The sequence below is a fragment of the Meriones unguiculatus genome, chromosome 16 (genome assembly GCF_030254825.1).
Source record: "Meriones unguiculatus strain TT.TT164.6M chromosome 16, Bangor_MerUng_6.1, whole genome shotgun sequence".
Classification (NCBI taxonomy): Eukaryota; Metazoa; Chordata; class Mammalia; order Rodentia; family Muridae; genus Meriones; species Meriones unguiculatus.
Window position 1 is genome coordinate 37,384,996 of NC_083363.1, and position 69,208 is coordinate 37,454,203.

The 69,208-nt window shown below is 52.3% G+C and overlaps 3 protein-coding genes across 7 annotated transcripts in view; 2 read left to right on the forward strand and 1 right to left on the reverse strand.

Moving 5' to 3' along the window:
• Positions 1–17,631: 17,631 nt before the first annotated feature.
• Mrpl14 (mitochondrial ribosomal protein L14) lies at positions 17,632–29,602 on the reverse strand. 2 transcript variants are annotated; one of them, XM_021649317.2, is made up of 3 exons: positions 29,487–29,602; positions 20,418–20,510; positions 17,632–18,084 (listed from the first exon to the last, which is right to left on the reverse strand). In XM_021649317.2, the coding sequence occupies exons 2-3, from the start codon at positions 20,486–20,488 to the stop codon at positions 17,718–17,720; spliced, it is 438 nt and encodes a 145-aa protein (XP_021504992.1). In that variant the 5' UTR covers positions 20,489–20,510; positions 29,487–29,602; the 3' UTR covers positions 17,632–17,717. The 2 variants fall into 2 exon arrangements, with proteins under 2 accessions (XP_021504992.1, XP_021504993.1); XM_021649318.2 differs by lacking the exon at positions 29,487–29,602 and adding an exon at positions 28,701–28,859.
• Positions 29,007–55,723, forward strand: Tmem63b (transmembrane protein 63B). Of its 4 annotated transcripts, none has more exons than XM_060369663.1 (24): positions 29,007–29,243; positions 36,133–36,315; positions 36,562–36,641; positions 36,879–36,917; positions 37,843–37,933; positions 39,888–39,925; positions 40,836–40,978; positions 41,065–41,116; positions 41,254–41,362; positions 41,824–41,894; positions 45,511–45,591; positions 47,895–48,018; positions 48,965–49,098; positions 49,216–49,353; positions 49,487–49,640; positions 50,602–50,708; positions 50,839–50,925; positions 51,087–51,152; positions 52,265–52,427; positions 52,938–53,043; positions 53,945–54,112; positions 54,324–54,439; positions 54,592–54,672; positions 54,943–55,723. In XM_060369663.1, the coding sequence occupies exons 2-24, from the start codon at positions 36,157–36,159 to the stop codon at positions 55,132–55,134; spliced, it is 2,499 nt and encodes an 832-aa protein (XP_060225646.1). In that variant the 5' UTR covers positions 29,007–29,243; positions 36,133–36,156; the 3' UTR covers positions 55,135–55,723. The 4 variants fall into 4 exon arrangements, with proteins under 4 accessions (XP_060225646.1, XP_021504972.1, XP_021504973.1 ...); XM_021649297.2 differs by lacking the exon at positions 29,007–29,243 and adding an exon at positions 29,660–29,800; XM_021649298.2 differs by lacking the exon at positions 29,007–29,243 and adding an exon at positions 29,858–30,010.
• Positions 55,724–63,682: 7,959 nt separating this feature from the next.
• Positions 63,683–69,208, forward strand: part of Capn11 (calpain 11) — a 16,088-nt gene continuing 10,562 nt past the window's right edge. Inside the window, exons 1-5 of the mRNA XM_021649316.2 lie at positions 63,683–63,925; positions 64,184–64,253; positions 66,615–66,733; positions 67,795–67,928; positions 68,133–68,301. Coding sequence (XP_021504991.1) covers positions 63,698–63,925; positions 64,184–64,253; positions 66,615–66,733; positions 67,795–67,928; positions 68,133–68,301 — 720 coding nt within the window. The 5' untranslated portion in view covers positions 63,683–63,697. The remainder of the gene's footprint in view (positions 63,926–64,183; positions 64,254–66,614; positions 66,734–67,794; positions 67,929–68,132; positions 68,302–69,208) is intronic.

A 69,208-nucleotide genomic window follows, 5' to 3' on the forward strand; every position in this document is an offset into this window, starting at 1 on the left:
ATACAGACTTACACGCAAACAAACGAACAAACAATAAATAAATGAATCATTAAGTTTTTCAGTTAAAATAAAATTAAACAAAATAAAGACTAGGGATGTAGCTGGGTGGTACTCACCTAGCATGCGCAATGTGCCTGTCTTTAGGTCTTTAGAACCACACAAAGACAGACACAGACAATGCCATCAATACGACTATTCTACCTAAGACCCGGTCCTCCTCTCCCTAAGGAATTCCTGCTACTGGCAGTTTGGGAGCTGCCGTGCGGCGCTTTTTATATGCGGATGCACACGCCTTTCCACAGCTGTAAGAATTAAGTAATACTGCTGAGTGATTTCACTTTGGTTCATTCAGTGTAAGCAAACTGTTTATCCTATGTGAGTAACTCCCCCTCAGTCAGACATCCTGGACGTTGTGTCTGTTAATGCTTACGCCGTCCTTTCTCGGAACCACTGCAGAGTAGTGGCACAAGAGGGCCTGACCTACTGACCACTTAACACATTCCTAATTCTCACTGCTGAAAATGGGGCTGGGGGAGAGAGAGAAAAAGAACGTGAAGTTGGGTGGTATAGGGAGAGGATCTGGGAAGAGTTGGAAGAGGAAAATAAAGATTGTCAAAATATATTGTATGAAAAAAAAATCAGGATGGGCAGTGGCTGCACACACCTTTCAATCTCTGCAGTCTGGGAGGCAGAGGCAGGTGGATCTGTGCGAGGTGGGGGCCAGCCTGGTCTACAGAGCAGGTTCCAGGACAGCCAGGGCTACACAGAAAAATCATGTCTTTTTGTGTGTGTGTGTGTGTGTGTGACAGGGTTTCTCTGTGTAGCCTTGGCTGTCCTGGACTCACTTTGTAGACCAGGCTGGCATCCAACTCATACAGATCCACCTGCCTTTGCCTTCCGAGTGCTGGGATTAAAGGCATGGGCCATGACAGCCCAGCTTCAAAAAACTTCTCTAATAAAATAAGTAGCTAGTTTTAAATGAGGATGATAAAGCCAGGTCTGGTAGTGAACTCAGGAATAGGCCAGAAGAGGGCACTGTATTCCCCTAGAACTGGAGTTACAGATAGCTGTGAGCTACTGTATGGTGCTGAGAATCAATCCTGATTGATTGATTCTCTGGGTCCTCTGGAAGAGCAGACAGTGCCTTAACCACTGAACCATCTTTCCAGCCCTCTGGGGGTTTTTGTTTTGTTTTGTTTTTGTTTTGAGATAGGGTCTTGCTATGTAGCCCAGGCTAGGCTTGAGTTTATAGTATAGTTCAGGCTGGCCTTAATTTCACTTCAATCCTCCTGTGCTCTGTGCTCTGAAACATACCTGGTGTGGTACAGCCCCCGTAGACTCATGTTTGAATGCTCGGCCACAGGGATGGCCGTGTTGGAGTAGGTGTGGCCTTGCTGGAGGAAGTGTGTCACTGTGGAGGCAGGCTTTGAGGTTTCATGAGCTCAGTCTATGCCCGGTGAAGCTATGCTCAGTGGCCTTCAGCTGCCTGAGAATCAAGACAGAGAATTCTCAGCTCCACGCACCGTGTCCACCTGCATGCCTCCACATTTCCCTCATGATGATAATGAACTAAACCTCTGAAGCTCTAAGCCAGCCCCAATTACATGTTTTCCTGGGGGCTGGAGAGATGGCTCAGAGTGCTGGATGTTCTTCCTTAAAGGTCCTGAGTTCAATCCCCAGCAACCACATGGTGGCTCACAACCATCTATGATGGTGCATCTAGGATGCAGGCAGCATACTGTATAAATAATAAATAAATCTTTTTTTAAAGACCCTTTAAAAATGCTTTCCTTTGTAAGAGTTGCCGTGATCATGGTGTCCCTTCACAGCAATAAAAACCCTAACCAAGACAATCAGCACATGTGCGCACCTCCCTAACTGCCCTCAATTGGCCCAGCTGTCTCCCCAGCTCAGGGAATAGAGCCCCCTTTCGCCTTCCCATGCTCCCTTGCATCTTCCCCCCTCTGCTGGGTCCTCCTCCATCAATCTCCACTGCCTTAGGGCCACACTGCAGAGCGCTGAGCAGCCCAGACCTACCCTGACTCCGCCCGGCATCTTACACACGCCACCCCGACCCCAGGGCTTCAACTCTGACGTCTGTGGCACAGGGCTACAGCGATGTGGACAGAGCCTGCCTTGGCAGTCCCCTGGGAAAAGGAAAGGAAATAGAGTACACGCTTCTAGGGAACCACAAGCAGCAACCGTGACGAGTGCTCCTACAACCGCCGAGCCTCACAGGACAGAGAACCGCTAACAGTGAAGAGAGAGGACCCGTGATACAGTCCAAGGTCAGCATCAGACAGCATCCTCCTGAGCTGGCAAGGTGCCTCAGTCAGCCTCGCAGGCCTGAAGGCTTGAGTTTGATCCCCAGACACCACAGTGGGAGGGAAGATTTGAACCCTGAAAGTTGTTCTCTGGCCTGCATTCATGCAGCATGGCACACACGGCAACAATAATGATGATAATCACAATAATTTTAAAGCATCCCCCCAGTCCGAGCCAGAGAAGCTCTTGATTCTGCCCCTCCTGGGGTCCCTATCACTCCAGGCATTTTGTTCTACTTCCTCGCAGAGGGTCAGTTTCACCAAGTGCATCCCTCCACACACACACTGAGAGCATTGGGAATGAAACACAGGCTATCACTGGGACCGCTCTGACTAAAAATGTGGCCTTCTAGCACTTCCTGTGTTTAATCCCTTACCAGGGGGCCACCGTGGGGCATCAGGAGGACTCTGTCTCTCTCTTTCCTCTCTCTCTCTCTCTCTCTCTCTCTCTCTCTCTCTCTCTCTCTCTGTGTATGTGTGTGTTTGTGTGTGATGCTTAGAAGGGGACCAGAGGTCAACTTCAGCTGTCATTCGTTTTTGTTTGTTGTTTTGTTGTTTTGTTGTTTTGTTTTAGAGATAGGGTTTCTCTGTGTAGGCTTGGCTGTCCTGGACTCACTCTGTAGACCAGGATGACCTCAAACTCCCGGAGATCCACCTGCCTCTGCCTCCCAGAGTGCTGGGATGACAGGCATTCGCCACCACACCCAGCTCCAGCTGTCATTCTCAAGATGACATTACTCCACCTTGTTTTTGGAGACAAGGTTTTTCCCTGGTACCTAGAACTCAATGATTGGCTAGACTGTGGCCAGCGAGCCCCAGGGATTTGCCTGCCTCTGCCTCTCCAGCTCTGTGATGACAAGCGTGTTCCACTAGGCAAGGCTTTTTAACAGGGGGCTGGGAACCAAACTGAGGTCCAACACTCACAAGGCAAGTACTTTACAAAGTACTTTATGAAGTGATCTACCGCCTAGCACCCCCCCCATAAGAGCCCATCCACCCACAAGAAGTTGCTCGTGTCTCCCCAACTCTTTTATTGACTTCTCACTACAAGCCCCCTCTCCTGCCCTTCTCAGCCAAGCTGCGTGCACAATCTCAGACAGCTGTGGGAACCATGGCTGACCCCACCCCTTCCCCCAATACCACAGGCTGCCTTGACCCCAGCACTCTCACCAGTGACAATCTGTGGTCCCTTCTCTGTCCCTCTGCAGTCTTGTGCCCGATGAGGTTACCCACTTCCTCTTTTTTTTTTTTTATGATGTGTTTATTTTTATTTGTGTGCATTGATTGTTGTTTGCCTGCATGTGCGTCTGTGTGCTTGAGAATGTCGGATCCCCCTAGAGAGAGTTATGAGCTGCCATATGGGTGTTGGGAATTGAACCCAGGACCTCTGGAAGAGCAACCAATGCCCTTAACCTTTAAGCCATTTGTCCAGCTCCTGCCCACTTCCTCTTAAAAGTCTCACCTCCCCCTGCCAGGTCTCCACTTCTTCCGTCCTCACTCCGCTCCCTCTCCTGCCGCTCATCTCTGCCCTTGGCTCACCGTGCCTCTCTCTCCCCTTCTCCCTAGGCATGCTATTGAACTGAAGTACCACCTATGTCCTGCTGCCTCTAAAATCTCTCACTCAGATCTCCCAGGCCTTGGGCCAAGTAGATTTCTTTGCCTCGAAACATTCTCAAATCTAGTATCAGAGGATTCCCTTCCTCCATCTGTCTCCCAAGATCCTGTACTCTGTGGGAGTCTGTCCCTAACCCCAGGCAGGGCCTAAGGTGGACCCACACCAAATTCTACCCTCAGCTTTTCTTTCTTTCTTTCTTTTTTGCATACCCTTGACTGTCTTGGAACTCTGTAGACCAGGCTGGCTTCAAATTTATACAAAGCCACCTGCCTCTGCCTCCCAAGTGCTGGGATTAAAGGCATGTGCCAGCATGCCTGGCTCTTTTTAATGTTTTAAATTTAGATTTATACATTTTATTTTATGTTAGAGTGTTTTTCTGCATGTGTGTCTACATGTCATATGCATGCTTGAGGCCCTTGGAGGCCAGAAAGGGGCATCAGGTACCCTGGAACTGGAGTTGCAGATGATTGTGAACCACAGTGTAGGTGCTGGGAATCGAATCCGGGTCTTCTGCAAGAGCAGCCTGTGCTCTTAACCGCTGAGCTGCCTCTACAGCCCACCTCCTGCCATTTTGAAGTCCTCCCCTGTGTGCTGAAGGCCGGAGTATGGTCAGGCGCATGGGTACACTTGACTTAGAGGCCACAGCCCAAAGGAGAGGCTGCTCCTCAGTGAAAGGATCACAGTGGGCAGTCCAGACCTCTCCACAGATGATACAGCAGAAAGAGGTGCCAGAGGCAAGCCGTCCACCTCAGCCCAGGCTGTGCCAGTCACCCCTGATCTGGCCACACTTCCTGCCTAACTTCTGTGCTGTCCCTCAGACGTGGTCTCCTGTCCTGTAAAGTACCTCTACAACAATCTCAGCTCTCCACCACCTGTTTGGATGCCTAACGTGACTCCTCAATGTCCAGTCTCCTTAAACCGCTAAATGCCTATTCCCACCCTATCTTACTCCCCCACCCCTTTGGGACAAGGTCTCCTGTGGTCCAGGATGCCCTTGAACATCCTAGGTGGCTGAGAATGACCTTGAACTCCTGAACTTCTTGCCTCCACCTCTAGAGTGCCGGGGTCCGCAGGAGTGTGTCGCCATCCCTGCTTGTCTTTCTTCCTTTACATATATGTGTGCACGCGCGTGAATGTGCACACGTGAGTTCTAGCCCTGCAAGGACCACTGTCTTAAGTACACTGGGGCAAGAAGCCATGAGCATAAAGGCCGCAACAGTGGGTCAAAGCTGCAGCCCTCGGGCAGACCACAGGCCTGCCTCTGCGGGCTCACCGGCTCACTGCCGCTCGCTAGGAACCACAAGCGGCAGGCAGGTTTCAGTACAGCTCGCTCACTTGCCATCCCATCTGTGGCTGTCACATCTGTGGCCGTCCCATCTGTGGCCGTCCCATCTGTGGCCGTCCCATCTGTGGCCGTCCCATCTGTGGCCGTCCCATCTGTGGCCGTCCCATCTGTGGCCGTCCCATCTGTGGCCGTCCCATCTGTGGCCGTCCCATCTGTGGCCGTCCCATCTGTGGCCGTCCCATCTGTGGCCGTCCCATCTGTGGCCGTCCCATCTGTGGCCGTCCCATCTGTGGCCGTCCCATCTGTGGCCGTCCCATCTGTGGCCGTCCCATCTGTGGCCGTCCCATCTGTGGCCGTCCCATCTGTGGCCGTCCCATCTGTGGCCGTCCCATCTGTGGCCGTCCCATCTGTGGCCGTCCCATCTGTGGCCGTCCCATCTGTGGCCGTCCCATCTGTGGCCGTCCCATCTGTGGCCGTCCCATCTGTGGCCGTCCCATCTGTGGCTGTCCCATCTGTGGCTGTCCCATCTGTGGCTGTCCCATCTGTGGCCGTCCCATCTGTGGCTTTGGCTGGAATTGAGCGTGTTCTCACCTCACCTGTCACTTGTCTGACTTGTCTTCCCAGCTCTGGCCATCCTTTCCAGCATTCCTTGTTCTCCCAGGTTGGTGGCTGCTCTCGATGGCATCTTGACACTGTCACAGAAGAGAACGTTCACGGGACAGGGAAGGCCCTCCCAGGAGCTTCTTCAGAAGCTCCTGATGAATGCTGGAATCAGGCAAGAGCAGAGCAGGCAACAGCTGGGCTCAAAAGAAGTGATTTCAAAGATGTGGGCCATTATGGGTACTGCCCGGCCCTGGGGCCCAGACCCTGGGCAATGCAGACACTTGTCTGTAGAGTAGCTGTGACATGATCAGGGCTGTGGCAGCCCTGAAGGGGAAAAGAAGCCAGTGACAGAGGTTCCAGCCTTCTCTCTTCCTGTCCTCCAAGCTCCTGCTCAGACTCTCTAATACAGAGCAGTGTGGAAAGGGACAGGGCAGGTCCTGAGGGACTATTTTAAGACACCCAGCCTGGAATTTGTAAGTGTCTGCTGAACAGAACTTCATTGATGAGAAATCTGAGCAGGAACTCCATAGAATGATCAGTCTCCTCTTCTGACAGGAAAGGACACTCCTAACCATGGCACTTCCTGGAAGCTCTTCAGGACTCTTACTGGGAATTAAAGGCAGAAATACAGCCGGATGGTGGTAGCTCATGCCTTTAATCCCAACACTCAGGAGGCAGAGGCAGACAGATCTCTGGGAGTTCGAAGCCAGCCTGGTCTACAGAGTGAGTTCCAAGACAACCAAAGATACACAGAAAAACCATGTCTAAGGAGAAAAAAAAAAAAAAAAAAAAAAGCAGAAATCCTAGGGATGGAGCAGCAGAAAGAAGGAATGAACGCGAGGTTCCTGAGTAGAGTTAAATGCACCCCACTACTGCAGGGACCACGGAACAGAACCGCTCACCCAGCACCTAACATGGGCTTCCACAGCCCAAGATTTACAGAGAGAAGGAATGGGGCTTGGGAGACAGAAAGAGACTATCACTGGTGTGGGAGAAGGTTCACACTCTTCATCTGGTTATTTGTTCAAGAGATGTGGAGAAACCATCCCTTGCTGGGTCCTGGGAGCACTGTGGTGAGCAGGCCCAGGGCGCAGGCCCCAGGACGGCATAGGGCCCGTTTCCTTGGTAGATGCAAGGTATAGTAGATGCAAGTGTGAAATGACAAGAAGCAGAGCTGGTAAGGGGGGCAGGCAGGCAGCCTCCAGGGGGAAGCTCAACCTTAGTTAGGCTAAGAGAAGATAATGTAAGAGGCAACCGGAAGCAACTGCAAATATCTTGGTGGTCATCCAAAGGATGCTTCTGGAAAACAATTTTAATTGCCGGGGAGGGCACCTTACCAAGAAATACCTTCAGCACAGGCCAGTGCAGCTGAAAGAGCAGGAGCTGTGAGGTCAGACGGTCCCAATTTGGAATCCCAGCCTGCCACTTGCTTGGTAGTCCCCGAGCTCTGGTCTGCCTGGGTGCTCTCTCCTAAGTCTGGCACCCAACAATCACAGAGTACTGATGAGAGGACCACTGGGAGGACAAGATGCAAAATGCCACAACAGCACGACACCTTCATCCATAGACTGCTTTCTCCTCCCTGCTCCATAGATGCTAGGTGCTCAGTCTTTAGCTCCAGGTGGCGGAGGTGTGGCCTCTCGTCCCAGGAACTGGTGGTGCAGGATGCTGCTGGATTCTCATAGAAACACAGCATGCAAAGATGCAGGGCCCTAGAGTGGAGGAAAAATGGGTGTGTGGAGTTCTAGAAGGAGGGGTAGTGGCTTCTCTAGAAGGGCAGAATTTGGGGCTGGAGGTGATTCCTGGAGTATTCGCCTGGCACGAGTGAAGCCCCCAGCACCACATAAACCAGGCACGGGAGCATGCCTGTAATCCCTGTATTTAGCATGTAGGGACAGGGTGATCAAAAGTCAAAGGTTATTATGGACTACACAGTCAAGTTTGCCTACTATACATTAGACCCCGCCTCAATTTTATTTTTTAAATTGATTAGTTTGCTTATTTATTTGTTTGTTTGGGTTTTTCGAGACGGGGTTTCTCTGTGTAGCCTTGCCTGTCCTGGACTCATTTTTGTAAACCAGGCTGGCCTCGAACTCACAGAGATACATACGCCTACTTCTGTCTCCCAAGTGCTGAGATTGAAGGCGTGTGCCACCACAGTCTGCCGCCCTCCCACCCCATCTCAATTTTAAAGGGAGCAGGGGCAAGCCATTTATGAAACCGAAACAGAGTATCAGAACTAACCTCAAAGCAACTCGAAAGTTATCAGCGGGGGAAGCTGGCTAGAGCCAGCTGCTGGGATGGTCAAGGGAAAGCAGGTCTGGGCAGAAAACCAAGGCCCTGGTGGTGACCAGGCAAGCGACCCGACATGCCATCCAGCAGGTGGGGCCGAGGCTGAGCCTCCAGCTCAGGAAACAAGGACCCCTACCTTGTTCTGGGAGTTGACTGGCCCTGACGCTCTGTCAGTCTTCACTGATGCTTCTTCTGGCCTCCCAGGGCGCACATACACACACTCAGGCGTATGCACGCACGCATACACACATATAAAATAAAACAAGTTTGTTTGTTTTTTTTAAAGATGAAAACAGTCAGCTTTAGTTTGTCAATAAACTTGTTTATTCCACAACCTTCTGGGTAGAGACAAGAGGAAAAAGAAGGTGGAGGAAGTTGAGAATCCTTGTCCGTGCACAACATCCTGCAGCCAGGCATGGTGGCATGGGACTCTAGCCCCAGCAACAGGAAGGCTAAGGCGGGAAGATTACAGCAAGTTCAAAGCCAGCCAGAGCTATTTATCGAGACCATCACCTGTGAAAACACACACACACACACACACACACACACACACACACACCTTTCTGGGAACTGAAGAACACTGAATCTAATCTGTGGTACATAATGTCATTTCCCTTAGGTGTAACTCTTTATTTCTGTTTCCTGTCTGCCCCCTGCCTGAGCCTGATACTCCTGACTAACTTCCAAAAATCCATATAAACACAGTCGGCTTAAGTCCCCATCCTCCCTCCCATCCACGTGAGACACAGACCCTCACCCAGCCTGACATGACACTCTCCCAGAAGCAAGTGACCCATTGGCCATCTTGTAATCCTCTTTCCCACCACTGTGGACACTTGGTCAGAGCAGCTTCTGTGCAACTGCAAGCACAGAGCATAGGAAACAGTGTGGAAGCAGGACCAGCAGCTGCAGTGCTGAAGCCCTGTGACCAGGCACTTAGGAGGTAGATGCAGAGGTCAGGAGGCATTCAAGGTCATCCCTGGCTACAAAACCAGCATGTTTCATGTAGCCTGGGCTACATGAAACCTTGTCTCAAAAGACTAAGGCAGAGCCACACGATTCAGGGGATACAGGCATTTGTCTCAGAGCCTGGAGACTTGAGGTCAATCCTGGGATACACATGGTGAAAAGGAGAGAAATGACTCCTGAAACATTTCCTCTTCCATGTCTGGTGGCATGGACTGGCACTAGACACACACATACACACACACACACACACACACACACACCTTTTTTTTTTTTCAAGATAGGGTTTCTCTGTGTAGCCTTGGCTATCCTGGACTTGCTTTGTCAACCAGGCTGTCCTCAAACTCACAGAGATGCTCCTGCCTCTGCCTCCCCGAGTACTGGGGAGGCATGTGCCACCTCAATCCTTTATTTATTTATTTATTTTTCAAGATGAACTATGGAAGGGTAGGGCAGAGTATGCCCTTACTCCCAGAACTCAGGGCGTAGTCAGGCAGATCTCGGTAAATTCCAGGCTAGCCTGGTCTACTAAATGACTCCTGGGCCAGCCGGGGTTACGTAGTAAGTAAGACCTTGTCTCAAAAGAGAGGAGAAGAGAGAGAAGAGAGTTGCTTTCGGTTAAATGCTCCTTTTTGATACCTACTCCCGGAATAGACATCAGAGTTAAAGCCAAAATGTCACATCATCTAAGGTTCTCTCCAAGAAACACATCGATTCTCTACACGTGAATGCAGACTCCAGTTTAACTGGGTTATCAGTCTAGACTTGGCACAGGAAGTCACCTCAGGAATAGGAAACCTGAGGCACCTAGCCAGTGTGGGTGAAGTCTGTGGGGGTAAGAATCTATTTGGAACTGGCCAGCCCTGCCCGGCACGGGTGCTTATTCCGTCAACCCTGTGCTAGACCCTTGTATGGAGACTCTTAAATTGAAAGCCCAAAAGCCAGGTGTAGAGATACAAACCTGTAATCCTAGCCCTGGGGAATTAGAAGCAAGAGGATCAGAAGTTCAAGGTCATCCTGAGTTGCTTAGGGCATTTAGAGCCAGCCTGGGCTACAAGAGACCCTGTCTCAACAAACACGAATAAATAATACAAACAAATTGAGAGCCCTAACCTTTCTCTTTTTTAAAGAGTTGTGCATTTTATTTTGAATGTTTGGCTTGCGTGCATGCATTCCACCTTCACTCCTGGTTCTCTCAGGGTTTAGAAGAGGACACTGGATCCCCCAGAATCAGAGTTAGCAGAGGCTGTAAGCCACCGTGTGTTAGGAACTGAAACCACATCTGTTTTAAGAGCAGCCAGTGCTCTTAGCCACTGAGCCATCCTTCTGCCCTCATCTTGACGTGGAGCTCTAGGTGGCTTTGAATATCTGATAGAGCGATAGTGAACAGGACAGAAGCTGACCCTGTACCCAGGGTTGACAAACTCCACAGGGGTATAAGAAGCACCATGCAGGAAGGGAAAAGGGGCCATCGATGTCATGGAGCCAAAGATAAGGTGGCTGTGAGCCATGCAACCTAGGTGATGGGAGCAGAACTTGAGTCTCCTGGAAAAGCAGAAGGAGCTAACTGATGAGCCATTTTTCTAGTCCTCTTTAATTTTTTTTTTTTTTTTTTGGTTTGTTTGTTTTTGTTTTTCTAGACAGGGTTTCTCTGTGTAGCCTTGGCTGTCCTGGACTTGGGTTGTAGACCAGGCTGGCCTCGAACTCAACAGAGATCTACCTGCCTCTGCCTCCCAGAGTGCTGGGATTACAGGAGCCACCAAGCTCAGTTGTCTTTAATCTTCTTTTACATTTATTTATTTACTTACTCACTTACTTCTTTTTACATTTATTTATTCATTTAATGTGTGCATGTCTGTGTGCAGGTCAAAGGACAACATGCAGGGTTCCCCTCTCTACCATGTGGCTTCCAGGGCTCCAACTAAGGTTGTCAGGTTTAATTTGGTCAGTGTCTTTACCCATTTTGCCAGATCACTGGGACCAGTGACATACACCTTTAATCCTAGCAGTCAGGAGGCAGAGGGAGGCATGTGGATCTCTGAACTGGAGGCCAGCTTGGTCTACAGAGTGAGTTCCAGGACAGCCAGGGCTACACAGAGAAACCCTGTCTCAAAAAACCAAAAGGGAAGAAAGAAAGAGAGAGAGAGAGAGAAAGGAAAGGAAAGGAAAGGAAAGGAAAGGAAAGGAAAGGAAAGGAAAGGAAAGGAAAGGAAAGGAAAATTGAGAATGATGCCGTCCAGCTCTACAGTCTAGGCTCCCAGCCCAGGAAACAGTTTAGCCTGCAGTGGACAGCCTTCTCATGTCAATTAGCCTAATCAAAATAATCCCCTACCGCAGGCATGCCCAGCCACCTGTCTCCCAGGTGAGTCCAGATCTCAACAAGTTGACAAGTGAGACCAATCATTACAAGGCCCTGGACAAAAGCACTGTGGGGTACGGACAGGGCAGGGATATGGACAGGATATGGTGTTGTGTAGAAGTCACAGGGGTCTAGATAAGGAAGTGCTCGGTACTGGAGAAGTGGAAGAGAAAGCAGTGAGGTGGCCAGGAAGCCAGTCCCCCAAGCCTGTGCTGCCCGGCCGTAGGGAACAGGGAACAAAGGCTGCTATCTTCACATGAGACCTCTTTAGCCATGACACCTGACACCTTCATTGTCATAGTGAAGGATGGTAAGCTTACTTCAGCTCTGTTCTGAATAAACAAAAATAAACTCATCTGACTGCCACAAAGCCATGCAGCCCCACATCTCTGAGAATTGGATTTAAAAGGGAAAAAAATTAAAATAGGGCTTCACGTAGCGCAGGCTGGCTTCAAACTCACTGTGTAGCCAAGGATGACCTTAAGCTCCTGATCCTCTCACCTCCACCTCCTCCTGAGTGCCGGGACTGTAGGCTTGTGCCACCACGCTTGTCCAAGCACTCTGCCAGCTGAGCTCCATCCCAGGCCCCGAGTGTGAAGTCGCAGTGGAAAACTCTAAATCCTCCCGGACTAAAAGCAGCAGTGTGACTAAGATCGTAACTGTCCTCACGGGTTCATGTGTAAAGGCCTGGTCCCAGCTGCTGGCAGAGTTTGGGAGGGAACGTAGGTCACGGGGAGGGGAGCACGTGCTTGCCGGGGAAGGTGGGATGCTAACCCCTTCCTCTCTCTGCCCCTGTGAGCTGTGCACGGCCTGCTGTGTTTCATCACAGACCTCAAAGTGATGGCGCCTCTGGCCGAGGCCTCAGACCACGAGCCAGAGGAGGCCTTTCCTGCCTGTAAGCTGCCCCTCTCAGTTTCTCTGTCAGTGAAGGGCTCTCGCAGAGGACCCACAGCTTCCAACACCTGTAACTCCAGCTCCAGGGCATCAGACGCCTCCTCTGGCTTCTCATAAACATGAAGTAAAAATAAACAAATATTTTTAAGAACTATATACAATCCTATGAAGAGAATAGGACTAAATTTAATTTTTATGTGTAGCAAAATAAACACACACACTCTTAAATATAAAGGATGCCTATGGGCTGGGGAACCACAGACTATCTATAATTACAGGATCCTGTCCTGGAGAAAGAGGTTCTACAAAGAACCCTAAAACCTCAATTTAAGCATTCTCCTTCCCCTCACCCTGGAACGGTGGCTGGCAGCAGATTCAGAAAAATGCTTGTTACAAATGTAACACTGGTAACATTCATATTTATGCATGCTCACTCCCTGGCTTTGATGTGTCCACCCCTTTCTGGACATCACCTGTGGCTAGCCAGGAAGGCATTGAAAAGGCAGTACGGTCCACCCCAGCCCTGAAAATCCACCAGAGGCCAGGTATGGTACACAGTGCTAAGACTAGCATCTATGGAAGAAGCCCCCTCCCCTTTCTTATGCCAGGCAGCTCCAAGCTCAGGCAGCAAGACAGAATCAACAGGAAGCCTGCAGCAGGAGTGGGCAGGACTCAGGTAATGAATGGCCAGCTGGCCCCTCCATCCTGAGTGAGCAAGGGTTGTCTCTATTTGACATGTAAATATTAGGTCTCAATCACTGGCCCACTCCAGGTTTCATAATACCCAACCGTATCCCAATTATGCAAGGGCTCTTTTGAAATTCTCCAAATCAGTTTTTTAAAAAAGATTCATTGTTTATGTATATGACTTCTCCATTTGCATGTATGCCTGCATGACAGAAGGCGGCATCAGAAAGCTGGAAGCAGTTGTGTACGCCTGTAATCCGACACTCAGAGAGGCAGAGGCAGGCAGATCTCTGTGATCTCGAGGTTAGCCTAGTATACAAGGTGAGTCCAGGGCAGTCAAGGCTACACAGAAAAACCCTATCTTGACTGTCTCTGACATGAACTCAGTGGCTGGCTCTTTGACCTCCCCCACCCCACGAGGGAGGAGCAGCCTTGCTAGGGCACAGAGGAGCCAGTCCTGATGAGACCTCATAAGCTAGGGTCAGATGGAAGTGGAGGAGGACCTCCCCTATCAGTGGACTTAGAGAGGGGCAGGGTGGAGATGAGGGAGGGAGGGAGGGGTTGGGAGGGAATAAGGGAGGGGGCTACAGCTGAGATGAAAAGTAAATAATTGTAATTAATATAAAAAATTAAAAGTTAATTAAAAACATTTTATATTTTTAAAAAAAGAAAACAAACAAACAAAAAAGAAAAACCCTGTCTCAAAAGAGGAGGAGAGAATCCAATCCTATTATAGATGGTTGTGAGCCACCACATGGGTGCTGGGAATTGAACTCAGGACCTCCAGAAAAGCAGCCGCTGCTCCTAACCTCTAAGCCATCTCTCTAGTCCTCAAAATCAGCTTCTCATTTTCAAAAAGCCTGTAGTATGTCCAAGAAGACAGATGGCCTGTCATATTGTCAAGCAAATGGCAAGAGGTCACCACTGCCCTGAATGTATTAAGCAAACCCATGATCCCTTTCATCCCAGGAAGGCTAGATACCCTGGAAATGACTCATATTCGATAAAACACTTCAGCAAAAATACGTCCCAAAGGTTAAGAAACCAACAATGGTCCATAACCAAACAGGTGGGAAAGAATAAAACAAAATGCCAGTTTCCTTTCTTTCTTGAAGGCTGAATTACAAAATTAGAGAGAGGAAAGATACACAGTGAGGGAGACAGGAGTACAAGTTTAGCTATTCATTTGCCTCCAACACAGTACAATTTCCACCAAAATTTGTTCTCAGCCTGAGCCAGGCATAGCACCACCCATCTGTACTGTTAGTACTTGGGAGGCAGAGGCAGGTGTACTACCATGATATCAGCGCTTGCCTGGTCTACACAGAAAGCTCCAGGCCAGCTTGTACTACAGTACGAGACACTCTATAGAGTTCTCTAACCAAGGACCATGAGGGGACTAAGAGGTGAAGAAAGCTAGGAGAGCCTAAGGGGGGAAGCTGAGGCCACATGGGAGGCAGGGCTGATGGTGCTGGGGGTGTCAGGAAAGACCGTGCAGCTTTGGCCAGGTTTGTAGTCATGGGCACATCCTGCAGGTGGCCGGAGTGAAGGCTTTGTTTAGTGTCAGGCTGGATCTGTGAAGTGAAGCCACCAACCAGGCCTCCGGAGCACCTGGCCATCAAAAGATAAGCTGCATCTCTCCTTTAGCCTGAGCCTTGCCCAGAGACACACAGCTGGCCGGTGACAGGTTCCCGACTGCGGATGCCAATCTAGGAGCCTTTCCCACCACAGTCCTTCTGCAGCAAGGTGGCAGAGTCACGCCGTGGGTGGGCAGGACACCGGCAGAGAAGGACACTGCAGGGAAGTCCGTGGCATCGCTGGAAGGGTGAGTGAGGCCTGCAACCCAACAGGGGTGGCTTCTTAAGGGCACAGAAGGGGAACAAACAATAGCAAGTTTATACTCCTAAGGAAACACAATCTGTGATTATAAATATTTCATGGGCAAAGAAAGTACTAGCTGTGGGCATGGAGGGCGGGGAGGAGCCAACACATTAGATCTCCCATTGCAAAGTGATAGGACAGCTGGAAGGGCAGCAAGGCTAGGGCTATTCTGGGCAGCACGCTACGGGGGGCCTGCGTCACAGGCACTGGCCACTCGGCTGTGTTGAAACCACAGGCTTCCAGTGGTCAGCACAGAACACCTTGGGAGGAGCGCTTAAGTCTGTAATAGACCAGAGGGGACACTCAGTCACTCAGAGGACACTGGTGAGTTTCAACAGCCAGGAGGCAGGTGAGGGGGCACAGCAGAGCAGCCAGCACCCCAAACCACATGACAGGGCAGAGGGAGGGGAGGGCCCAACTCCAGCTACAGAACAGCCAGAGAAGCTTCGAGGTAGCACAGGTCAAGCTGTCCCATCAAGAACAAAGGTCCAGGTGAAAGCAGGTTGTGTCAGGCTGAGGACAATCGCTGCTTTTCCTTTGCCCTAAGACAGAGGCTTCATCCACCCCGCCCCCACCCCGGCCAGTCCACCTTCCAGAAGCTGCAGAGACAGCAGGGAATTAAGGGCCCACTAAATCCCAGCTGCCAGGCTGCAAACACACTGACAAAACAGCAAGGTGGTGGTGAGTGCTCAGCCAAAGCTGGACCACCCCTACAGCCCACTATGGCAGCCACACTGCACCAGTCCTCATAGGAGGCCAGATTAGGAGGGACGGGCATGCTCCCAAAATACCCACGATTCCTTGAGGCAGACTTAGCCTGAGGAGACCTAGGAGTCATACACACTCGGGCTGGAGAGGCAGCTGTTTCTGCCTCCTTGTGTTCTGGCCACCCTCACTCCAAGGTCTGCAGGAGGATCAAAATGGCAGCCTGTAGGATCATAGCTGACAGAAGCCGGAACACACACCTCAACGGAGAGGGGGATGCTAGGGGGTAGACTATGGGTAGAAAGTCAGAAATCTGGCCCGAGACCCAGGTTTCCCGCTTGGCCTCTGAAACTGTCCTCACCTGCAGCGTGGCCAGTACTTGCGCCCCCAAGGACTGTGAGAAGCACTAGGACCTGGATGTCTCCACAGCACGCTACTGCTACGACCTAAGACCATACCCAGCTGTTTGGCATCTCACAGGCACAGCCACTTCCCCACCTGCCACCACGTCTCTCAGATCCTCAGGCTTCTCCAGTGGGGGCCCAGATCAGTGTTCACGGGTGGATTCCTTCTCCATCCTATCAGCCCACTGCCAACCCTACCTCTTCAAGCACCTGAGCATGACCCAGTCCAGGGTGGCATCTTGCAGGATTACTGCTGTCTTCAAACCCTCCTCCCCAAGGAAAAGCCAACCCACTCTCCTCCTCTTTACTAAATACCTATCACATGAATCTTAATGCCTTTGGATAAGATAAGCCTTCTTCCCCGGACCTTGCGGCCCCAAGTAAATAAATGGAAGGCCAGTCCTGTCCTGATTTTTTATAGCTGGGTCTTTATCAAGTGGCTCCAAAAGCTTACTTGTTAAAGGCCCTGGTACTTACCCAAGGCCCATGCACATTCTTTCTCTCTAGCAAATTTCCACTCCTTAAAAAGGACGAGTGTACAGCTCATTAATTATTCACAGATATAAATACTTATGCAACTGCTAAGTCTAACACACTCCCAGGGCCCAGAAGTCGTCCTCTTGCCCCTTCCCAGTTCACACCGCACGGAGCCCCTTAAGGAAGTAACCCGTATTTGGGCTTCTGTCACAATGTCCGTTTAGACTGCAGCTGAGGCAACCCTTTCTCCGGGACAGCTCTGACCTTACTGACGGGCTGACCCTTCATGGTAAGCCCTTGTTACATCTGGGCATTGCATTTGTCGGAGGAATTACTGGGCTCCTGTGAACTCCCTTGACTCTAAGTGCCAGGAGGACAAGAGAGCGAGCAGGTGAGAGCGAGGGAGCCACACCTTTCACTCACCTTTGTTCTCCTGGAGCTCGCACATGCAATTGCAATACAAGAAACAGCCAACGTGGAGCCCTTCCTGCTGCCAGGAACAGCTGTGGGTATTCATAGGCTCTTTCGATCTTTTATCAATGGCCCCACCATCATACACCTTATGGGGACACTGAGGCTCAGAAAAATAAGCCAACTTGCCCAACATCAGGAGGTGGTGGCAGGTGGAGCTGCAACTCGGACCCTGTGCCCACCACCCTCAGCAGCCTCTTGGAGGCTGAGAAGATACTAAAATAAGTGGCTATAATATCGTGTCTTGTTTTTTTTTTAATTTACCTTTATTTTATGTGCATTGGTGTTTTGCCTGCAGGTTATGTCTATCTTGGAGTTACAGACAGTTGTGAGCAGCTGTGTAGGTGCTGGGAGTTGAACCTGGTCCTCTGGGAGAGCAGTAAGTGTCTGTAACCACTGAGCCACCTCGCAGGCCAGCTGTAGTATCTTTTAATTAGTTTTTAATTTTTATGTGTAGGAATGTTCTCCCAGCATGTGTACCTGCACACCGCATGCATGCAGACTCCATAGAGGCCAGAAGCAGAAAAGATAAAGTTGTTGAGTCACTGCATAGGCCCAAGGTTGTCAGCTGTGTAAGAGAAAGCTCAGGCCGCTCCTGCAGTCTAGGGAGGAGGCCAGAGTTCAACTGCTTTAGCTGCCCACCTCATGACCACAGCTCAGACAGCACAGGAGGAAAACACATTAAGATATTTATTCTGTTCCAAAACATTGTCACTGTGTGAAAGGAATGGCTGCTCGCTCAGAGCCGCTCTGCTCACACAAAGTTCTGAGCAATGGCCAATACCTTGGAATACTCTCCTTCTTTCTTGCGAAGGCTGCTTGGGATAGGTATTTTAATTCGAGTCCCCACAGGGTTCCCGTTGTCCTCAATGAGGACCACATTGTTGGAGTCAAACTTGGGGGTCATTGGGGGGCCAGGCATGCGGTGCCCCACAATGAGTGCTCTCTTCTTCTGGCCCCTGATGGCCAGCAGGATCTGGTCGCCCACCTTGCCCACCCCACTTTTGTTATAGACTTGGATGCACCGAGGAGGCCGATGGTACGGGGTGGTCCCCAGGGCGCTATTGTCCACCACGCGCACCCGAGTCATCTTCTGGATCGCGCCAAGGTTCCCAGAGGTGCTGGAGGGAGAGGAGAAAAAAAAGTCTGTGACATGGCTCTCTGTGGACCACCGGGCACGGATATAGAGGACAAGAAGGTGCATGTCAGCCACGTGCATATACACACATGTAGACACTGAGCAGAGTATGACCCAGAAGCCAAAACAAGAAACCAGGGATTGCGAAGCCTTAACTACCCACTTCCTGATAATGGAGAGCTTCTGGGACGGTTTGCTGGCGGATACCTGTGATCCTAGCACTTGACAGCCTAGGCAGGAAGCTCACAGACCCGCGTGTGGTACTCAGTGAGACCCTCTCATAAAACCAAGCGCTTCTACCCGGTGTCAAGAAGCCAATTTTTCTGTGACAGCAAACTCCGTGGGATACCTCATCTCCAGCCTTTGGATTCTGAAAGTCGAGGAGGGCTGAAGGCATTTCCACAGAGCCTCACCCCTGCCAACCCTGCAGAACCTGCTTCCCCAGGTCCTGCGTCACTGTTCTGGTAGTCTGGGAAGCTGTGGACTCTATCTGAGGAAGCCCTGACACAACCCAGCAGAAACTGGAAGCTGTCAGGGTAACCACTCCGACACTAGCAAAGGGGTTTCGTTTTGTTTTGTTTTGTTTTGTTTTGTTTTTTTTGAGATGGATCTTCAACGTTGCCCAAACTCCTGCGACCAAGCCATCCCCCTGCCTCAGCCTCCAGACGGGGTCGGGGGAGGAGATGGGCCTACAGCTTGCAGCACCACTACCCCCAAAACATTCCTTTCCAGAAACAGAACAGTTTTACGGGCGGATCCAGTCTTGCCACCATGGATTTCCCTCTCCCCTAAGTCGGGTGTCACCGCTAAGTGTGCGGTTCTCTAGCACAATCCCAGGGCCTCCCAACTAGCGATTCTACCTCTAGGCCACGTCTCTCCTTTGCTTAGCCACAGAGCGCCCTCTGATGTGTACTCCACACTGCAAGCTAGGGAGGGCCCGACTGACCTGTCCCGCTTTGCAACCCACTCCGCTGCTGCTGCTGCTGCTGCTGCAAAGGGCTTCTCCAAAAACTCCCTAGGGACCTGGACAGGCCGTACCCACTTTCCTTCTGGGCACCCTCATCTTCCCTTAACAGCTCTCCTGAGACCCAAGAAGCACTCACGAAACCTCTCTCTGCTATACTATAAACTCATCTCATCACGTTCTTTTCAAAAACATGTATTCAAAAGTATTTTTATTTAGTGTGTGTGTGTGTGTGTGTGTGTGTGTGTGTGCGCACACATACACATGTGGAGGCATGAGGACAACTTACGGGAGTTGGCACTCTCCTTCCGCCATGTGGATCCTAGGGATGGAACTCACCCTGGTCACCAGGCCTGGTGGCAGCCACCATTACTGCTGAGCCACTTTCCCCACGCTCATCACGTCTTAGGGTTAGCTGCCTCACAGCTCATTTCTGAGGCCTACCGTGAGAGCTGCTACACTAGAGGCCGTCCTCGTTCACCTCTGCGGGACGCAGTGAGGAACTGGGAAGTGGCGTCTCAGAGGGGAGGGCACTGTGGCTGGTGTGGGGCCATCATGGCTTGGTAGGAAAGCGTGTACTGACAAGAACTGTGTAATTTTGTAAAGGTCAGTTTTGCTGGGCGTGGTGGTACAAGAATACAATCCTTGCTACTTGGGAGACTGAGGCAGGAAGATGGTAAGTGCAAAGTCCTGTGGGCTCCAGAGTGAGCTCAAGGTCGGCTTGGGCAACTCTGCAACCCTAGTGTTCAGGAAGCCAATGGGGAAAAAGTTGGCCAGCCTGGTCTACAGGGAAATGTCCAGGCCTGCTACAGCTACACAGGGAAACTTTATTGTACCAGGCAAACAAAAACAACAAGAACAAAAAATAAAATGTAAAAGGAGGTTGGAAAAACAAAATTCAGCAGGTGGCTCAGCACACGAAGGTGCTTGCCACCAAACACAACAACCTGAGTTTGATCCAAGACCCATGCTGTGGAGAGGACCAGTTTATGCCCGTTGCCCTCTGACCTCCATGTGCACCCTGACACTTGCACGCACACACACACACACACACACACACACACACACCTGAAATCTTTTGAAATGTCAGGGGTTTTAAAGCCCTCTTGACAGGATCAAGAGCTGTCACTCTAAGGAACTGGAACTGGCAGGGACTGAAAATGAACAGCTTCTATCATAGGCCACCCTTTGCTCACATCTGTCCTCTCCCTCCCCCGTGCTAAATCCCAGCTCAGGCTGACCCCAGGACAGTTCTGTGAAGTTTCTTCTCCCATTCCAGTCACCACAGGATCCAGCCAGAGTGGCAGGCTTACCCAGGGAAACTTCTCTAAGAACAAGATGTTAAGCATTACCTGAAGTAGCGCTGGCTGAATGCTCTGCTGACATGGGCCAAGGGGCCCAAGAGGCCAGTGAGGATAGCCATGGAGGATCCCAAGACAGCAAACCTGCAGGAAAGGGGGACAGAGTCTGTTTTCTCTGGGGACTTGTGTGGGCGAGGACACTGTAGCACAAGTGTCCTTATTTAGTGATTCTTATTTAGTCACTAAATAAGAATCTTAGCGTTTGTAAGATCCACGGATGATTAGACAAGACTCCAGCTCCCAGTTCTGCTGAGTCACATTCCCACTCTGGTCAGCTGGGAACAGACCAGCCGTTACAGACCAGCGGTGAAAATGCCGACCGCCCTCAGCTCTCCCCAAGGCAGTCCTCTGGCATACCCCAGTTAGCCGCAACTTCCTAAGAGGGCTACAAAACCGAATGCCATTTCCCTTCTTGACACCCATGTGCCTTCTGAAACTCAGTTCAGGACCCTGGAAGAAAGCAGATTAGCTAGCGCTGATGGCTCATCCCTGCAAGCCCAGCCCATGGAAGGCCTAGGCTGGAGGATGAAAAGCTCCAGACCTGTGAGCTACGTGGTGAACTCCAGGCCAACGCAGGCTACCTGAGACCCTGTCTCAAAGAAATTATTAAAGACAAAACAAAACATGCGACTGGAGAGATGGCTCAGTGGTTAAGGGCACTGGCTCTTCTTGCAGAGGACCTGGGTTCAGTTCCCACCACCCACATGGTGGTTCACAATTATCTATAACTCCAGTTCCAGGGACCAGACATCCCTCCTGGCCTCCTTAGGCATCAGGCACACATGTATTGCAGCTACATATATGTAGGTAAACACTAGTATGCATGAAACAAAAATAAAAACATTTTCCGAAAGGTTGAGAATATAGCTCAGTGGTAGGGTGCTTACATACATCCTGGGTTCGGTCTTTAGTGCTCAAGTGGGGTGAAAATGGTGATGATCTGAGCAGCTTCCTAGGTCGCCTGTCATACATCACCCTTGCCCCAAATGTGAATGCCAGGACACCTGGAAAGCCCAAGGTCGTCGGCAAAGTAGGGCCAAAGCCACCCTTGCCAAGGTACTGACCAAAGTCTATATTTGGGTGAGGCTCCCCCACAGCACAGTGGCCTGGAAAAACTTCCGCAGGCAGGAGACAGAGCTACAGTGCCTAAGCGGCAGGAGTCCAGTTGGCTCTGCTGCTCCCTAGAACGCACCAACACAGAAGTGGAAAGGTCCTGCAGGCCGGAGCATCGCTGTAGCATGATGAAGAAAAGCATGCCACCAACCAGGCGGGGATCCCAGCTGTAAGCAGGCCAGCTCTTCCACCCAGACGCCCCAGAGGGCACCGCTGGAGAACCCTGCAGAGCCATGCTTGTGCACTGGAGTATTTACACACAGCTTTGTTTAGTGAGGCTTCAAAGCGCCGCAGATAAGACTATTTAATAAAGGCGGGGGCGGGGGAGGGCTCACCACTCACTTCCACAGGAATACCGGGGCATTCCATAAATGCCTGTCACTTGGTGCCTAGCCTCAAATCCCAGCACCTCGGTGTTCTCCCTGGGACACCGGTGGTGTTGGCCCACTCTCCAATCAGAAAACGACTTGAAACAGAGGGCAGCTAACCCAGGACCAGTGGACACACAGAGGCCAACAGCCGAGCCCATACTAACTTGAAGATCCTGGGCTGCTGAGCCCAGACACTGCGCAGCGCAGCACAGGCTGGGCGCCCCCACCCACCAGCTCATTTCCTCTTCCCACCTCATTTCATAGATGAGGAGACACTGAGGTACAGGCACTTTCCGTGGTCTACACAGAGCCCTACAACCAGCCTCGGCCTCAGGACGTTCCCTCTGCACCCCTCAGGCTTTGAGTTGTCAGGCCGCTGTTTTCTTGAACATTTGCTGCAGCAGTTAGAACACAGCACACACCAGGCTAAACACTGTGTGCTGTCATCTCACTGAATTCACTAACACTACTGTGCAGAGCATACCATTGTTGACCTCCTTGTTACACACACACACACACACACACACACACACACACACGAGGCCAGAGATTTTAAGTAAGTTGACCATTGTGACAAAGTGAGGAGTAACGGGCTGAAATCTGAACCACAGTCATCGGCTTCCTGAGCCCATTACACACTTACTCAACCAGGAGTAAACATGGCAACATAAATATTAGTATTTCTCCAACTGTTAACAAACTCTAATTGCAGAGCTAGGTGTGATGACGCATGCCTTCAGGCCCAGCACTCGGGAGGCAGAGGCAGGTGGATCTCTGTAAGTTTGAGGCCAGCCTGGTCTACAGAGTAAGTTCTAGGACTGCCAGAATATAGATAAACCTCCATCTCAAAAAACTAAAAAACAGAGCCCTGACAGTCTAGGGTCAGATAGAAGGGGAGGAGGTCCTCCCGTATTGGTGGACAAGGGGAGGGGCTCACGGGAGAAAAGGGAGGGAGGGTGGGGCTGGGAGGAGATGAGAGAGGGGACTGCAGCTGGGATACAAAGTGAATAAATTGTAATAAGTAAATACATAAATAAAATTAAAATTAAAAATAAAAAGTATGTAAATAAAAACAAAAATCATTAAAAACAAAACAAAGCAATCCCCCCTAACCCACTGACATTATATGTCCACTTTACTCATAGGGCCCTCATTGCCTGCTCTACAACTTGAAAACCCAGGTGAGGAGGATTTGTGTTGTGGCTCTAGGATGGCACCTAGCACCTCAAGCTGTTTGGAGAGCACTCCGCAGCTGAGCACCACCCCAGCCCCCATCTAAGTTCTGAAGACAATCTGTGGTGTCAGCAGCAAGAAAGGCTCGCGTGCTGTGCATAACTAAAAATGGGTACAAAACCACCACAGCTCTGATGGGCAGCCAGCCTGTGCCCTCAAACCCCGGACAAGCTGGGCCATTTGATGCCAGCAGGCCCTCAGGCTCACAGGGACTCCCTGGCTATTCAAAATGAATCGAATGCAGCCCACGCTGCCCATCCTGAGGTCATAGGGACCTCACCCCTTGCTACTTACCACCCCAAATCCAGACACTTAGAAGGATATCTCAAATGGCTACAGGGGCTGGGAAGGCAGGGACTTTGTGCCCTACCCTCAAGCATGGGGGCCATGCCTCCAGGGAAGACTTCAGGTTTGTTTGTTTTTTTTTTTCTTCTTTGAGATAGGGTGTCTCTGTGCAGCCTTGGCTGGCCTTGAATTCACAGAGACTGGCACGCTTCTGCCTCCCAAGTGCTGGGTTAAAGGTGTGCTCCTCCGCTGCTCAGCTTCAACTTTCGTAAGAAAAGGTCCATGGTTACTTTCACTGTTTCTAATGTATCCGCTCCTGTGATCTCTGACCTCAACCCCAGCTGACTTAGCAGTGAAAAGACAACAGTATGCACTGCTGTGGCCCTAAGGCACAGTCGCAGACGCTCACTTCCTGGCCTTATTCCTCAAAAGACAGCTGCGACTCCCAGACTGGGTAAAGATCTCAGGTCCAGAAAGACAGCAGAAATGCAATAAATAAATTAGGTGCCATGCTCCCCCACTCTGGAGCCCCCCGCCACCAAGATGATGCTAGTGTTAGGGGAAGCCCATGCTTTTGTCTGCAAGGCCCCGGAAGCATCTCCCAGTCTACAGTGGACACTGCCCACATCAAAATAACAACTGCTTCAGGTGGGGGTGAGGGATGTGCTACAGGACAGCAAAAGACTTCAAGGAAGCTCTTAACAGGCCTTTGCAGATCTGCTAGCATGAGCCCATCCTGGCACATGGAATGCCATAACTCTCTGGAAGCCTTGCGTTTGCCCAGGGTACTTCTATGACACTCGCTTAGATGGAGCCAGGTTATTTGGAAGATTCCATGGCCAAAGGTGGCCTTTCATGTGACTTCCTGGTCAACTCTGCGTGCATCCTCCCATTTCGGTGCGAATGACAACCTGTCCTTCAAAGGGCAGGGTAGAGATGACTTACCGCGTCTGAGAGGCATGACCTTCCCACCACGGTCGAAAGCTCCACCATGCTGCAGAGGCACGGAGAGCAGGGATGTCAGAGCCGCACCACAGGTGGTGTGCACTGGGCTCGTCCATGCACACTGAGCTGAAACCGTGCTCTGTGAGGGCAGGGCCCAGCGCCTGCCTGCTTAGTGACTGCTGGAGGGTACAGCAGCTGTTGACACATGGCTGCAGCTAAGGGACTGTCAAGAGGAGTCCAGAGTTTCCATGCTCGCTGTGTTTGTTTGGACTTCTCTCTCTCTCTCTTTTTGCTTTTTTGAGACAGGGTTTCTCTGGGTAGCCTTGGCTGTCCTGGAACTCGGCCTCAAACTCAAAGATCCATGTGCCTCTACCTCCTGAGTGATAGGATCAAAGGCGTGTGCCGCTACTTCCCAGCTTGACTCTCTTTTTCATATACCCAGGCTTCTGATATTGTAAAGGAGTAGTTATCAACCCATGGGTTGTGACCCCTCTGGGATTTCTCATGGGCGTCACCTAAGACCATTAGAAAACACACATGCTTACATTACGATTCAAAACAGCAGAAAAATTAGTTATGAAGTAGCAACAAAAATAATTTAAGGGTTTGGGAGCACCACAACATGAGGAACGGTATTAACGGGTCACATCATTAAGGTTGAGAACCACGTTTAGAGGGTTCATTTTTAGTTTGTTTTCTTTGGGGGCGGGTTGGATTTTTAGCTACTTCTCATACTCAAGGCTAGACCAGCAATCAAGGAGGCACCCAACTTGCTATGTTTTTTTTGGGGGGAGGAAGGGAAGTACCGTTATTTGAGAATATTTATTACTGAGTGTGTCATGGAACACATGTAGATGGTAACTGTGGAGTTGGGTTCTGGGGAACTGATTTAGGTCCTCAGCCTTGTGCACAAGCGAGCTACTGCCTTGCTGAGCCATCTTTGAGGTATTACTTGGGTTTTGAACTTCAGTTACAAAGTAACCAGCAGAGCAGCTCTGTATACAATTACGAAGTGCATGGGGCATCACAGACCTACACATTGTTTCCAAGCCAGGCCAGCTGGCACATACCTTCAGTTCCAGCACTCTGGAGGCAGCAGGAAGCGGAGTCACCTTTAGTTCAACACCAGCCTGGGAATTCCAAGCCAGCTTTACCTTCAGAATGAGACCCTGACTCCAACAACAAATAAATCAAATGTTGGAAAAAGCAAAGGTCTGGGCCACTCTGAAGAATTACAAAAAGACCTCCACAACCCTCCCCCCCATACAGACCCTTCCCATTATTTGATCAATAAACACTTGTATTTGTTGCTTGAACACTCGTTACTGTTTCCCTACTCGCCCATTCTCTTTAAGGAGTTTATTTTGTGCATACAGTTTAATCTCTCACAAGTCTAATGTGTTGCAATTCTCAAAGTACCCTCACCAGAGTACTTTCCTTGATGGTTTCATTCCTAGGCACCCGATGGAAACAGAAAAACAAGTAAGAACTGGTAACTGCCTGGAAGAGGCTGGACCAGCTGAGGACTGAGGACTTGCCATCACTTTGCTGGCAGATGCACGAAATCAGAAATGGTACTTCTGTTTGCTACTCCACCAGGTTTATAAGGCAACCAAATCCAAACCAGAGCTCAAACCTGTTCCTACCCAGCACACCCTGCAGGGCAATGGTAAGGCTCAGATGCAGTCCTACCCACTGAAAAACTTCACCCAAACCAAACACAACACTTCGTGTGGGCGTGAAGGCTGCCACACATCTTTAAAAACTCAAGAAACCAAAAGCCGTCTTTGCTGCAGTGGTGCACACCTGTGATCCAACAGCGGGGATGCGGCAGACAGAAGGATCAGGAGTTCAAGGCCAGCCTAGGTTACACAAGACTGTCAAGAAGAAAAGAAAACAACAAAACAACCAAGACCAGGCACGGTGGTTCATGCCTATAATCCTAGCACTTGGGAGTCAGAGGCAAGTAGATCTTGGGAGTTCAAGATCTACAGCCTGGTCTACATACTGAATTCTAGGCTACACAGTAACACACTGTCAATAATAATAATACCCACAGCCCAGGGCAAAGCAGAAACCAGCTTGACTCACCTGCCAGCCAGTTTTCACAGCATCACTACCAATGACCAGAGCTCCCTGTAACAACATGATGATCGATTTCTACTATGGCTGCCCCTGAACAACCCATTTCTCAACTTGGTCTACAGTTTTTATCTCACATTTAACTTTCTATGAGGTCTTAACTGAGCCAGTGGCAAGGAGCCAGGAATAAGATTTCAGGAAGCCAAAGGAATGTGGGGCAGCAAGGTTAGCAGCAAAGAGGAAATGCTGCCGGCAGGACTCATCTCAGTGGCCGCCTCTCTTCTCTAACTAAGACTGTGACCTTAGACCACTTCTTCAGGTCTTGGAACTGTCGACCGAACTGGGAAGAGTAAAGCCACATGGATATGAAAGTGCTTTAGCATCTTCGGTTGGGGGAATCCTGGTCTACTGAGTAAACACCTGGTTTCCTGGGCCTGGGGCCAGCAAGAGTAGCCTCACTCCTCCATCACAGGCTCCGCCATCTCAAATCCCACAGTCCTCCAGGTGCTTCTCAGCTTAGAGGAGAAACAGGGAAGTGCTTCCTGACTTTCAAGGACAGGCATGATTCTTAAGAGTGTTTTGATTGGGGACTTCCTACCCTACTTCCCCAGTGAATAATAAGCTACTGACAGCTCCTTATGGGTCAACATATTTTGTGACCCAGAACAACACAGGGTGATTAAGGGGAGCCCTGAATCACAGTCCGTTCCTGAACACTGACTATAACTGTTAACATACCTGTAAAATTATACCAGAGAGACAGAAGGATCATGGGTCTGAGGCCAGTCGGGGCTCCATGGGACAGGGTCTCACATAAACACACAATCAAATAAATACAGGTTAAATGATACCCTGGTTTCTTGAGGCCTTCCTAAGCTCCCATAGTTCTGAAGAACATGAAGAATGAAAACATACATTTGGGCAGGTACACATATGACCGATCAAGACAATCGTTAAGGGACTTTTGCTTTAATCCTAGCACTTGGGAGGCAGAGGCAAGCAGATCTGAGTTTCGAGGCCATCCTGCTCTACAGAGTGAGTTCCAGAACAGCCAGGGCTACACCTCATCTTGGAAAAAAACGAAATTAAGGACTTTTGCATCATCCGAGATTTTAAGCACTGTGCTCAGATAACACATGCCACATAAAAAATGAATTCAGGAACCCAGAGGCTCAGAGTCATACTTTATTATTTTTTAAAATAGAATTTTTAAAGTAGAATTTCAGAAACATCTTCCAGTGACCTCCAGGAGTCCCTCCATTTCTGTCTGCTAGATACCCGTTATCAGTGCTGTTTGGCCTCAAAGTGAATTTTATTGTTCCAGGGAGTGGGTCACATTAGATTTCCATATTTACACACCCAAATCAACACAATATGTAAAAAGTCCCACAGGAAAGACACATCCAAGAACCCCTGTGTGTAAAACGGATAACCCAAAAACATCACAACAGATCCTTTTCATCAAATACTTTTTCCCCCCCATTTTTCAAGACAGGGTTTCTCTGCGTAGTCCTGGCTGTCCTGGAACCCACTCTGTAGACCAGGCTAGCCTTGAACTTGGGAGATCCACTTGCCTCTGCCTCCCGAGGGCTGGGATTAAAGGCGTGTGCCTCTGCAGCGCAGCCGCCACCACTGCCAGCCCCGCTGTTCGGTCTATACAACTCCTCAGAACCCAGACCTGCAGAGTCCTACAACTAAGCACTCTACAGTGACAACCACTGACCCATCTTCTTTCCCTTACCAAAAAAAAAAAAAAATCCTCAAGGTTTGTATGTTTGTTGAGACAGGGTCTCAGGCAAGCTCAAGCTGGCCTTAAACCCCCAAAGCAGCTGTGGATGGTCTTGAACACCTGCCTACGTCTAGGATTACAGGCAAGCCCCGCTGCTGGCCCATTCCAATTTCCTCCTGATTGGTATTACCAACTGCACCTTCACAGGATTTAAACTGGCTGAAAACTCAAGCAGAGGAAATCGAGAAGCATTACAAGACGCTTTTCCAAACTTTCCTGTGACGCACAGAAACAGTCTAAGACACCTAATACACGCCCATGACCTTGTGTCCCAAGACAGTACTGTTAAGTGCAACACACACACACACACACACACACACACACAGATGGCCATGGTCTACTAAACTGATTTTCAAGTCACTCATGGGAATGTTTGAAAGGCACTTCAGCAGACCAAACCTGACACTCCAGCTACAAACGGGCAGCTGATCGCCTACATACAACAGACACACTGACCAGAATGGCAGTGTCCAGCCGTGGTGCAAGACTCTGGGTGCCAGCCCTTCCCAAGTCACCCAAGGTGTCTCCGTCTCAGCTCTCGTGACTGCTACACAACCCGTCCCTGAACGTCTCAGTGTGTGAGGTCCGCTTACTACGTGCAGTGGAAAGCAGTATTTCCTTCTGTCCCCTTTAAGAACCCGAAATTAAACAGGTGGTGTTTGTCCCGTCCTTGTGATCGTGATGTGTGGTGACATACAGAAAAGAGGCGCTCCGCCTCTCCGGTCTTAACCCCTGCTAGGTGAAGTCTTCGGTGAACTGAGAAAACAGGGAATTTCCTGGACCAAAGCAGTCATTCGGCCTGACAGAAGCGAAAGTAACGCCTCCCGCTTTACATCGCAGAAGTTTCTGGCAAACTCATCTCCAGACCCAGAAGGAGAGAGGAGCAGATAGATAAACTTTAGGAGACGCGCCAGAGCAACCAGCCTAAGCCACTTGGCAGCAGGCTACACTGCAGCACCCCATTCCCCAAAGCTCCACGTCCTGGATGAGGGTAAGCAGGTGAGTGCATGGCGGGGGGATGTGGAGGGACGGGGAGGCACGGACCCCGCAGCCCTGGGCAAACGGAAGGCAACAGGGTCCAGGTCTGAGGCCTCGTGAAGGGTGGGAACCCCTCTCATCTGTCCCTGGGTCCCAGTATGGCCTGTCCTCACCCCCTCCCCGGGAGCACCTCCCCTTCTGCATAGAAGAAAGGGGTAGCAGTAACACGAGGGGAGCAAGCTGCTCCCCGAGCCCCCATCATACCGCGTTGGCCGCCTGGGAATCTCCCGCCACGAACCCCGCTGGCAAGGCCCCGCCCCGCGACCTGCGCCTGCGCGCCAGCAGGGCTCCGTGAGTGCGCGCGCACTTTCTACGTGGACGGCGCGGAAGGCGGGCCCTCCTGGAGCCCCGCCCCCGGCTCTCCCTCCCTCCTCCCGCTCCCCCTCCCCCACGCGCTGCCGCGGCCGCCGCAGGAGCCCTGAGCTCAAGCCGCCCGGCGACGACTCCCCCTCCCCCTCCCCAGCCCCGCCCCGCCCGGAGCCGGGGCTCCCGAGTCGGAGCCGAGTCTGCGCCAAAGGGTGAGTACGAGGACCCCCTCCCCAGCACCCCTTACTTGGCGCATTGGATCTCACCACCACCCCAAGGAAGGGAAAAAAAAAAAAACCACCCGGACTCGGCTGCGCGTCTCCTCCCTTCCACCTCCTGCGGGACCCAGAGGTGCCCGGGGCCCCCGCGGGACCCAACGGAGGCATGCTTTGTCCCCAAACCCGCGCCGTCCCTGGCCAGATGTGAGTGCTCCCACCCCTGTCGGGGCTCCAGATGTGCGCCGTTCTCTGCCCCCGCCCCGCCGGGATATCCCAAGGGGTGGGACCCCCTCTGTCCCGGCCCTCGAGTGCCACTGTAGTCCCACCTGCGCCGTCCAGGTGCGCGGCTCCTGTGCGGCCCTCCCCCGGCCCCCCAGTTGCTCCCCAGCCGCCGGCGCCGCTGAAGGGAACCACCCGCCTCCGCCCCCGAGTTTTGCATTCTGGGGTCGCCGAGTCTGATGCCCTCGATCTCTTTTTATTCTTTCTCTTGTTGCTGGGGACGAAGCTGGCCTCAAACGAGGGGTCCGGGCCCGGGCAAAGGGCAGTGCTCGAGGAGGCTGGCACCAGACGGGCGGCTACCCCTAGCCCTGATAGGGACTGGTTTGCCGGCTGGAGAGGGCGGCTGGCCCGGGGAGCATGTCCTCTCCTGCGCCCCACACAGAGCAGTTCATTCATGAGCCGCCCGGGGCCTGCGTTGGAGGGTGCGGTGGGGAGAAGATTCAGAGGCGAATCCGGAGTAGGCAAAGGCCCCATTGAGGGGGAGGGGGCGCGCTTTGTCCCTCCAGGCTGTCTTGACCGCCTGGTGCCGAGTGTCCCGAAGCTTGTCGTTGTGTTACCCAGAAAAAAGAAGGACGCCCGGGAAGTGGGGAACGGAGGTCGGTCAGAGGGGCTGGCTGCCCTTGGGGCTTGTGTTGCCACCCGCCTTGGTCCCCTGGTCAGAAGTCTGGCGGCCCATTGCCCAGGCGTGGGCTTGGGGCGCTGCTCCCTACCTAGTACCACTCCCTGACCCCGAGCCTCCTCTGGAGTCTGCAGTAGTGTGGGGTGAGTGAGACTGTGCCCAGCCCCTCCTGAAGAGGGGCCCCCACAGTCCTCCACCGTCCTGATACGTGAGAGGAGGGGAAGGGGAGTGGCTGCCAGGCTCCGGCGGTGGGTACCGTGATGGGTACGCTGACAGCACCTTTGTCCCCGGGGTACCAGAGGGTCTACGCCCTGGCATGCCCCAGGTAACACATGCTGGGGCCTGCTGTTAGTTCATCCAGTTGCAGTGTTGGCCAATGAGTGAGTGAGTAGGTGGGTGGGGCTGTTTTGAGGCAGAAGATGGGGGATAAGTAGGTAAGAACCCCGTTTTGGACATCATACAAGTTCCTTCCAAGTGCAGCAGAGTGCTCAGAAGCCTGGGTTCAAATCCTAGCCCTGCTGTTCTTGCGCTGTGTGACCTTGACAAGATACTTAACCGGTCTGGACCTCTGTTTCTGTTTAAAAGTGTGAGTTGTTACTACCACCAACTTGGGTAGATCTTTGGGATCCAATAGTGTAACGCAGGTAAGGAGCCTGGCAGTCTGCCTGACGGTTGATCAATTATAATGGGTTCTCGGCTCTGAACCTCCTGACCTACCAATCACCTCTGATGCCCCACCTCGCCTACTGCAGGTGGATGGGGTACATTCAGAGACTCGGTTACAGAGTCCCTAAGGTAGAGGCAGGGTGCCCCCCGCCCACCCCGAGTTCTATTCTATTCCTATCATGGAATTGTATGTTTTGTTTTGGTCTCAACCAGCATTCCTCCACGAAAGCAGCCTCTTGGAGCCTGTTTCTTATTAATAACAGCTGTTTTGGGGTTTTGTTTCATTCGCCATGGGATGTGATTTAGCCCAGGCTGGCCTTGAACTCCTGATCTTCCTGCCTCAATCTCCCAGGTGTACACCAGCTTGCCTTCAACAGCTGGTCTTTTTTGTGTGGTGATTTCTTTTGTTTGCTTGTGGTTTTTTGTTGTTTGTTTGTTTGTTTGCTTGTTTTTCTTAAGAGCTTTGAACTGGGGTTTTTGTGTTCTGTGTTGGTTTTTTAATCTTACTTAATCTTTTTAAGCAGCCGCAGGGCTGAGTTGTCCCCATTTCACAGGTGAAGGACCCAAGACCCCAGCTGATTAAGTACTTTTTCCAGGGTAGAAGCCATGTGTTTTCATCCTAGGGTACCTTGTCCTCTACCCCTGCCTCAGAACTTTGAACCCACAAACCCCACACTTGAATTAAGGACTAGGAGCTACATGCAAGAAGAAAGGCAAGCCTGTAGTTACAGGGTATGGCATTCTTCAGAGCTGGTGCTAACAGCCCGGAGCCCTCGGAGCCCTGCTAGTGACCTCTCCCGTTTGCAGGAGCAGCAAAATGCCTGGCCATCCCTGTGCCTCAGTTGGGGTTGTGAGGAGTAGCAAATAGCAACATTTACGAAGTGCTTAGCGAAGTATGCCTTGCGCAGAATAAAAGTAAAACAAGCCAGGAGGGGTGGAGCGAACTTGTATGTTGACTTGAAACTATATAGCTAGACGCTGGAGAGAGACAGGGGCCGCCTATAGATACACTTTTGCCTTTCTCTAAGTTCCACCTGGAGGTCAAGCAAAGCTATTAGTATTACTTTGTTACATATTGGACTACTGATGTCCAGATTTCCTATATTAAGAGTTAAGATCTTTTTCACTGGTTTTCTAAGACTCCCAAGCTCTAAACTCTACAAGGAAAATCAAATCAAAACAAAAAATAACTTCTAACCTGTAACACAGTTCTTCTTAGTAAAATGACAACCTTGATTTGGTTAAGGTAAAATTCCCATCCCCATACAAGAGCAGCTTTGGTCTCCAACTAGAGCAGTGGGTTCAGAAGCCTGGCCATGTCTGGATTGGGAGATCCTTCACCTGCTGCTACCATCCCTAAGTATTCTGCTTCCTCTCAGCTTCCCAGCCATAGGCTGGATTTGAAGGCAGTTGCCCTGGATGACACCCAGCCCAGCAACCCCACCCCTACAGTTAAGAGCTGGAAGTCACCCTGTCAACTGACAAAGCAACCAGCCCAGCTCCACCCCTTACCTACCCTGTGACCTTGCCTGGCTCCATTCCCTTCCCTGGTCCCTATTTCCTCCCTGTGAAGGGGTGATCAGGTGTGTGCCTTGCTTGCCTTCGGTACAGGGGAGGATCTGTGTAGTGCTGGAAACGGCCGCCCACTGTAACGGAGCCATATCACGTCCAAGCTCCCCAAAATGTCCCATCTTCATTCAGAGTAGAGAGGACAGGAATGGCAGGATGGTGCTGAAAGAGTTTGGGCAGTTTAGAAACAGACAAGGGGTGGGAACGGGTCCTGGAGTTCCTGGAGTTCAGAGGTTAGGACTGGGGGTGTATCATGATTGGTAACGTGCTTGCCTAGCATGCCTGACGCCCTAGGTTGGGCTCCCAGCACTTGGGAAGTAGAGGCAGGAGATTCAGGAATGTAAGGTCATCCTCAACTTCATAACAAGATTGAAGGCAGCCTGGAATAGATGAGACCTGTCTCAAAGAAAAATGAGGAGGGGATAGCAATCAGAGGCTCCCTTCCCCAAAATACCTATACCCATACCCACCTTTAACCTGTGCTGGTGCTTCGGCATCTGTGTATATTTACACACACACACACACACACTCATACACACACTCCTCCATTCCAAGGCCATGAGTCCTTTTATTTCTGCACACTGTCATGTCATCACCTAGCTCCCTATGCAGACAGACACACATATGAGCACATTCACATATCTGAACATATGTCTGGACTGCCCTTGTATTCACTGGCCCACAAGCAAATAATAAGCATTTTATTTGGGAGCTTCCATATACGCAGAGGATCTTATGTTGGAGATCGGCCTAGGCTACATAAGGAGACTTTGGTGAGAGAGGGAAACAGAGGCCCCACCCCCCTACCCCCACTGTGGATACATTTTCACTGAGAGACACTGCTGGTGTCTCTTTGTTACAGGTTGGAAGAGTGAGGCCCGGGTCCAACTTCATCTGTGCTAGGCTTAACAGCAAAGTGCCCTTGTGTTCTGAGAAGGGTCCCAGCTTTGGGCAGAGGTTGACTTGGGTTTGAATTCCAGTTTCCATCATTGTATGGGCAGTGAGATCTTGTGGGAAAGAACTTAACCTTTCTGAGCACCGTACTCAGTGATACAACTCACAGGATGTCTGAGGATTAAGTGCAATCGCATATGTTATTATTCTTTTGTTTTAGAAAGACTTACTATTTTATGCGTAGGAGTGTTTTTGCCTGCATGTATGTCTGTATACTGTGTGGGTGCAGTACCAGCAGAAGCCAGAGGGGGGTATCACATCTGGAAGTGGGATTACGGTTGTGAGCCGCCGTGTGGGTGCTGGGAATCGAATCCCTGTGTTGCCTGCGAGAAAAGTCCGCTGAGCCTCCGCTGGAGCCCCATATATTGTTATTAAATCAGGGGTCCCTGGATAAATAGTACATGCCACAGTGATTAAACTCGTGGGCATAAAGGAGCCTGGTTAAGACACAGGGCAGTTATTCCCTGCTCTGTCCCGACCCAGGCTTTGCAAAGACCCCTTTGGCCCAAGAGAAACACATAAACAATGCCCATGTCCTCTTACTTAGAGAGCTTCTGGCACCTGCTCTGTGTGATCGGATGTTTGAATGGAAAGAGGAGACCCCAGGGCTGCTAGGTCACCCCAGGGGGCTGAGGGACAGACAGTGGTTTCCAACTTGCCAGTCACTTCTAGATTTGTTGTTCTCTTTGTCTGGTTGCCTTTCTTCCCTCGGGACCCTCCCCCAGGCACCTAACATGTTGTCAGCAGAAGGGGCCCCCAGGGGCCCCTGAGTAAGACCGGGTGGGGCCGTGCTGCTGCGGTAGCTGGCTGCCTCTGCTGCAGCCACAGTTCTCCAGCCTGGGAGCCTCCCCAGAGCCCTGCTCAGCTTTGTCCCCAAGCATTTCTAGAGAGCCCAGGACTCCAACTGGCTTCCCTTTCCCTCCTTTCCTGCTCCTCATCCACTCAGAGCACAAAGGGCTGTGGTAGGGCACCAGGCAGGCACCAAGCAAGACAGTAGTACAGCGGTTGCTGGGGGCCTTTACAGGCCTCCGCCCACTCTTCCCATCTTTTGCCAATGGAAAAGCTGGCTGGAGGGCACAGCATTCCCAGCCTGCTCTGCTTCGGAGGGAGAAGCATAGCATTCTGGGAGTTGTAGTCCTCACGCCCCTCTGTTTTCCCCCTCTGTACAGCTACTTGGAGAGAGGGGAGGGAAGCTGGGTTGGAAAATGTGGCGGAGAAATGCAGTAGTGGCTGGGGCCACCCTGGTGAAACAGACCCTGATGCCTGGCTCTTTTATACTTGCCTTCCAGCCCAGTGCTCTGCTCTGAGGACACAGAGCAGCTCTGAGGCTGGACATCTGTTTTGAAGGTGGCTATATGGAGGAGGCAGAATTAAAAAGGCTTAAACATAGCTGGGCAGTGGTGATGCACACCTTTAATCCAGCACTTGGGAGGCAGGGGCAGGTGGATCACTGTGAGTTCAAGGCCATCCTGGTCTACAGAGCAAGTTCCAGGACAGCCAGCTCTACACAGAGAAGCCTGTCTCAAAAAACAAAAACAAAACAAAACAACTCTAATCACATTTTCTTTTAATTCTTCATTCATTTATTGTGGTCCTAGAGATTGAAGTTAGGACCTCTTCTGAGAAGATCAGAATATTGGCTCTGGACTTTTACCCTCTGTCATCAGAGACAGCCTCTACCTATGTTTTTTAAATTTTGTTTATATTGCTTTATATGAAAAGTGTTTTGTCTGCATGTATATACGTGTGTGTGCACCACATGCATGCCTGGTGCCTACAGAGGTCTGAAGAAGGCATCATATGCTCTGGAACTGAAATTATGATGGTCACAAGCCTCCCTATGCGTGCTGGGAACCTAACCCAAGTCCTCTGGAAGAGCGGCAAAGCTCTTTCTTAACCACCGAACCATCTTAGACTCCATCCCTCCTCATTTCTCCACCTAGGAGTTGGGGTACATGGAGGTAGACACTGAGCTGACATACACTTCTGCCTGTGTAGTGAAACCAGTCCCCCACACCACCCCCAGTTAGGATCAGGGTACGCCTCCTGACCCGGGGTCAAACCTAGCCAGAGGACCATGAAATAAGTCTGTGTGATACACGCATCGCTTTGCTGTGCCTTTATTTCCCATGAGCAGAGCTTCCGCCCACTGAGGCAGCTGGCCGACCCTCCCGGGTACCCTGGCGAGACCAGGGTGGGCCGGGGGTGAACCCAGCTGACTGCCTTGCCCTCTGCCCAGGAGGACCATGCGGCAGTAGCAGCCATGCTGCCTTTCTTGCTGGCCACGCTGGGCACCGCGGCCCTCAACAGCAGCAACCCCAAGGACTACTGCTACAGCGCCCGCATCCGCAGCACTGTCCTGCAGGGCCTGCCCTTCGGGGGCGTCCCCACCGTGCTGGCTCTGGACTTCATGTGCTTCCTGGTGAGTGTCCTCCTTCTGACCCCCGCCCCTGCCACCTGGGCCCGGGGCATCCCCTGCAAACAATCCTCCGTCTCTGACCCGTGTGCCACCTTCCCAGACTAACCAAGGAGGAGGGATCCCCACTTTCCAAATCCTGTCCCCTCCCCCACGCCAGGGGCCTTCCTTTTAAGTCCACGCTCTGATCCCTTTGCTCCTGACCCCTGGCTGTCGGCGGCTGCTCTACTTGCCTCCCCCTCTCCCCCCTAGGCCCTGCTGTTCCTATTCTCTATCCTCCGGAAGGTGGCCTGGGACTATGGGCGGCTGGCCTTGGTGACAGATGCAGACAGGTAAGAAAGAGCCTGGGACCGCCCCTCCACCCTGCACACAGATAGGTATCATCGTTCCGCGTCGCTTGGTGGGGAAAGCCAGCCTTCTCTCATCCTCTCTGTTGGGGGGATGGAGAGGGACTAGTCCCCAGACCAACATGGGATGGCAAGAGGACCTTTTAGTTGGGCCCCTGTCCCTTACCAGCCCTCAGGGGCCCTCCCCCGCCCCAGCTAACCCTTTCTGTTCTCTGTCCCCAGGCTTCGCCGGCAGGAGAGGGAGCGAGTGGAACAGGAATAGTATGTGGGGCAACAGCCCCCTCGTCCTCACTAAACGAGCTTTTCTCTCTCTTCTCCTTTTCACGCTTCTCTTCTCTTCGCTCCAGTGGCTGGTTTTCTTTTTTTTTGCAGTTTTCTCCTCTGCAGGCTCATGTTTCAGATTAACACAGGCGGTGTGCTTCGCCGAGCAAGGGGCTCCCCAGCTTGTCTCTGCCCATCCTGGTTCATCCTCTGCCCGTTCTCCTGTGCTCCCTGCCTACGAAAATTCCCTCCGTGTATACTCCCCCCTCCCCGCATTCTTAGCCCTGGATGGGGCGAGGGACCTCTGGGGATTCCCCAGCACAGTGATGCAGAGACAAGATTGGGTGTCCCCGACAGCTCCCTGTCTCCTAACAGCTAGTTCTTCATATTCCAGGGTTCCCTGCACCTTCTGGAGGCCTGGGATGGGCTCTGCCCAAGGAGCCCCCAGTGTGGCCTTTTTGCCCCCCTTGTGCTCTCTGTCCATAGGGCTGGAATTGGAGCTGTGACAGCCGATGGCTCAGGGAAAAGGGAGGGGAGGGTCCTACCCCACCCCAAGAGACACCTTCCGGTCTTTGCCAACCCTTTGGGTCCTTCTGGGAGCCTCCCCTTTGCTTTTGGAGTAATACTGGTTCTGTCCCCCACCTCCCACTCCCCCTGCTGGTCAGGTTTGGAACTGCAGGAACCCCTACCGTTCTTGCTTCAGCCTCCATTCTGGGCAGTGATGAAGACACCCACTCACTGTCCATCACCAGTGGTCCCTGAAGTAGGCGTGTTCGTGGGAGGCAGGGCCAGGGGGAGGTCACTCTTGCTTCAGCCTCTGCGCTTTCTGTGTCTTCTTTAATCCCTCTGGGTACTCCTGGCTATTCCCCCCCCCAGACCCACGCTCCCCCTCTCACCTTCCTCTGCTCTGTCTCCCTCCCCCTAGTGTGGCATCAGCTATGCACGGGGACAGTCACGACCGGTACGAGCGTCTCACCTCTGTCTCCAGCTCCGTCGACTTTGACCAAAGGGACAATGTGAGTGTCCTCCTCCCAATTTCCTTGAGTACACTACTGTAAGGTCAGGGACACCAGGGTGGCCTTCTCCTCAGCAAAGCAAGTGAGGTGCTAAGATTAGAGGAAGGTAGCAGGCCCAGAGACTCTGAATGGCAGCCCTAACATTGTCAGTTGCAAACTCTGTCCGCCACAGTAGAATTTGGTGCCCTTTGGATTATGGTTCTCCTATGGATTAAAACTCCTTTTTTTTTTTTGAACATGATTTTTAAAGCCATAATGAGCCTCAAGGGTCTGTGTCATACAACTGAGACACCACTGTGTTATACAGAGAGCTTGCAGGTTGGTCACCCTGCACATAGGGACCAGCTGTCCTGCTGGGGGTTAGTGCTGGCTGAATGGCCCCTTCAGCTGTCCTCAGACTCTGGGGTGGCTGTGCTCCATCCCACAAGGGCTGGGGCCCCTGAAACAGCCCTAGCAGAGAGGCCCTTCAGCTTCCTGAGATGCACAGGGTAAGTGGCAAGCTACAGGGATCACCTCTGCCGGCCACAGGCAGTCTAGATTGGCCCCCAGACTTGAATGAAGCTCAGGGAACCAGACCTGCATCTTGGCCGGAAGGCACCCTCTCCCGTCCCTCTCTTGGTAGAAGGTAGGGTCGGCCCTCTCTCTGCTACTGTCCACTCTCTAATCGTCCATTCTCTCCCCGAAGGCAGGCCTGAGAGAAGAACAGGGAGATACATGCATCCCAGGGAAATCTAGATTTTGGTCCCTTCAAGGTGGACTAGGAGATGGAGGAGCTCAGGCAGCAGGACATACCTCTCTGCTTTGACAGCCATGTTTGCTTGTTCTTACTATGGATTTTTACATTGTGTGTGTGTGTATGTGTGTGTGTGTGTGTGTACAAGAAGGGGGAGGATGACACAGCACATGTAGGTCTCTAGGAATGAGCTCAGGTCATCAGGTTTGGTAGCAAGCAACCTTTACCTTCCGAGCCATCCTGCCAGCCTGCAAACTCTTCTTCTGAGCTAGAGATCAGGGGACCTTACTTCCTTCCCTGAACCTCAAAGTACACCCATCCCCATTTTGGTCTCAGGGATTTGCAATTATCTGCATCTCTGGACATGGGGTCTACCAATAAGGTGTTGGGCCTTTTTCTTCCTTCAGGGCAGATCTTCCTAGATTTTATAGGGTTTTTCTTGGCAGCGCGTGTGTGTGTGTGTGTGTGTGTGTGTGTGTGTGTGTGTGTGTGCATGCATGCATGCGTGCATGTGTACATAGGTACATGGGGAAGACAGCAATCAGCCTTGACTGTTGTTGCTCAGGTACTGTCAACCTCTGTGTGCTTGTTTGTTTTGCATTTGTTTATCCACCACAGATGCGCGCGCACACACACACACACACACACACACACACACACACGTATAGCTTGGGGAGTCAGTTCTTTCCTTCCAGCATGTTAGGTTCCAGAGAGCTCAAGGTCCAGTTCGGAGTCTTGGCCGCAGATACCCTACAAGCCGTCTTGGCAGGCCCACCTTGTTTCCTGAGATAGGCTCTCTTACTGGGACCTGGGCTCCCTATCTGGCTATCCTGTCTGGCCACTGAAACCCAGAGATCCATCTGCCTATGCCTCCTCTTTTTTTTCTGTAGGACCTGGGGATTGAACTCAGGTCCTTTTGCTCACATGGCGAGCACTTCACTAACTGAGCCGTCTCCCTCTTCCGCGCTTACATACTTTTTTTCTTTTTTTTTTTTTTTGGAATGGGAGCTAGAAGCCAGGGCTTCACTCATGCTAGGCAAATGCTCTAGCAACCTCGGTGTTCCTGGGGTTTTTCTTCAGGTGCAGGGGTGGTTATAGGAGCTGTGTCCTGGTGACCAGAGGCTGGAGGTAATTGTGAGGACCTGATGGGTGGAGGCTATAGGGAAGGGAGGTCAGGCTGGTAGGCTGGGATCTCCAGTTGTATTCCCTCTGTTCTCCCAGGGCTTCTGTTCCTGGCTGACAGCCATCTTCAGGATAAAGTAAGTGAATGGTCTGCGCACTCTAAAGAGAAACAGACACCTCAGCACCCGTCAGCTCCCTCCAAAACCAAGGCCAGCAGCTTTGAGGGCCTTAGCACGCCTAGCCATCGAAGCACCCTGCACCCTACTCCGAGAGGCCAGGCAGGCAGTGGGGCGGGGGTCCAGCCTGCGCTGACCACCCCCGAACGCTTATTCCGACCCACCATCTCCTCTGTGACACCCTGCACGAGGTCAGCCATGCCCTGGTCGACCAGCCCTCGCCACAGCTTGAGAGCAGGGGCCGGAGCCCCCACCTCGGCCTCTGTGCGGCCAGCAGGTGGGGGCAGCAGGCAGGAGCCAGCAGCCAGCAGGCAGAAGTCAGGAGATCCAGCCAGAGTCCACAGGCAGGCAGTGAGCGCTGAGAAAGGCAGGAAGCTGGGACAGGTCAGCACTGGGCCCCTAACCATGCTCTGGGCCCCTCCTCTAGTATGGCCGTTAGCCATGGGAGCTCATCCCTGTACCCTTAAGGCCCTAGAAGGAGCTGTTACTGCCCACCTCCCAGCCTTCCCCAACTACATCCCTCCTTCTTGTCCTCCTCCCATTTCCATCTTCTCTCTTCCTGCCTTTTCCCCTCCATTCCTGACCTTGCTCTCTTTTTCTTCTCTTGCTCTTCTTTTTTCTAGCCACTTCCAGGCTCTGTGCATTCCTCCTCCTCCTTCTCTCCTCTCCTTCCCCTTCTCTTCCCCTCTCTCCTTCCTCCCTTCCCAGGAGAAACCGGGATGAGAAGTTCCACCTCAACAACATTGCTGCCCCATCAGCAGGGGTGGCTAGGGTGGCAGTGGTGGTGGGGGTGATGGGGGGACAGACAGGTTCCGGCCTTCCCTCTGCTGCTCCTAACGAGCATCTTCTGTCTGCCTCCTGTGGCCCACAGGGACGATGAGATCCGAGACAAGTGTGGGGGCGATGCAGTGCACTACCTGTCCTTCCAAAGACACATCATCGGGTTGCTGGTCGTCGTGGGCGTCCTCTCCGTGGGCATCGTGTTGCCTGTCAACTTCTCAGGGGACCTGCTAGGTCAGTGAGGGCCGGGCGGCTGGAGCGGAAGGGAACAGAAGGGTATCTGTTGCTGACCCCGTCCCCGTCTCCTTCCCACCTTCCAGAGAACAATGCCTACAGCTTCGGGAGAACCACCATTGCCAACCTGAAATCAGGGTGAGGCTGGGGAACTCTGCCGTGGGGTGGGGTCAAGGGGGGGAAGCAAGGGATGGGAGGCTGCAGAGGTGGACGGGGACAGCAGAGGTCGGCTCTGCTGAGCCTGTGGCCCCGTGTGTGCCTGTGCCCGCCCCCAGGAACAACCTCCTTTGGCTGCACACCTCCTTCGCCTTCCTGTACCTGCTGCTTACCGTGTACAGCATGCGGAGACACACCTCTAAGATGCGTTACAAGGAAGATGACTTGGTAAGGAGGCGCAGCCCACCTCTGCTTCCCCGTCAGCCCTCCCGGTGGCCGCCTGGATTCCCTCCTATACACTGGATAAGGGTGCCTCCCCGAGCTGAGCCCCGCCCTTGGGAAATGGCCGTGGCTGGTCGTGGTGTCAGATGGTTGTATTGTCTTATTTGACATCAACGGTAACAATGTTCCCTCACCTTCTACAGCCATTCACCCAGCCTGGCCCAAAGGTTCTATTCTCAAGGTTCAGAGTGTCCACGCACCTGGTGGCCCCTGCAACCCCTCAAAGAACAAGGCGGCTCTTTCGTTAGGCTTCTTTTACAGACACTCCACTGAGGCCTGACAGATGCCCACAGCTTGCTCCCACCCACCTGCCCCTCTGCTCATCCCACCCCCCAGCCCTTCCCTGCACTCTCTGGCTCTTCCGGAGCCCACCGACAGGAAGCCAAACCTGCCGTCCTCTTCCCCAGGTCAAGCGGACTCTTTTCATCAACGGAATCTCCAAATATGCAGAGTCAGAGAAAATCAAGAAACATTTTGAGTGAGTAAGCGGCCCGCCCCACCTCGGGCCGGCTGACCCTCACTTGTCCATTAAGCCCCAAAAACAGCTTCGGACCCCTGGACCTGTACTCAGCAGACTGCAGCACAGGCTGAGGGAAGCAGATCAGGGGGAGACCTCACATTCCAAGCTGGGCCCTCCCTCTTCCATGTTCACTGAGTGACAGCCAGCCCCTCCAAGAACTGGAGAGGGCTGGGGTCACTCGGGATAGAGCCCCTTTGTACATGTTGAGCATGTATATGAGGCCTCCGGTTTGATGCCTAGTGCTTCCCCAAAACTCAGCAAACCAGAGCAATAGGAGGGAATCCTGATAAGTGCAGCCTATGACATCTGTTTCTACGTCCGGCTTGGGCTGGGTCCTGGGTGGTTGGCCCAGGGTCCTGAGGTGGCAGCTTCCTCAAAATTATTAGCAGCACTTACTTGGTGGGAAGAGTTTTCATGGGAAAACGTGTGTGCTTTGGTGGCACTAAAGGAGTCTGAGAAGGTTGGCCGTATGCCCCCTCAGCTTCTCTGACTCTGCAGTTATCAGGTATCTGGACCGACCCAGGGGGTGGAGCTTCAAAAGCTGCTAGTCATTGTGGCTCATACCTATAATCCCAACAACTTGGGAGTCCAAGGCAGCTGGATCTCTGTGAGTTCAAGGCCAGCCTGGTCTTTAAGAGAGGTCTAGGACAGATAGGGGCTACATACAGAGATTCTGCCTCAAAAAACAAGCAAACAAAAAGTTGAGGGATAGGCTGGAGAGGTGGCTCAGAGGTTAACACTGGATGTGCTTCCAAAAGTCCTGAGTTCAGTTCCCAGCAGCCACATGGTGACCTATAACCATCTATGGTGAGATCTGGTGCCCTCTTCTGGCGTGCAGGCAAACTTGCAGGCAGAACACTGTATAAATAATAAATCTTAAAAAAAAAAAAAAAAGTTAAGGGACTATGTCCTAGCTGTAGGGACGTAAACAGCCTGCATACAGAATTATAGGTCCTCTCACTTTTATTCATCTATTGCCAAACTCTCATCACTACCGTAGCAGAAGGTGAATGAAAAGTCATACAGCTCAAGGGTCACACCATAGAGATCAACTGCACAAGCTAGTCAAGGGGATGAGTGGAGATTGGCCAAGTCAATCTGCGACCCAGATGAGGAGCCAGCCAGTGTCCATGACAAGGGACAAGTCAATCTGCGACCCAGATGAGGAGCTAGTCAGTGGCTGGGACAAGGGACAAGTCAATCTGTGACCCAGATTAGGAGCCAGCCAGTGTCCAGGACAAGGGACAAGTCAATCTGTGACCCAGATGAGGAGCCAGCCAGTGTCCAGGACAAGGGACAAGTCAATCTGTGACCCAGATGAGGAGCCAGTCAGTGGCTGTGACAAGGGACATTCTGATCTGGATCCCAGGTTAGACTTTAGACAGATTCAAGGCTTATTCTTTCTTTTCTTTTTAAAGTTTTACTTATTTTTATTTTATGTGTATGGGTGTTTTAACTATGTATATCTGTGTACCATGTGGGTGCCATGCCCATGAAAGCCAGAAGAGGGAGACAGATCCCCTGGGACTGGAGTTACCGATGGTTATGGGTAGCTGTGTGGGTGCTAGGGATCAACTCTCCCCTGGAAGAGCTCTTAAACCCTGGCCATCCCTCCAGCTCCAGGGTTATTCTTGAGGTCCAGGTCTATTGCTGTTGGTCCAAATCAGAGTTCAGTCAACTGTCCTGGAGCAGGTCAGTTTGTTGTCCCGTCAGCAGTAATGTCTGAGCAGGATTGCAGGCAGTGACTGGTCAGGTCACATTCCGGAGCCTCGTGTCCTGGCGATCCGGAGCTAGACTGATGGGTGGGGACTTGTGCTTGTGACACACATATATCCACCATCCGCTGTATGCTGGCATAGATATTTTAGAAGCAAGCCCTGCCCTTGTACAGCCTACAAAACAGGGTGAGAGGATTATTTGGGGTGCAAGTCTGCACCAGCGTAGGGGTAGGCTAGGTCGAGATGGGGGCTAGTGTGTGCTCACGGTGAGTGATGTTCTGTCCAGTTAGACAGTTGTCAGCTTGCGTTGACAGGTCCTCATGCAGACCTCTAGTGACCCATGACCCTGCCCTGGGTGAGGGCTCAGTGTACAGCAATAAACAAAACCAGGCGTTTCCTCGTCATTAGTTCTGGGAGTCAAAGGATGTCGCGTTACGGGGGTGCTGAGGTGGCGTCCTGAGCAGGGAAGGGGAATGTGTATAAGGGACCCTCAGCATTTGAGGGCAGCATTTGAGCAGAGACCTGAGCGCAGTGGTCAATTCTGTGATAGCCTGCCGTGTGCTATGAGAGGCAGAAGGCCAGAGTGATGTGTCCTGGCCCAGTGCTTCGGGGTTGGGTCTCTTAGCTTTATTTAGGAAAAGAGCCTGTGGTTAAAACTCATGCTCACTCTAAAAGCGAGGGTGAAGAGAATCTGGTCCTCATTAGACCCTGGGGCTCTCTGTAGGGTGAGCGTGATGAAGTCAGCCTTTCACCCCTCTGTCCATTCAGCCTGCTTTGCTGAGCACTTGGCTGTGGGCAAGGCTGTTGGACAGGACTTTGTGTGTGGTGATGATTAGGAGATAGCCCTTGTCCACACTGAGCTTCAGAGAGATCATCAGTGTTTGCTGAGGCTCATGGTCCAGGTCTGGGGACTGTGTGGGTTAGAGGACTGCCCCAGAAGGAGAGAGTATCCTTTGTGCAAAATCACCATGCCCGTGGGGTCCAGTTTAAAGGATTTGCCAGTACTCTCCTGAGGATGAGAGCTTGTCCTACCAAAGGGCCATGAAGGAAAGAGCTTTGGCCACCTAGCTGGTTCATTTTCAAGGACCCCAGGCCAGATGTGAGCTCCTAAAGTGAGGTCCAGGCCTGTTGCTGTTGGTGACTTTCCCCTTGCTATTGGGGAACTTTATCACACGTGCCTCGAATACTTGGTGGCCCTTCATTAAGTTTTAATATGCCTCCAAAAAGATGGCAGCTCAGTCAAGATGATGAACTGGATCAGTTGGCAAATCGAGTGGAAAGGGCACTGCCTGGTGGATGGGCAAAGGTTCTGTGAATGCTCTCCGGAGCCACGTGCCAGCGAGGCAGGGCAGCTCCTTCAGTCCATCTTGAGGAGGTAGGGAATCAGCCCTGGGCCTGGGTCATGGCCAGGGTTAGGGATCAGATTCAGGATCAGTTTCTTGTTGGTCTTGGGCCAAGATTGGTTGAACTAAATCCAAAGTCAAGTTCAAGTGTTGGATGGGGACCAGGTCCTCCGGGAAAAGGGCCTGTATCTAGAAAGAGTTTCTGTGAACCTCAGGTTTACAGCCCTGGACAAGAGTGAGACCACAGCCTTGGTCTCCCCAGCTCCACACAGTGGTACCTCCACACAACCTGGATTATTGTCACCTGCTACCTTCCCACAGCCCACATGCACGCCTGCACCCTGTCCCCACTCATGTACTGTGTGGAAGAACGTCAGAGTTCTGTTCTTGGGGAGCACTGTAGACTGGAAATGGGTAAGCTGGGAATGTGTCCAAGTGCTGGAGCCCCGAAGGCAGGCAAGGGCAGGCCAGTGTGTGCAGCCCTGCAGAGCATGACAGCTGCCTGTGTTTCAGGGAGGCCTACCCCAACTGCACCGTTCTCGAAGCCCGGCCCTGTTACAACGTGGCTCGTCTTATGTTCCTTGATGCCGAGAGGTACCGGGTTGGGGCTGGGAAGGATGACACCAAGGGCCTGTACTCATCATGGGGGTGGGGGGCAACCTTGGCCTCCTGGAAACCTGGCTCTCCTTTTTTTTTTTTTTTTTTTTTTTTTTGGAGGGGGGCTTATTTTGACTATGACTCTGACCTTGGGAGTCCTGGTTGCTTCCAAGGCCTGGTACTTAGAGTGTGTTGCCAGAGCGAAGTGTCTGCAGTTCCCACCTGTCTAAGGACTCACCCTTTTCAGCTACAGTACAAGAAATTTATGGCAAACTATAAAAAATTTTGGCCCTAAGCAAGCTCATGAACAGGACAGCCCCTGCCTTTGGGGACTGAGCTAAAGCAGGCCTTTTTACATTTTGTCTGCTCCCAAGCCCTTTCCATCTGAGAAACTTTTACATGACTTCAGGCTTGTAGGTATATAAACAGGAATACAAGTCAAACATTTACTGAGAGTAAATCATAAGGAGATTCTAGCTGGGTGATGGTGCATACCTTTAATCCCAGTACTTGGGAGGCAGAGGCACGAGGCAGAGGCACTCAGATCTCAGAGTTCAAGGCCAGCCTGGTCTACAGAGTGAGTTCCAGGACAGCTAGGGACTATACAGAGAAACCCTGTCCCACCCCATCCCCCAAAACAAAAAGAAAGATTTATTTTAAAACAATTCCTGGGGCCGGAGGGTTGGCTCAGTTGGCAAAGAACTTGCTTTGCAAGAACAAGGACCTGAGTTCAATCCCCAGCACCCACATAAACCTGTCATGTGTCAGAGCACACACTTATAATCAGTGTTGGTGAGGCAAGGAGGTAGATGAGGATGACGCCTGAGTTAACCTCTGGCCTCCTCATGTGTAGTCACATATGCAAACACACACTCATTTTTTTTTTAATTCCTTAGTCTTCATTTAATCCTTTTATTTATTACGTAATGAAAAGGCTGGGTTTGGAAGATGGGTCAATGGCAAAATCATTTGTCATACAAGGGTAAGGGCCTGTGTTGGGGATCCCCACGCATGTAAAAGCTACATCTATAGCCCTGGTATTGTGGTGGCAGACAGGCAACCCCTGAAACTCATTTGGCCTGGCCAAACTCGTGAGCTCCAGAGTCAGTGAGAGACCTGGCCTCAGAAACGGAGATTCAAGCCCAGCAGCGTGGTGCACACTTGGGTGGCAGAGGCAGGTGGCTCTGAGGTGAGGCCAGCCTGGTTTGTGTAGAGTTCCAGGACGGCCAAGGCTGTCTCAAAAGCCAAACAAAAAACAAACCAAAACTAACTTGTAGAATAATCAAGGAATACACCCCATGTCAGCCTCTTTTTTCCACGCGTGCACACATACACCCATGCGTCCACACAGCACACACAAAGATGAAACAGCTTGGTCTACAAAACCAGTCTAGGACAGCCAGGGCTTGTTACACAGAGCAACCCTGTCTCAAACAAACAAACAAGATATTTGGGCTGAAGAAAGTGTATCAGCTGTTAAGAGCACTGGCTACTCTTCCAGAGGACCTGGTTTCAATTCCCAGCACCCACATGGCAGCTCACAACTGCCTGTAACTCCAGTTCCAAGGGATCCAACACCCTCACACGGGCATACGTGCAGGCAAAACTCCCGTGCACATAAAATTAAAAAATAAGATGAAAGCACACTGACCAGGCTGGCCTCGAACTCACAGAGATCCGCCTGCCTCTGCCTCCCCAAGCAATGGGATAAAAGGCACGCGTAACCACACCTGGCCAAAACATACTCTTAAGATGGATGTGTCTGTCTAACACAACACCAAAGACAGAGGAAGAACGGTAGGGGAATAGTAACTCTTTGTTTTCCGTAATCCAGCCATTGTTTTCCTACGAGAGCAAAAAGCTCTGTGTGCACAGCAAGATCACTGCAACTCCCTCACACGGTCTTGAATCTGAGCCAGGATGTTTCACGCTAACAGCCACTGGCGTGGTGGCAGAGGCCCCATGAACGGCAGGCCGTCTGCTCAGAAGCAACGATGCAGCAGGGCTGCATTGCTGCAGCACAGCAGAGCTTTGCCAGAAACAACCTAGATTCAGGGTGTGTCGATTTCGAATTAACCGGTGGTGTTCAGAAACCTGTTGACTGTGGCCTGGTTTTTTTTTTGTTTTTTGTTTTTGTTTTGTTTTGTTTTCATAAACCTCACATTCCGTTATTCGACGCCACGTCATGGGATTTTAAAAGCTTTGGGTTCTTTGTGACTGCCCCAAGCTTCGTTCCCTTCCCCACCTCCCAGCCAGCCCCAGACACTAATGAGTGGGTGACTGGCCCCCGGATCCCACAGGAAGAAGGCTGAACGGGGGAAACTCTACTTCACGAACCTACAGAGCAAGGAAAATGTACCCACCATGATCAACCCCAAACCCTGCGGCCACCTCTGCTGCTGTGTGGTTCGAGGCTGTGAGCAGGTACCGTGTGGGCTGGCTGCCCAGTGCCCAGGGTCCCTGGCAAGGCTGGGGAGGGCTGGGAAGGCCTCAGTAGACATGAATGCCCCAGGGTAGACAACACAACCCCCAACCCCAGGACAAACAGTAAGACTCAAAGGTAAACAGTGGAAGAAGGCACGGCCCCACCCCAGACAAACCTCCAGCTGCCTCTGGATTCCCCGAAACCCCAAATCTTTCTTTAAATATTTATTGATCCTGGTCAGAGAACTTCTTGTGATAAGACAGTTCTTTCCATCACAGGGATTCTGTAGCTCAAACCCTGATCATCAGGCTTCGGGGCAAGCTCCCTTTGCTCATCTTGCCGGCCCTTGAAGCCCCTGTTTTCACTGTTTGGTTTGTCCTAGCAGGGGGCAGGGGATGCCATGCAGTGCTGGTGTGTGCAGGGCTATGGGTTTGGTCCCCAATTCCACATAACTCAGGTACGGCACATGCCTGTAATCCCATCATTCAGGAAGCGCAAGCAGGAGGCTCAGAATTTAAGGATCATACTCAGCTTTATTAAGCTTCTTAGGGGCTGGAGAGATGGCTCAGTGGTTAAGAGCACCGGCTGCTCTTTCAGAGGACCCGGGTTCAATTCCTGGCACCCACATGACAGCTCCCATTCCAGGGGATCCCTTGCACCAGGCACGCATTTGGTACACATACCTGTGCATGATGGGGAAATACCCATACACGTAAAATAAAATAAATGGCGATTAAAAAAAATAAGTTCCTTAACTACCCTGTTCCTTGGTCTCCCTACAAGACTAGTTTCATTGCACCCACCTTGCAAGATCAGGGCAAGGACAGAGTGAGGCCAGAGCAACTCCATATATCCAAGAAACCCTCGGGGAGCATGGTTTGGGCCTGGTTGGTGCTGTGGGCACCTCCCAGCTCTGACCAGACCGCCTGGCGCTGCCACCTGCAGGTAGAGGCCATTGAGTACTACACAAAGCTGGAGCAGAGGCTGAAAGAGGACTACCGTCGGGAAAAGGAGAAGGTGAACGAGAAGCCGCTGGGCATGGCCTTCGTCACCTTCCACAACGAGACCATCACAGCCATGTGAGCTCCGCTCCTCCCCCTCCCGTCACCCCCGGCCTTCCCCTGCCACGGGGCCCTGTGCCCACCGCTGTGGACCCCAACCGGGGCTCCGGCAACAAGCACCTCTCCGCCCCGCAGCATCCTAAAGGACTTCAACGTGTGCAAATGTCAGGGCTGCGCCTGCCGCGGGGAGCCGCGTGCCTCCTCCTGCAGTGAGGCCCTGCACATCTCCAACTGGACCGTGACCTATGCTCCTGACCCCCAGAACATCTACTGGTGAGCCGTAAGGGGCAGGATGGGGCTTAGGGGCTGTTTCCAGGAAGGTGGGAAGAAGGTGGGGAGGAGGACGTAGGTGTTGTCAGAAGCCAGTCGGCCGGTCCTCAAAGCGGCCCCTCCCCCACCTTCCCAGGGAGCACCTCTCCATCCGAGGCTTCATCTGGTGGCTGCGCTGCCTGGTCATCAATGTGGTCCTCTTCATCCTGCTCTTCTTCCTCACCACGCCAGCCATCATCATCACCACCATGGACAAGTTCAACGTCACCAAGCCTGTGGAGTACCTCAATGTGAGCCCTCCATTACGCGCCATGAGCATCAGTCCCCAGGCAGCATCTCCTCCATCCCTAGTAGTTGTGATTTCGGGTGTACCAGCCGAGTCATTCCAGGATGCTTCCTGAGGACGAGGGCTTCTACCCCTGTGTACACCATGCCCCTGGGTTCCACTAGACCCTGCTCTCGGCAGAGGCCATCCTTGGGTTTATACCTACTGGAGAACCCCTTTCCCCCCCAACCCCCCGCAGGAGGGCACGTGACCTTGGGAACGCCCCCTTTTCTCCCCTCTCTGAAAAATGGAAGGTTCGAACCGGCCCCCTGGCATTCACATGTACGTTCTTGCCAGCCTGAAGGCCCAGGCAACTCAGGTGGTGACCGTAGCGTGCACCCATGGCTGCCTGCACCCTCTGCCCTCGTGCCATGTACAGGGCTTGTGCACGCCTGTAATCCCAGCCCTCGGGGAGCCAGAGGCAGACAGCTGTCTGTGAGTTTGAGGCCAGCCTGGTCTACAGTGCAAGTCCAGGAGAGCCAGGGCTGCACAGAGAACCCTGTCTCAAGGGAAAAAAAAAACCAAAAAACAAACAAACAAATTCAGCATTCAGAAGCACAGCAGATAAGATACAGACCCCAGTCCAAAGCCAGTCCCCACTGCCCACCACCCGGCCACACCGTCAAGTCTCTCATAGCCTGGATTGACTAGCATGAGCCAGTTTCATGGCCGTGAGGTTTAGTGTGTAGAATATGCGCAAGTGCTTGGCACACAGTAGGTGCTTGTTGAACATGCACAAGTGCTTGGCAGCACACAGTAGGCGTTCAGCAGATGCTCACCATCAACATCATTGGCCCTGAAGTGGTTCCCACCACCCCTAGACTCCACCCTCGCCTCGCCCCAGCCCTCCCAAGCATTCCGAACCTTCAGACCCAATCCAACGATCCCCGCCTGACACGCCCCTGTCTCGCCCCTCCTCCCCCCAGAACCCCATCATCACTCAGTTCTTCCCCACGCTGCTGCTGTGGTGCTTCTCGGCCCTGCTCCCCACCATCGTCTACTACTCTGCCTTCTTCGAAGCACACTGGACGCGGTGAGCTGCCCCGTCTCTGGGCGGCCCTTTGCCCCTGGGCTCCGTCCCCTCACCTAGGGAGCCTGCTGGGATGGGATGGGATGGGATGGCCCGCCCTGACCTGTGCCCTGCCGTCCACCTGCCCTCCTAGCTCCGGGGAGAACAGGACCACGATGCACAAGTGCTACACCTTCCTCATCTTCATGGTGCTGCTTTTGCCCTCGCTAGGGCTGAGCAGGTGAGTGCCAAAGGGCTGAGGGGGGGGGGGGAGCCGGGGTGGGAGTGCACGGGAGGAAGAGAGCTGCAGGGCCAGGAACCTGCCTATCCCCTGGCTCCCCCAGAGGCTCCTGGCAGACCCTTTGTCCTGGTCCAGCTCCCACCCTTCTCTCCTTTCTGCAGCCTAGACCTCTTCTTCCGCTGGCTCTTTGACAAGAAATTCCTGGCAGAAGCAGCCATTCGGTTTGAGTGAGTGGCCGGAACACTTGGGGGAGAGAGACAGAACAGGGGTGGATGTGGCTGAGAGGCGCATCTAGCCTTTATAGGAGGGTGTCACCAGGCCCCCAACCCTAAGGGGCGGGATTAGCATTGTCAGTCTACTGGGTTAGCCAAAAGATGGTCCTCAGGTGTTGGGTGTGTGCTTGAATGGGGTGGGTTGGGGCTCATGCTCCAGGGCGCTCCTGACCAGCCGAGCGCATGCTCGGGGGAGATGTATCTGCAGAGCTCACTCCGGGGGTTCTCTGGGAGCCCTGATTCTAGGACTGCTGCAGGAGGCTTGAATTCCACCAAGGAGTTTGGGGAGGTAGCTGTAAAGGGAACTTGCTCGTAATCTGGAGGGGACTTGGGGACTCCCAGAGTGTCCCCAGTGGTCACTAGAACCCATACTTGTCTCTACTGAGGTCTCTTAGATTGACAACCGAGTATCCGGCTCTGGGCACAGAGCTGAGGAAGCCACACACACAGGGCGCGATCCGGGGGCTTCTTCTCCAAGGACCCCTGTCAAGGCCTGTCTTGGATGCATGTGGCTCTCACAGGCTCAAGCTCCAGGGACTTACTGGAGTCATCTGTGACCATCTTGGACTTAGGGACTCTGCCGTTCTTGTCATCCCACGCACACCAAAGACACCTGAGGGAGGGTTTCTGAGGCTGGTTAGTGAAGGAGTCTGAGGCTCTCTTTATTGTGGGAGTATCAGAGTCGGAAAACTTCCCGGGTGTTTCTGGGGCTTTCACCCCTGGAAGGCTCTGAGGGTCTCGTTGAGATATTCTGTGGCGGTCTCAGCACACACTGGCAGCCTTGTGTGGCCTTGAACTCTCTCCCCTTAGATGTTTTTGGGGCACGCCATGTAGGTAGGTCTCTGGGCTGCTTTTCAGGATGTGTATCTGGGCTTGTTTTAGTATTTTAACATTCCGGGGTTCACACTGTGGTTGACTGGGGCACAGGTATTAGGGGTCTAAGCTAGGGGTGCACGTGTGGAGGAGGCAACCGAGGGTGAGGGCGTGGTGTGCTGTCATGCTAGCAAGAGGCAGACAGCCACCAGGTCACGCCAAGGGGGCCGTGCTGGAGCGCCTGCTGCCCGCAGGTGTGTGTTCCTGCCAGACAACGGCGCTTTCTTCGTGAACTACGTCATTGCCTCAGCCTTTATCGGTAACGCCATGGACCTGCTGCGCATCCCAGGCCTGCTCATGTACATGATCCGGCTCTGCCTGGCGCGCTCCGCCGCTGAAAGACGCAACGTGAAGCGGGTATGGCCGCCTAGGGCAGCGGCGGCACGCACAGCGCCCTCTGGTGGCCTAACCAGAAACAGCGGCAGTCAGGCGTGGGTGGTGGGCGTTAGGGATGCTGGGGCTTAAGGACTTTAGTTCCCATCGGAAGCCTGAGTTTTCCCCGCTCGTATGGGTGGACATAGGTGATAAGGAGGCCCCTGAGTTCTGAGAACATAATGTTATAAGTGCGTGGAGCTGGGAGAGGTGTAGCTTGATCTAGAGTCCCTCCGCCCTCATTCCACAAGAGGGCGCTGCGTAGCCTGTCCCCTAGTCCTCTCAACTTCGCCCCCACCTGCCTGGCCTCCCCCTCAGCCACAGCCCCCACCTCCCACCTGCTTTGCTGTCCCCTGCACCACCCCCACATTAGGTCCCTCACTCCCCATGGCTTCGTTCCAAGCCCCAGAGTTCCTGGCCGCCTCCTGCCTGCCCTGCCCCCCTGCAGCCTGTCCCCTCCACTCTGAGCCACCCTCCTGCCCATGTCCCCCCCAGCATCAGGCCTACGAGTTCCAGTTTGGCGCAGCCTACGCTTGGATGATGTGCGTCTTCACGGTGGTCATGACCTACAGTATCACCTGTCCCATCATCGTGCCCTTCGGTAGGCACCGCCGCGCCGGGACCTGGGCCCTGCTCGGGGGAACCCGGGGCCTCACCCGCTCCACCCTAGTAAGGCAGGCCACCCCGACTGGACGGGGCCCCGGCTGGGAGACCGGCCCCTCGGGCCTCCCGCCTGGTTCCTGGCTCAGTCCGGGGCCAGGCCTTGGGGAAGATGGGGAGAGCAGTTCTGTAGAGGTCTGGCCCGCCTGGCATGCCCGGTCTCTGGGTCAAGCCACCCGCCTTAACAGTGTTTCCTGGTACCGAGGCCTTCCTTTGGGTGTACACGGAATACCTATACATACACACACACCCCTATACCGACATCTGCACTTGCACACAGACTTCAGAATTCCAGAGTGGGCCAGGTCCTTGCACCTCACGGACATGTCCTGATGTAGGCAAGCCATGTAATTTGGGCAGGTCTCTCTTCCTCCCTGAAAGGTGTTTAGCTAAGTTTCTTACTGTCCACGACCCCACCAATAGCTTCTGGTCTACCTCCCCCTACCTACCCTCTGTGGCTGTTGAAGGCTCCAGATTCCCAAACCAGGCTCCTCCCCCTTGTTTAAAGCTCCCTCGGCTTCAGAAAGTAGAACCTGCCCTTTAAATGTGCATTCAGCTGTTTAGGGGACATGGGTAGGGGAAAGTAAGATGGGTTTCCAAAGACTTCTCGTTCATCTAAATGAGTGACTCTCTGACGGTAGTTACGGAGGGAAGGAGAGGCTGCCGGGATGAAGGGCCTGGGGGCAGGAGAAACTGCAGCTTCTGTTTGTGCTGAGGGAAGGGACGGGACAGGAGCAGACACCAGCCCTTCAGCCATCTCGGAAGGTCAGGACAGCCGCCTGTGGTCGACACCCGAGGTGCTGGGCGCTGGTTCCGAGGTCAGGGCCGTTGGCTTTCCTCAGGGCTCATGTACATGCTGCTGAAGCACCTGGTAGACAGGTACAATCTCTACTATGCCTACCTGCCGGCCAAGCTGGACAAGAAGATCCACTCAGGGGCCGTGAACCAGGTGGTCGCCGCACCCATCCTCTGCCTCTTCTGGCTGCTCTTCTTCTCCACCATGCGCACAGGTGAGGGTCATCACGCCATTCCGGGGGCTGGGGTGGGTGGCAGGGACAAACTTGCCACAGAAGGGCCACGTGGTAAGGGAATGGCAAGCGGGGGGGGGGGTGTCTCAGAGAGGTTGTGTGGATGTGAGTGAGGGACTCAGAGGCTGCTGCAGTTAGCCTCTCTCGGAGAAGGCCAGGCAGTAGCCCCTCTCTCTGTCCTCCCCGCCCCCAGGGTTCCTAGCTCCCACATCTATGTTCACCTTCGTCGTTCTGGTCATCACTATCGTCATCTGTCTCTGCCATGTCTGCTTCGGACACTTCAAATACCTCAGTGCCCACAACTACAAGGTGTGGAGCGGGGAAGGAGGCGTCTTTGGAGTATGGCCGAGGGCACAGGTGTTCTTTGGGGGTGGTGTACGGGGTCAAGGGGTGTGGAGAGGGCATTGAGAGGCCAAAGATAAAGGCGTTTCCTCCCTCCCCTCTTCCCGGGCCCCCTCAAGATTGAACATACAGAGACAGATGCTGTGAGCTCCAGAAGTAATGGACGGCCCCCTACCGCTACTGCCGTCCCCAAATCTGCGGTGAGTGCCTTCCTCCACGGGTACTGGGGGCGGGTGGGGGGGGCTTTGACCTGCAGAGCAGAGACTCGACCCCAAATCTGGGTTAAGTCCTCCACGTAAGTCAGCCCACACCAGACTTCACGGCCGTGGATACCAGAGCATCCAAAGGCTTGTCTGTGTCCTCTCTACTGTGTCCCCCAGGGCACTGCTGCAGCTCCTAAGATACCTGCCCCCACCTACCCACCCGTAATGGGCAGCCATTCACCTTACCCCTATTCCTTTTCCCTTCAGAAATACATCGCTCAGGTGCTGCAAGACTCAGAGGGGGACGGGGATGGGGACGGGGCTCCTGGGAGCTCAGGTGACGAGCCGCCATCCTCCTCCTCCCAAGACGAGGAGCTGCTGATGCCGCCCGATGGCCTCACAGACACAGACTTCCAGTCATGCGAGGACAGCCTAATAGAGAATGAGATTCACCAGTAAGGGGAGGGAGGGGCCCTGGAGGCCACGCCCTGCCCCTCCACCCCACCCCCACGGACACTAAAAACAAAACGCTAATAATTTATTAGAACTAAAGCCCCCTCCTCCTCCCCCATCTCCTGCTTTCATTAAGGTATTTAAACCTGGGGGTTTCACTGCTCTCCCCCTCGGGGGAGAGAGAGAGAGGGAGCCTACCAACCTCAGTGAGGACAGCCCCGAGCAGGCCCCGGGGCAAAGAGGGGTGTGGAGGGAGTTCCCCCAGATCAGCCTCACCACCCAGTAGTGTGGCCAGGAAAGGGTTAATGAGAGCCAAGGTGGGTACCTGGTGCCATGGCTGGAGGCCTGGGGATAAAGCGAGCTGGTCAGGAGTTGCCACCCCATTTTTTTTTCTCCCCTTCACGGCCCCTGGATCTGGGCCTTCGGGGACATGGGACGTAGGAGAGGGGAGGGGTGCAGAGTGGGAGGAAGTCAGGCCCAAGCCAGGGGTGACCCAGGGGGCATGGCTGACACTGGAAAATGGGGTTTTGCACTGGGTTTGTTGGGTTTTTGTTTTTGTTTTTGTTTTCCTTTAAAATAAAAACAAAAGCTCTGAGCTCGTGTCTGTTTGGGAGTGCGGCTGGCCCTGGCAATTTATCCTCTGTCCTCCCAGGAGGACTGACTTGTAGTCCCAGAGTATACCTCAGCTTTGTTAAAGAGGGTCCATCAGGAAGAGCCTCTGTGTGCTGAGCAGCCCAAGAATTCCTAAGAGGCAAAGATCAGGACAGAAAACTGCCAAATCATTGCTCCAGGTGGACTCAGAAAGAGGGCTGGGCCTTCCCCAGTACCTCAGGCCTTCCTCAGCCCCATATATCCCCAGGACTCCTCATCCTCCAGCCATCCCAGCTCTTCTTAAGACCCCCAACTCACCTTCTCTAAGGGCCTTTCTTTAGGCCGCTCGGCAAGGGCCCAGCCATGTATATACTCCAGTGCATTGTGCGCAGCAGGAGCCAGAACGGCCTCTGTCCCAGGCCTCGTCTGAAACCGGCTGGCTATGTGTCTCTGAGAAGGTCAACACCTCTCTCTGATCTCGTTTCCTCAGACAAATCAAGTGTGTGCCCACGTAACCTTTAAAGCCAGGTCCAAATACCGTTCTCCAGTCTCCACCCTCCACTGACTGGAGTTTCCATCCTGTTTGTTTGTTTATTTGTTTGTTTGTTTGAGACAGGGTTTCCCTGTGTAGCCCTCTGGATGTCCTGGAACCCAGTCTGTAGACCAGGCTGGCCTCAAACTCAGAGATCTGCTGCCTCTGCCTCCCGAGTCCTGGGATTAAAGGTGTGTGCCTTTAAACTCAACTGCCTGTTGAGTTTTCAATCCTTTAACAGAAAATGAGAAAGTGAGTTGGGGACTACTCAGAAAGAAGAGGTCCAAGGGGCAGTGGGGGAGGGGGAGAACAGGCACCAAAAAGCCTGCAGAGACAACAAGAGAGCACCCAGTGAAGAACACAGACTCCAGTGAAAATGCCGCCAGGTACAGGAGCCAGGTCCCTCCCTAGCAGCGGCGATGCCATCTGCACCACAAATACACAGACACACTGGCAGTACTCATGGCAACTGACTGTGGCTGCAGGACCAGGCCAGTTACCATGATGAAAAAAGCGGCTTTGGGCCTAGCCTCAACCTTCACGTAAAACTAAGATCTGAAACCTTCATGAATCATAAACTCCTGGGTGGAGTCCCTCCAGGTGTTGGAGCTGGGGCAGCTGCCAGGCCAAGGGTTGAGAGACAGGGTGCCAGCTACTTGATGGGCAGAAACTGAGGAGACAGAAGCAAGCATCTTGCTTACAGGAAGCTCCAGGACCCTAAGCAAATTCTCTGGGTGAGCGGGTATACCACACCACTGCTGGGAAATCCTCCTGTCTGCCCGGTATGTCCTGGACAGACCTTAGCCCTGACCTCGGCCACCTGCACAGCGTGCCTCCCTCCCCTAAGGTGCAGACTGAGGATGGGGTTCTCCTCAAGTTCTAAGCCAGATTCAAGTGCTTAGGGATGAGACAGGAGATAAAACTCAGCGCAGACAGCAAAGGTGCTCTGAGGAGAGCCCTTCCCCAGGATGGAAGGCTGCGATGAAGGAAGCGCAAGCCCTCCTACTCCTTGCTCCTGGCATCCAGCAGAATTCAGGCCAGCAGGGAAGAATCATGGTATTTAGCACCAGTAGTATTTAGCTCTGGCCTGGGTCCTTCAAGGAACCCAAGAGGCCCTGTAACTTATTATCCCTCTTCCTCCTGGGAGGCAGAGGCAGGCAGAGCTCTGAACTTGAGGGTAGCCTGCTGTACAGAGTGAGTTCTAGGACAGCCAGGGCCACACAGAGAAACCCTGTCTCAAAAAACCAAACAAGCGAAGTGACATCACAGCCCTGGACCTCGCCTGTGAAACGGAATTGGAGCTGGAGTTGTAACTCCGGTTGCTAGAGTGCCCGCGGCAAACACAGGGACACGGATTTGATCCCCAGCAAGGCATGAACTAGGCATGGCGGTGGACACCTGTGATCCCAGCACTCAGGAAGCAGAGGCACTGAAGATCAGAAGGTCAGGGGTCACTGGGTAGAAACATTTGCCATAATGACCTGAAGCCCTGGAGCCCACAGTAGGAAAGGAGAACAGGCTCTCGAAGGTCGTCTGACGTTTACATGCAGCCGGCATATGGGTTTCTACTCACACACAGGAGGAGGAGGAAGAAGAGGAGGAGGAGAGAGAGAGACAGGAGGAGGTAGCATATGTCCACAATTTTAGCGACAAGGAGGACCAGAAGTCCAAGGCCTTAGCTATGTAGCAAGTTTGAAGCTACCCTGAGCTACCAGTCTTAAAAAAAAAAAATGGTAGGAGGAGGAAGGGAGGAAGACATGAAGACGTGACACAGGAAGATGGGAGACCATCATGGCATATATATATATATGAAGCATTTCAGGATAAAAGTGCAGGCTGGGGAGACAGGAACACCCACTTCCAGAAACCTCAGATTAAGAGCGAGGCACTTGGCCTAGATGGCAGCCCCAGTCGGGTGCTTGTTCCCCTGTCCTGTCCTTGGTCCTGGCAGATCAGACCAGTGTAAAAGCCAAAAGGGAAGGAGAGCAAGGCAGCAGTTACACCATCACCCCTGACTAAAGACTCCCCGAGAGTTCTGGGTGGGGGAGGGGCGGTCTCTGCTCCCTACCCCTCCACCCCTACCCACCCCCACCAAGAACCTTCAACTGTCAAGCACTGTGCTAGGTACTAGAAGTGCTAGGTGCTCACCTGACAGCCTTCAGCATGCTGTACTGCCCAGGTAGGCATTCACGGGGCCCGTCCTTCTGTAGACAAGGGCTTTCCTGCAGAGATGAGGCTGTGTCCTCCAGAGGCCTCAGACTGGGTAGAGACGGGGACCTCTCTGGATGCTCTGAGGGTAAAGGCTGGCTTCTTCCCTGGACTGTTAGGGAGAGAATAAGCAGGTAGCTCCCTCCTTTATTTCACTGGCATGGGTAGGGAGATGTACCATTACCCCTCAGTCACAACTGTCTGGGAAAGGGTTTGTGTAAAGACGGGGGAGGGGGCAGCAACCATTAGAGATACGGGAACCATAATGGAACAGAGAAAGCCTCTCCCAAGCCGAGAAGAGCAGCCTCCTTAGTCCAGAAATATCAGGTCCTAAGACATGGCAGAAGCAAGCCGCTTGCATGGCGTCTGAGCTACTACCCTCACACCCAGGGCAGGAAGACGTGGCTGAGAAGGGGTTCCCATGGAGGATCTAGCTTCTAAAGCAGAGGAGGAGTGTGGCTCAGCTCTGCCCCTCACCCTCAGCCTGGAAGAGGGGAGGAAACTAGGTTACTATTAGGGCCAAGGCCCCTAGACTGCCTCCCAGCTTTTGTGACAAGCTAGTGAATCAACCACTGGATCTTTAGGCTTAAAGCAGACCCCAGGCCCCTAAAGTTTTCTGAAGCAGTCTCCATTTCCTCCAAGCTCTGGAGATCAAGCAATCCATAAAGCCATTGTTTCCCTGATTGTAATGTAATAGTTTTAAAAAGGACTGGGAAGGAGGCTAGAGAGAGGGCTCAGCAGTTAGGAGCCCATACTGATCTTGCAGAGGACCCAAATTTGGTTCCCAGCGCCCATGTTAGGTGGCCAACAACTGCCTGTAACTTCAGCTCCCAGGAAATGCAACACCCCTACCATCTCTGTCCATTTGCACTCATGTACACGTACACACAATTAAAAATAAATCTATTTTTTTAATCCCTGAAAGTAGGGATTGGGGTGTAACTAAATTGGTAGAGTGCTCTCATTCATGAAATCCTGAGTTCTATCCCTAGGACCACTGTGAAGACGGACCTGTCACCTGAGCATGAAGTGGGTAGAAGCAGGAGGGTCTGGAGTTCAAGGTCTTTTCAGCTACATAGGGAGTTTGAAGCCTGAGACCCTGTCTAAAAAAAAAAAAAAACCAAGCTGGATGCCATGGTACACCCCTGTAATCCCAGCTCTTGGGAACGCAGAGGCAGGCAGATCTCTGTGAGTTTGAAGCCAGGGTAGTCTACAAAGCAAGTCCTGGACAGCCAAGGCTACACAGAGAAACCCTGGGTTTGAGATAGTGCATCACCTACCTCAACTGAACCATTCCAAATAAATTAAATAGCCAAGGGGGTTGAGAGGCAGTATTTGTGTGTGTGTGTGTGTGTGTGTGTGTGTGTGTGTGTGTGTGTGTGTTAGAAACTGGGTTTCACTATGTGGCTTAGGTCTCAAAAACAGGATCCTTGCCAGTGAGGTGGCTCAGCAGGCGAAGGTGCTTGCCTCAAAGCCTGCTGACCTGGGTTCAATCCCAGGGACCCACGGGGTGGAAGGAGAGAGCCTGGTCCTGCAGATTGTCCCCTGGCCTCAGTATAAATGCTCTGGTATATGTTTGCACACATAACAAGATAAATAAGTAAATAGACTTAATAATAAATAAATAAATAAATAAATAGGTAATAATAAACAGGATGCTCCCGCCTCTGCCTCCCACATGCTAGCTTACAGCAATGCACTACCACATTCTTCTCAGATCTAATTCTCCAGCAGTCTACGGGCCCCTAGTCTGATGGAGGCTGCACCCCCAACCTCCGGGGCTGACTTTTAGTCCGAAGGAGGAGGCAGTTTCAAATGCAGTCACGTCTGTTAGCACACGCCCGAGGCCACCTGTCTGAGCTTCTGCCAGCCTCATCTGCCTGTCTCGGCTTGCTCCCCTCCCACCCGGCCCATGTGTTGCGTGAACTTTTCAAATCCATGACATCAACAAACGCCTACTCACCCCAAGTAAGAGAGACCCCCAACAAGAGACCAAAGTATGATTCCACCGAAGTCCTTGACGAACCAATGGGTTTATTGGGTTAGGAAACACCATGACCGAAGCGCAAGTTGGGGAGGAAAGGTTTTATTCAGCTTACACTTTCCCTTTGCTGTTCCTCATTGAAGGAAATCAGGGCAGGAACCTGGAGGCAGGAGCTGATGCAGAGGCCATGGAAGAGCGTTACCTACTGGCTTGCTCCTCATGACTTGCTCAGCCTGCTTTCTTATAGAACTGAGGCCCACCACCCAGGGATTGGTACCACCCACAACTGGGCCAGGCCCTCCTCCGCCATCAATCACTAACTAAGAAAATGCCTTTCAGCTGGATCTTACGGAGGCCTCTTTCTCAGTTGAAAGTCCCTCTTTTCAGATAACTCTAGTTTGTCTCAAGTTGGCCCTAGGACTGGCCAGAGCAGTGGGTGACCCCACAACAAACGCGTGGCTGAGAAGTCTCACCCTGGCATGGACGGCAACAGACGAGCCCTCCTTTTCACTAACCTTCCACACTTTATCCACTGTGGTATTTCCCAAGACCACGTCCAGTTGGCACGGAATTACAATCCGCTGTCTAGGAAGTGGGAGAGGAAAGTGGCTGAGACCTAGGTGAGGATCCCATGACCCTCTTCTTCTATGAGGGAATGCCGACAGGCTCCATCTTGAGAGTCCATTTCGAGAAATCCTAGCTTCCCTACTGAAGATGACGGTGGTTGCTGCACTCGCAGCACAGGTCCTGGCACCACCGTGTGGCGTGACCTCTGCAGCTGACCTCTCCAGAGATGCCTGCCATAGCAATGGCAGTGAGGGCTGAAGTAGTGGGTATGACTCCCTGCTGTCGGCACCAAGCAACGGGCTCAGGTGATGGCGACTTGAATGGGGATTCTAAGCAGAGTTTGCAGTCAGTACATCAAGAAAGGACAAGTGATTACCTGAGCTGGGCGATAATCATGGACAGGGCTTCCAGGGACATGAGGGAGGTAAGGCTGCACCTTCACTGGGCTGGTCTGCCCCCAGCGATGTCCAGTTCCCTTGGATGCCAGCACCTTCTGGGATCCTCTGAGACCTCCAGCAGGGGCTGAGACCCCTCAGTCCCCGGGCAGACATAGTAGAGGCCTCCCAGGATGGCCCAGGGTGGAAAGCACCAATGAGCTCACTTCCCTGGGTGAGCCCAGAGCAACCACCCTCCAGTGGTGGCATCCAAAAGCATCTCTAGACATGACCAACGTCCTTAGGCTGGGTGAAACACAGTCTCCCGTGCTGAGAATTTTGTTCCCTTCCTTCCTTTTTTTTTTTTTTTTCCAGGCAGGTTCTCACAATGTAGCTCTGGCTGGCCTGTAACTTGTTATGTAGATCAGACTCGAACTCACAGAGCTCCGCTTGCCTCTGCCTCCAAAGTGCTATGTTTTTGTTATTATTTTGCTTCTGAATGTGCATGGGTGTTTTGCCTGCATGTACATCCGTGCATAAGGTGAGTTCCTGGTGCCCTCAGAGGCCAAAGGAGAGCATCAGATTCCCTGGAACTAAAGTTACAAATAGTTGAGAACTGTCCCGTGCATGCTGGGAATTGAACCTGAATTCTCTGGAAGAACAGTCGGTGCTCTTAAATATGGTGTCGCATCTCCAGCCCCTGAATGTTTATTTTAGGTTATGTGTCTCTGTGTGGGTCTGTGCACATGCGTGCAGTACCCAAAAAGGCCAGAAGAGGGCATCAGATCCTCTGGAACTGGAGTTACAGGTGTTTTGCACACGCCTATGTGGCTGCTGGGAACAAAGCCCAGTTCCTCTGAAGGAACCGCAGTCCCTGTTTTTCATGATCTGAAACACGACCAGACGATGCTCTCCAAAGGAGCCTCATCGTTTTTGATCTTCCTGGTCATGCTCAAGGGCTCCAGTGTCTTCACTTCTTCATGAACTGCCTTGTCATTCCTCCCATCCATGAGTATCAAGGGTATCTCTCCACGCCCTTGATCTTCTGAACACTCTCCAGACCGCTTTGTCCTGATTTGTTTTTCTGAGGCAGGGTGTCCTTTAACCAAGGCTCTCTGCAAGCATGACGCTTGCATTTCAGTCCTGAAGAGACCGCTCCACAGCAAAGAGCACTTGCTGCGCAATAAAAAGGAACAGAATTTGGGTCCTACCAGCGGGCATCCTGCAAATGATTGTGACTCCAGCTCCCAGCGATCTGACACCTCCTGCCTCCCCCAACCCCTCATATGCACACACATACACCCCACCAAACACAGACACGGGCACTTATAAGTAAAATCTTGCCAGGCAGGGTGGTACATGCCTGTAATCCCAACACACACACACACACACACACACACACACACACACACACAAAACCTGTCTCAAATAAAAAACAAATAAGTAAATCTTCAGATGTTATGGGGTTGGAGAGATGGCTCAGCAGTTAAGGGCACTGGCTGCACTTCTAGAAGACCCTTGTTCAGTTCCCTACAGTTCCCTATACACATATTAGGTAGCTCACAACCATCTCTAAGTCTGGTCCCAGTGGTTCTGGTGTCTTCTTCTGGCTTCTGTGGGTATTGCATAGATAGATAGATAGATAGATACATAGATAGATACATAGATACATAGATACAGATATATACAGGCAAGACACTCATACACACTTATTTTTAATTAAATAAGGTTGGGCATGGTAGCACACACCTTTAATTCCAGAACTTGGGAGGCAGAGACAGGCAGATTTCTGTGAGTTTGAGGTCAGCTTGGTCTACACATCGAGTCTTAGGCTAGCCAGAATTACATAGTAAGACTGTATGGGTAGATAGATAGGCAGGCAGGCAGGCACCCAGACAGACAGACAGACAGACAAAATATAAATGAATATTTTTTTAGAATGTGGTCAGAGGCGGCTCTGTGTTTAAGAGCACCAGCTGCTCTTAAGAGGACCTGGGTTTGATTCCTAGCACCCACAAGTGGCTCACAGTCATCTGTAACTCTGATTCCAAGGGATCCGATGCCTTTTCCAGCCTCCATGGCCTCCTGTAAGCATGCAGTACACAGGCGCACACTCAAGCAAATGCACATAAAAGTAAATAAATGTTACCGAATAAAAACCTCTGTAGCTGAAGATGGTCAGCTCCTGTCCTCCTGCTTCCGCCTTCCAAACAGCTGCCATTCCAGTATGCCCACCTGTCCAGCAGCAGTACCATTTCAAATTGGGTTCTTTGTCTTCTTTCTCAAACAGATGCCCTTCTATTTGAAAAGGGAATGGTGGCTTCCATAAACAGCAACCGGCTCAAGGCCCAAGGCATGGGCCAACACCAGAATGCCTTCAACTACAGGAATCAGAACTTTGAGGAGCTGCGAGCAGCATGCCTAAAGAAGGGAGAGCTGTTTGAAGACCCCTTCTTCCCTGCTGAACCCAAGTCTCTAGGCTTCAAGGATCTGGGCCCCAGCTCCAAAGATGTGCAGAACATCTCTTGGCAGCGGCCCAAGGTGGGTCCCGGGCAAGGGGGAGGGCCCTGGCACTAGGCCCCGATGCCATCAGATCTGGGGAGAGTTCTGCACACAATTCTGCCAGACCTCCTAGTTTAATCCTGGGCTCACGGCCAAGCCTGGCTACCACACCCAAGCTGTGCCCCAGTGGCTCAGCACCCGCCTCCCCACCCCCCCACTGCTCACATAGAACTCGGAGGCAAAGGGGTGTGGAGAAGGGGCCCTCCACTCCTTGACAGTCTCATTCCCTTACCACAGGAAATCACGGACAACCCCCAATTCATTCTGCATGACTTCTCTCCCACAGACATCTGCCAAGGGCTCCTCGGTGAGTGGGGAACAAGGGAGCTGGCCTCCACGGGGAAAGCGGGAAAAGAAGAGATTGGGATGGGAAGGGAGGCCAACAGGATGACTCCCAAGCCTGGAATTCCTCTGTTTCTCTATTGGCCCCCTTCCAAGATGTGATAGTCAGTAACGTGTTGTGTGTGTCCATGATGTCCCTCCTGTCCCTGCTGCAGTCTGGGGTATGGGAGTAAACTGGGTTGACGTAAAGGTTGTTTGTTGATGCATAATATCTTATCCAAGGCTTAGTAATCAGAGGCTGGTGGAGAGATGGCCGGGAAGTTCAGAACACTTACTACAAAATGACATTAGCCAAACCACCGAGGAATCCAGTGCCCCCTGCTGGCCTCCACATGCACAGGCATGCACCCCCCTACACACACACACACACACACACGCCACCTGTGCCCCGGGAGTGTGCCACCACCAACATGTGCGCACAACACTCAGACACACGGAGACAAAATAAGTCTTAGAAAGTACCAAACCGGGCACGGGGGCGCCTGCCTACAATTTCAGCCCTGGGGAAGAGGGGGCGAAAGGGTCAAGAGTCCAAGGCCAACCTAAGGCCACGTGAAACTGTCTCAAACAACCAGCAAGCAATTCTCACCTCCTTCTCTGGGGAAGCGCAGTAGCAGAAGGGGAAGGCTGGCTTCGAGTGTCTCATGAAGCTGCCTCTCAGGTCAGCTGTGCTGTGGGATCTTGGTTTCGGAAGGCTTGGGCTAGGTCCAGGGTCTCCACTTTTGAGACAGAGCTGTCCTGTGGCCGATGGCAAAAGGATGAGCCCTTTGCCAGAGGATTGTCTACAGGGTCGCTCTGGTGTCCACACAGCACGGTAGCTGACTCCCACTGAGCGGCCCGAGGGCTTTTCCTTTATTCGGTGTGTTTGGCTGTTTTTATTTATCTGTTGAGACAAAGTCTTGCTATGTAGCCAGCTGGTTTCAGACTCACTATGTAGACCGGGTTATCTCCTCCTCCTCCCTGAGCTAGCCCTGCCTCCCTACCCTTTCTCGCATCAAGGCAGGCATCGAGACCGCTTTATTTTCTATTTGTGGCAGAAAAAAATAAGTACAGCAAGAAGCCAAGGAGCCCTAGGACCACAGTTGCCTCTGTGGCTCAGCAGGCCTGAGGGATGCTGGGTAGAGGAAGAAGAAGGCGTCAGTGACCCCCGAGAGCCCTAGCGTTGGTGATGACTGCAGTGTCTTTAATCTTCTGTCTTGACTGCAGCCTCCCACCAAAGCCCGGAGGTCATTAGTCCTCACAGAAACTTGCCAGTGCCCAAAAGCTTGGCCAGGCCCTGGAGTCCACACAGCACCACCTCTTACCAGGGACAATCCCAGGGGACAGATGACAGTGGGCACACTGTGCTCCGATGGCTCTGGATAGGGACACCGTGCCTGGGCTCCAGCTCCAGGACTCACAGTGGGGCAGAGACAGAGTAGCAAGTAGCGTCTCCTGGAGAATATGGGTGATGGGGTGGCAGCTTCCTTTCTTCACAGCAATTTTTTTTAAAGTATTTGTGTATGTGTGTGTATGTGTGTGTCAAAGTATGAACACCTGTGTGTGCTGGTGCCCTCAAAGGCCAGAAGAGATTCCCTTGCAGCTGGAATTGCAGGTGTTTGTGAGCTAGCTGGCTTGGGTGCTTGGACCTGAACTCTGATTCTCGTGATAGCTCTCTGACTCCCTTTCTGTCTTTTTGTTGTTTCGGTTTTTTTGAGACAGGGTTTCTCTGTGTAATATCCCTAGCTGTCCTGGACTCACTTTGTAGACCAGGCTGGCCTTGAACTCAAAGAGATCTGCCTGCCTCTGCCTCATGAGCGCTGGGATGAAAGGCTTGCGTTATAGCCGCCACCAGGAATGATTTATTTTTTTTTTTTTTTAATTTTGTGTATGTGTTTCTGGGTATGGGCTTGTGCGTGTGAGTGCAGTGCCCGTGGAGGCCAGAAGAGGGCGTGATCATAGTCCCTGGAGCTAGAGTTTGGGTGGTTGCAAACCACCCAAATGCTGGGATTACAGAAGTGTCCAGGGGTCCTCTTGGGCCTTCGGCCGCCACTGCAGCATGTTCACAGAGCTGGGACCACAGGGAAAGGGCACTCATGCGTCCAACAGACGGAAGGGAGGGCGCTGTGCAGCCTTCCCAAATTCCCCCGAACCAAAGCATGGTGCTCTTGATTCCCTTGACGGAGCAAGCAATCGCATGCGCTCACTCTCCCAGAGCTCTGCCTCACTTTCCCCATTTGGCCCCTTTCCCAACACTTCTCAGTGGTAAATCGGAGAAACGTCTCTGTGGGGTCACTAGGGCTGCTTCTCCAGCTGGGGTCTGAGGCTCTACACATCTGCCTTTAAGGGGACTGCTGGTTGCTGGCGGCCATTGGCTCCCTCACCACGTACCCCAAACTCCTCTACCGTGTGGTGCCGAGAGGACAGAACTTCAAGAAAAACTACGCTGGCATCTTTTATTTTCAGGTGAAGGGAAGGGGGAGGAGGGGAGGAAGGTAAGGAGAGACAGATCATATATGCACTTATTTTGAAGAGATCATATATGTATTTATTTTTTCTAATGTAACACTAATGGGGTTAGTGGGGTTAATGGGGTGACTTTTCACCTGATTTTTCAGAGAAATATCTGCTAATGGAAGAAACTGAGGAAGCTAGTTTGTTTGGTTTTCGTTTCTGTTTTTGTTTTTCAAGACAGGGTTTCTCTGTGTAGCCCTGGCGGTCCTGGAACTCACTCTGTAGAGCAGGCTGGCCTCCAACTCGAGAGATCCACCTGCCTCTGCCTCCTAAGTGCTGGAACTAAAGGCGTGCGCTACCACTGCCTGGCTGTAAGCTAACTTTTTTTTTTCAAAGTTCTAAAGAAAACAATTAGCTGTCTGTGGCTCTCCTCCTACTTCCAGTGTTTCTGTGTGTGTGTGTGTGTGTGTGTGTGTGTGTGCTCGCACCCACGAATGCATGTTAAAATCTCCACCATGTAGTTTGTAGGACCTGGTCCTTTAACTGATACAGTAATGATTATGAATCTCAGCTGCTTTTTTTTTTCCTCCCAGGGTAGGGGGTCAGTCTGATGCTGGGGCAGAGCCCAGGGTTGGGGGAGGGAAGGTGAAGGTGGGGCAGTGGGAGGGATTTTAGGGCTTTTGTTGAGTTTCCCTTACCTAGTGTAAGGAATGATGAGGCCTTGGTCAAGATGGCCAAGGTAATGCACTAACCCCAGAGCCTGACCACCTGAGTTTGATCCCTGAAACTCACATGCTGAAAGGAGAGAAATTACCTACCTACATACGCATCACATCACGAGCGCATGCGTAGAAACCTACACAGACATCTATACATACCTTATACACCTATACACACCTACACACACACAACTCTACAGAACACACCTACCTATACAGCAGTTTGTTTTTTTACAAAAATTCCCGTTTAAGGGTGACTGTTACTGGTATGTTCTTGGTGTGGCCACCAGGTGGCGCTCTGAGGACAGCATTCACCTGTACGCAGGCAGACAAATGTCCCCTTGCCACCCACAGCTTTGGCAGTTTGGGCAGTGGATGAACGTGGTGGTGGACGACCGATTGCCCACTAAGAAAAACAGGCTGGTGTTCGTGCACGCCTCCGAGCGCCAGGATTTCTGGAGTGCTCTCCTGGAGAAGGCCTACGCCAAGTGAGTTGCCCGGACCTGGGACCGGGGCTAGCCTTGAGCAGCCTGGTCTTGGCCGCCAGGCACTGCTGGTCAGGACACGAAGTGAACCACGGGAGGAGACCCCGGGGCACGATAAGGCAGGCCTCACTTCTCTCACCGTTCTTCCTGTTTGCCCCCGATTCACATCTCCAGCCAGGAGCCTAACAGCGCCCTGTCTGCCTGCAGGCTGAACGGATCCTATGAGGCGCTGGCCGGAGGCAGCACTATGGAGGGTTTCGAGGATTTCACAGGGGGCATAGCGCAGAGCATTTGTCTCCAGAAGCCCCCTTACAACGTGCTGAGGATGCTTAAGAAAGCCCTAGAGAAATCTTCCCTCATGGGCTGCTGCATTGAAGTAAGCTGAGTCCTGCCGGGGCCTTTGCTCCCCTGTCCCATCCCAAGGCTCCTTCTCCAAACATCCTGTCACTCGATCGCTCCCTCTTTCTCCAAGAATTCCGTCTGCCTGTGGTGCAGAATGGCTGTCCCCGCCTGATACAGCCTCTATTTTGTTCTGACTTCCTCTTCAGTATTTTCTGTGACCCAAAGTAACCCATAATACAGGTTTCCATAGCTTATCTTGTTCAGAGAGATGGGAGAGGATTCCAGGAGGGCAGTGACCTTTATCTGGTTCATTCACCACTGCACGCTGGGACTTTGGACAATACCCAGCATGCAAAGGGCACCCAACAAATATTTGTTCAAATGAACATACCCAGAAGTGCTTCCATAGAACAGCAGTTACATTTTGGGGGGGACATTTCTTTAAGAAGGAGGAGGAAGACGAGGACCTAGTCCCCACAAAGCCTGCACAAACGCTTGGGTAGCTTCATGATAGTGAAAAACAGCAATCTAGTTGTCTTTCTACAGGTGAATCACACTGATCGCTTAGTCAAACAAATGGATGGTCACACACCACAGAGCACAAACAGCAGCCCCACTAGGTTGTAATCTGCCTCTCCCTCGCCATGGCCTTACTTGCAATGGCGGCACTGTCCCGGAGAATCGACTGGGGATGCTCAGGGGAGGCAGGGGAGGGGAGAGGTGAGCCTGAGAGATGCTTCCGGGAAAGAACATGCTCCACATTTGACTCTGGTGATGGAGCCTCGAAACCACGTCCATGATAAAAATTGCACAGCCAATCACCAATGACCAGTGACAGAGCAAATTAAGAAGAAGGGGCTAGAGAGGTGGTTCCCTGGTGAAAGGCACCGGCTGCTCTTCCAGAGGACCAGCGTTCAATTCCTGGCACCCATCACCACCTG

Coding starts and splice junctions, on each gene's coding strand:
- Mrpl14 (XM_021649317.2), bottom strand. CDS start 20,488: ATGGCTATCCTCACTGGCCTCTTGGGCCCCTTGGCCCATGTCAGCAGA. Junction 18,085..20,417: donor TTCAGCCAGCGCTACTTCAG/GTAATGCTTAAC, acceptor CTCTCCCTCCAG/CACCTCTGGGAACCTTGGCG.
- Tmem63b (XM_060369663.1), top strand. CDS start 36,157: ATGCTGCCTTTCTTGCTGGCCACGCTGGGCACCGCGGCCCTCAACAGC. Junction 41,117..41,253: donor ATTGCCAACCTGAAATCAGG/GTGAGGCTGGGG, acceptor GCCCGCCCCCAG/GAACAACCTCCTTTGGCTGC. Junction 51,153..52,264: donor GAAGCAGCCATTCGGTTTGA/GTGAGTGGCCGG, acceptor TGCTGCCCGCAG/GTGTGTGTTCCTGCCAGACA.